This window comes from Sciurus vulgaris, assembly GCF_902686455.1.
Source record: "Sciurus vulgaris genome assembly, contig: HiC_scaffold_177_arrow_ctg1, whole genome shotgun sequence".
Taxonomy (NCBI): Eukaryota; Metazoa; Chordata; class Mammalia; order Rodentia; family Sciuridae; genus Sciurus; species Sciurus vulgaris.
This window is the reverse complement of record NW_027632876.1, coordinates 102,566-174,654: the sequence shown is the minus strand read 5'-3', so window position 1 is coordinate 174,654 and position 72,089 is coordinate 102,566. Positions and strand designations below refer to the sequence as shown.

Here is a 72,089-nt window from a genome sequence, read left to right as displayed (position 1 = left end):
TCAATAGTTACTAACTTGTCGTTGCTCTTGTTTCATCCATTGATCCCCACTTACCTAGGTATGTCATCTGTTCCCTGAAATAATTTAGTGAAAATACCAGATGTGATCATTTTACTCTAAAGTACTTCAGTATTTGTCAGGACCTATATTCTTAATCACCATTCTTAATCCTATCTTAAAGATGAGCAAACAGGCTCTGAGAAGAGAAAGTCAGTTACCCAAAGTCACCGAGTAATTAAGCAGTTCAAGACAATATTTGTTCACTTCCTCTCAGTATTGCCACTCCTACTCCTGTTCTTTGATTGCCCTTAACCTGTCTGCTGTGACCTAGGAGAGTAAGAATTGTACATGCAGTGCTTTAGGTATCTGTCCTTCCATTAAGATCAAGTACATTCCTGTATGCTGCTCAAAATAAAGGAAATACATAAACTCCAACTTTTAATGTTTTGGAACTTCTAATGTTAGGAGCATGGGATTAGTATATTTAAAATACTATTGGCCTGTTTGATCACAGTTTGCCTTTATTAGGATAGAGGAATTAATTTTCCTAATAATGTACATATAATTTAGTGTAAAACAAACTACATTTATGTTATATTTCTGTAAATTTTTTTATTATTTATTTTACTAGGGTTTGAACCCAGGGGCACTTAACCACTGAGCTACATGCCCAGCACTTTTTATATCTTAATTTGGGAAAGGACGGTCCTCCTGCCTCAGCTTCCTGAGTTGCTGGGATTATAAGTGTGTGCCACTATGCCTGTCTATGTATTTTTTAAATCTTGGTTTCATTTTAGTGATATGATGATTGCTAATAATATCAAGAACTTCTCAAGGTAAGTGGAACTTGGGGTCAGGAAAGCAGTAACAATGACCGTTCTCTTTGATGTTTCTTCGAATCTAGGATAGTCCCACATAGTGCTCTGTATATAATAGATATTTGGCCTATAAGTGCACTTTATTCCTGATGAAAACTTTTGGCAATAATTGTGACTTATTTTTATCTAAAATTGGAGCTTAGATTTCCAGAGGAAGTTATAAGGTCATTTCTTGAAGTCTTTCCAGAAGAGTGAGAAATGTCATCCGTGTCAGAGTTCCCTGCTTGCCTCTACCCAGCTCTTATTATCCAAAGAATAATCAAGACTTGCTCCTACCCTGACCACTGCCCAGGAGAGTGGGTTTATTCTGAGCCAATCAAGTTAGCTCCTCGAGTTGGGGTTGAGCTCAATTTCCTCTGAGGTACAAAAGAGCTTCATGGAGAAGGGTGAACACTAGAATTCTATTCAAGAGGAAGAATGAAGAGGAAGTAGATGCTGAGTATGAAACCAAGTAAGTACTACTCAGTTGGAATAGAAGGAAGCAGGAGGGTTTATGAAATATTAAGGAGGTAAATGTGTTGGAAAATGAGGGAAGATGGTTTGCCTTGGAAACTGGTAGTCTATTTGATAAAATAGTGAACCAAACAAAATGAATTTAATGATCCAAAGTGATAAGTTCAGTTTCAGATGAGCTGAATTCAAGAAGTTAATGGGAATCCAAACAGTAGTTTAATATGCTCAAGAATGAAATTTAGCCTAAAGATACATACCTAAGAGTCATCAGAGAATTGGAAGCATTGAATGAATGTCTCAAAGAGTGGATAGAATTAAAACTAAACAACAAAACAAAGAAACAGCAATAAAAAAAGAGAGAGGAGAATTTAAAATTCCTGAGGAAGAATATGAGATATAGTAGAAAATACTACTATAGAGGTAGGAGAAATAATCTGGGATGTTTTTTATGAGAGAAGTTGAGAGATGAGACCATTTAAAGAAAGAAATGACAGTTACACTATCAAATGTTGCAGATGAGTCAAGAGAGATGTGGACTTAAACGTGTTCATGACATTAGTGGCAAGATGGACCTCCGTGACTTAGGAAATAGCACTTGCAATGGACTTTGGTGGACTGGAGTAAAATGTGAGTGAATGATGAGGACTTAGAGGAGGTACATGTAATAAGCCACTTAAAAGGGGAACAGTAAGTATATATTAAATCAGGCAACTCTTGAGAGTGTTTAAATGATGAATAGCAATTCTGATTCAAGTGGCTGACATCTCAGTTCACACTTTAATCTTGGCTCCTTTAAAGATCCCATCAGTCTAAAAGTAAGTTCTATGGCAGCACTGAATGACATTCCTATTGTCATCACTAGCCCCAAAAGAATGAGGAATTTCAGGAAGATGTAAAGGGTGGGACTGGATCTTTGGTAAACAACTCTCAAAAACAATATAGTGGAGGAAGGAACTATTGCAAACTGTGTTCTCGCCAAAGAACTTTGAAAACCCCTCTGAGAAAAGAGTTTTTAGGGAACTTAGGTAGGGAAGGCAGTGGGTGAGAGTGGTCTGTAGGGGACATGATGGGGTGGTTAATTCCAAAAAGCCTAGAGCTGGGTCAAGCTCAAAGAATTCCCAGATGGGCATTCTACCTCCATGCAGTAGTTAGAGATAATCTTGGTTTTAGTACACTGTGGGTGTAGGTCCTCTCTTGAAGGATGGGATGTCAATATGAACACTGGATTCAAAGACCATTCAGATTCTAGCTACCAAAATGGACACAGAACCTCATATTCTGAAAGCAAGTTCCTGGCTACATTCTTCTGTCCTCTTTCCATAGCCAGGGCTCAGCATTCATCCAGTCACTCATTGTAGAGGACTCAGAGACTTTAGTATACTATCCAGAAATAATTCTCATTCACAAATTTGATTGGATAACTAAAAGTCACCAGATATTTGTTAATGGTATGGAGAACTAAGAAGAACAACTACTAAATATCTGCTCAGGAAACAGTTAATTTAGGAAACCAGAAAACTTAAACAAATTCTCTTTAGTATTTCCAGAAATGATTGAAGTGATATTATACTCACAAATATTATAGGTTACTCTGAAAGGAAATACTTGGAAAAAATGTTTCTACAAATTTCAGACACAGAAGGAGGGGAGATATAAAGTGACAGAATGGAGCTAAGTAGTGATCCCAGGTCTCTCCATAACACAAAGAGGATGTAGTGAGGGAACGTGAACTGAGAGGAGGGTGACAGAATAATTGCTCCAAGCTCCAATGTTACACAGTCTGACTTGAAATTTGGTTACTGGAGTAAAATATAAGGGCAGAATTCCCTAAGTCCCAATCCAGTACAGGGTGAGGGAATGAGGGAAGGGAAACAGAGCAGGAGAGGAAAAGCACGTAAGTTCACCCCTTAACAAGAGCTGGAAAGAAAAGTAGATCAAATTAAAATGCAACAGGAGTAGTGGGGTCATTGCAAGGTGATCAGGGACTACTACTTTAGCTGAGGTGCATGTGGTAAAGGTTTTCTCCTACTCTGTAGGCTCTCCAGGTTATTGATTGTTTCCTTTGCTGAAAAGAAGTTTTTTAGTTTGAGTTCATTCCATTTATTGACTCTTGATTTAACTTCTTGCACTTTAGGGGTCTTGTTAAGGAAGTCAGTCCCAAGGCTGACAGGGTGAAGATTTGGGCCTACTTTTTCTTCCAGTAGTCACAGGGTCTCTCTTCTAGTGCCTAAGGATCCACAGTGAGTGGAGTTTTGTGCAGGACTGAACCAGAATTAGTAGACTTGTGTTGGGATCACTTTAAGAATCCATCTAGAAAGAACTTGTAGAATTATAGCTACTATTCAAAAGTTGTGAGCCCTGCCCCCCCAAGGAACAAGGAGATTGGTGTGGAGCCTCCATGTCCTGGGGACTGCTAGCCTAATCCAGTACTTTGCACAGCCCATGTGGGAGCCTGGGCAGAAACTTAGGAGATGCTGGCTGTTAGCACAAAAAGACCAGGCAGGATGCAAACCTCACAGATCATCTCAGCTGCTTATTTAGGAACAAAGTTTCTCACTACAATAAAAATAAATTAAAATTAAAAAAAAAAGAAACAGCCAGCAGATACAACATTATAATTCCCAAGCTTCAGGACTCTGGGCTGACAAATGAGAACTGGCAGGTAGGAGGTCCATAGCAACCAAAGGGTTGTTCCTGTGCCCCAACAACTCAGAGGGATCTAAAGCCAAAGAATGATGGACCTCTTCTAAAGGTCTCGAATCCTGAGAAAATCCAAATCAATACTCAGTAAAAATTCTTTTCACCTTAACATGATTTACTTTAAATAGCTCTAATGCTAACTTGGATTGTATGTACATCTCTCTTCATCTTGATTTGATAGCTGTTACTCTAACAACCAACATTGTATCCTCAACCCAATTGATTTTGTTTCTTGTAATGGTTTAAAGCATTAATTGGAGTCATTGCCTCCACTTTTGTTCTCCTAGCTCTGGCTTATACTTGCTTCTCTGTTTTTTTCTTAACATTAGAATTTTTTTTAGGTTTTTAATGTTTTGTTGCATTTTTTCTGGTTGTATTTATATCACTATCCTTTTTAAAAAATATCCTAATGAGTTATACATGACAGCAGAATGCATTCTGACACATTGTACTCACATGGAGCACAACTTCTCATTACTCTGGCTGTACATGGTGCGGAGTCACACTGGTAGGGTAAGCATACACATATATAGGGTAATAATGTTTGTTTCATTCCACTGTCCTTCCTTCCCTCCCTCCTACCCCTCCCCTTCCCTCACTCACTTCTGCCCAATCCAAAGTTCCTTCACTCTTCCCTAAGCCCCACATTATATATCATCATTTGCTTATCAGAGAAGACATTTGCTCTTTGGTTTTGGGGTTTGGTTTATATCTCTTAGCATGATATTCTCCAACTCCATTCATTTACATGCAAATGCCATAATTTCATTCTTCTCTAAGATTGAGTAATACTGCATTGTGTGTATGTACCACATTTTATTTATCCATTCATCAGCTGAAGGGCATCTAGGTTGGTTCCATAGTTTACCTACTGTGAGTTGAGCTGCTATAAACATTGATGTGGCTGTGTCGCTGTAGTATGTTGATTTTAAGCCCCTTGGGTATAAACTGAGCTGGGTCAAATGGTGGTTACATTCCACATTTTCTAAGGAATCTGCATACTGTTTTCCACAGTGGCTGTAGCAATTTGCAGTCCCACCAGCAATGTATGAATGAACCTTTTCCCCCAGATCCTTGTTAACATTCCTTGTTGCTTGTATTCTTGATATTTGCCATTATGACTGGAGTGAGATGAAATCTTACAGTGGTTTTGATTTGCATTTCTCTGATTGCTAGAAGTGATGAACATTTTTTTCATGTTTGTTCCATTCTCTAGGCTCTCTCTTCATGTTATTGATAGTTTCCTTTGCTGAGAAGAAGCTTTTTAGTTTAAATCCATCTCATTTATTTTTATTGCACTTTAATTGACATGATATCTGTACATACTTATGGAGTATAATGTGAAATTTCTATCCATGTGGACATCATGTAATCAAATCAGAGTAATTGTATACCCATCACTTCAAATATTGCTCATTTTTTTTGTGCTGAGAGTAATCAAAATCCTCCCTTCTAGCTATTTTATTTTTTAAAATTTATTTATCTTTTAATGTTTTTTTTTTACAGACTGCATTTTGATTTGTTGTACACAAATAGGGTACATCATTTCATTTCTGTTTGTACATGATGTAGATTCATACAATTTGTGTAATCATACATGTTCATAGGGTAATGATGTCTGTCTCATTTCACCATTTTTCATAACCCCCTTCCTCTCATTTCCTTGGGCTTGGCTTATTTCATGTAGCACGGTATTCTTCAAATCCATCCATTTATTTGCAAATGCCATAATATTATTCTTTTTCATGGCTGAATAGTATTCCATTCTGTATATATACCAGAGTTTCTTTCTCCATTCATCTGTTGAAGGGCATCTAGGTTGGTTCCACAATCTAGCTATTGTGAACTGAGCTGCTATAAACATCAATGTGGCTGTGTTACTGTAGTTTGCTGATTTTAAGTCCTTTGGGTATAAACCGAGGAGTGGGATAACTGGGTCAAAAGGCGGGTCCATTCCAAGTTTTCTGAGGATTCTCCATACTGCTTTCCAGAATGGCTGCACCAATTTGCAACTCCACCAGCAATGTAAAAGTATGCCTTTTCCCCCACATCCACGCCAACATCTATTATTGTTTGTGTTCTTGATAATAGCCACTTTAATTGGAGTAAGATGAAATCTTAGAGTTGTTTTAATTTGCATTTCTCTAATTACTAGAGATGTTGAACACTTTTTCATATATTTATTAATTGCCTGTGTGTTTTCTGTAAAGTGTCTGTCCAGTTCCTTTCCACATATTGATTGGGATCTTTGTATTTTTGGTGTAAAGTTTTGTAACATTATTGTTATGTACAACAACTCTGCTGTTCAATACAATACAAAATGTTACTTCTCCTAACTGTAATTTTGTAGTTGTCCATCAGACTTTCCCTATTTTTTGCTTCCCCACCCAGGGTTCTGGTAACCATCTATCTGTGCCTTACTTCTGTGAGATCAGCTTTTCAGATTCCACAGTGAAAACCAATTGGTATTTATATTCTGTGAAATAAGCAGGACAAAGAAAGATAAATGCCACCTTGTTACTATTTGGACAGTAGTAGTTGAGGCAGGCCTCTCCCCAGTTTCTTTCCTTCTTTCTTTTTGCATCTTTTAAAAAAATTGGCTCTTTTTGGTTATACATAATATTAGGATACATTTGGACAGAATGCAATATAATTTACTCTAATTATTCAGTCTACAATATTTTCCCTTTCCCTCCTCTCCTCTCTCTCCATTCTTTCTTCTACTCTACTCATATTTCTGTTATTTACTTTTTTTTCTTTTTTATTTAGTGTCTTTTGGATATACACGATGATGAGATTCACCGTGGTATATTCATATAAGTACATGGTAAAATGAGGTCAGGTTCATTCTGCTGTTCTTCCCTTTTCCATCTCTTCTCCCTCCCCAACAGTCTCCTTCATCTGGTCCACCAGTCTTTCTTCTACTTTGGTGGATGCACCCCTTCCCCTTTCTCTTGATCTTTCTTTTCCCTGCTTATTTTGGACTCCCTTATGCATAAGAGAAACAGTTGACCATTGACTTTCTGAGTCTGGCATATTTTACTTAGCATGACAGTATCCAGTTCCATCCATTTATGTACAAATGACACAATTTCATTCTTATTTGTGACTGAGTAATACTCCCTTCTGCATATACCACATTTTCTTTATCCATTCATCTGTTGAAGGGCACCTTGGTTGCTTCTTTAGATGGGATATTGTGCTACTATGCAAATTGATGTGACTGTATCCCTAAAGTTTGCTAAATTTAATATTTTGGATGTGTACTGAGGAGTGGGATAGTTGGATCATATGGTGATTTCATTCTTATTTTTTTTGAGAAATCTCCATACTGCTTTCCATAGTGGATGTACTAATTTTCATTCCCACCAAAAATAAATGAGTATACAATTCCCCCCACATCCTTGCCAATGCTTTTTTATTATTTCTTTCTTGATAATTGCCATTCTGACCAGAGCAAGATGAAATCTTAGTGTAGTTTTGATTTGCATTTTCCTGATTGCCAGAGGTGTTGAACATTTTTTAAATATATTTATCAATTGTATTTCTTCTTTTGAGAACTATTTAGTTCTTTTGCCCATGTATTAATTGGCTTATTCGGATATTTTTGTGTGTCAAGTTTTTTGAGTTCTTTACATATTCTAGATATTAATGCTCTCTCTGAGGAGTAGGTGGCAAAAATTTTCTCCCATTCTGTATTCTCTCTTTTCATGCTTTTAATTATTTCCTTTGCTGTTCAGAAGCTTTTTAATTTGATGACCTTATACTTATTGATTTTTTATTTTAATACTTGAGTTTTTGGAGTCTTGTTAAGAAAATTGTTTCCTGTGCCAACTTGTTGGAATATTTGCCTTAATTTTGTTCTAGTAGTTGCAGATTTTCTGGTATAATTCTTAAGTTTTTGATTCACATTGAGTTGACTTTAAAGCAGGGTGAGCAATAGAGGTTAAGTTTCATTCTTTTACATATGGGTTTTCAGTTTTCTCACTACCATTTGCTTAAAAGTCTCTTTTCTCCAACAAATGTTTTTAGCACATTTGTTTAGTATTAGATAATTGCAGTTATGTGAGTTTATCTCTGTATCTTCTGTTCCATTCCATTGGTCTTCATGTCTGGTTTGGTGCCAGTATCATATATTTTTGTTACTATAACTCTGTAGCATATTTTGAGGTCTGGTATTATGATGCTGCCAGAATCACTCTTTTTGTTCAGGATTGCTTTGGATATTCTCCTAAATAAATTTTATATTTTTTGCTACTTCTGTGAAAAATGTCTTAGATATTTTGGTGGGAATTGCATTAAGTCTGTGTAATGCTTTTGGTTTATGATCATTTTAAAAATGTTAATTCTGCCTAGGTCTTTGCATCTTCTAAGCTCTCCTTCAATGATTTCTTCAGTGTTCTATAGTTTTCATTATAGCAGCCCTTAACATACTATGTTAGATTAATCCCAAAGTATTTCATTTCTTTTGAGGTTACTGTTAGTGAAATAGTTTTTGTAATTTTATTTTCAGTGGGTTTGTTATTGTAGTATGGAAAAGTGATTGATTTAATGTATGCTGATCGTGTATCCTACACTTTACTAAATTTGTTTATCAGTGCTAGAAGTCTTCTGGTGGAGTTTGAGTCTTCTAAATAGAGGATCATGTCATCAGCAAACAGATAATTTGAGCTCTTCTTTTCCTATTTGTATCTCTTTAATTTTCTTCTCTTGCCTGATTGCTCTGCATAGTTCCACGGGCTATGTTGAATAGGAGTGGCGAAAGTGGGCATCCTGTCTTGTTCCCATTTTGAGAGGAAATGTTTTCAGTTTTTCTCCATATGATGATGGTTTTGGGTTACTCATATACAGCCTTTACAATGCTGATGTGAGTTTCTGTTATCCTTAGTCTCTCTAGTGTTTTAAACATGAATGCAAGTTTGTCCAATGCTTTTTCTGTATCTATTGAGATGCACCCCTCCCTCAGTTCCCTCAGCTAACTCTGCTTCCTTAGCTTCTTCCTCAGCCATTGATTTTGCCCCTGCAGATGAACAACTTCCCCCTCAGCCTCAGAATGAACTACCTCTTATTCCCCTTCTCACCCACTTTCACCCCTTTTTTTTCCCTGCACCACACTTACACCCATGGGATTCCCCCAATGAACACTTCTGCTCCCTCCAAGGTCCCTCCCCTCCATGAGATGGCAGGAGCAGAAGGTATTATATGTGTCCATATCCCATTAAATGGACATTAGATAGAAAAACATTAGGTCCTTTTGCTTCAAACCTCACCACATTTTGAAAGGAATTCCTACACATTACCCCGTCCTATGACCTCACTTGGCATGACATTTATGTCATCCTTTCTTCCTGTCTTTCTCCTGAGGATAAGGATCATATCTTGTCATCAGCTGAGGCCCATGCAGACACCCTCCACCACCCAAATCCTGTCAATAACCCCATAGGTACCACAGCAGTTCCCCACAGTGACCCTAACTAGATCAGATCAATTCTGCTGACAGAGCAAGTTAGGCCACCTAATTACCCGTGATACCTCTAGTTATCAGTGACGATAACTGATATCAGTTCTGTTTCCTCAAATGTTGAAGTTCGAACATTAGAGAAGCATACTGAGGCAAGCATATAAAGCAAGTTTTATTTAAAAGTAGTAACACAGACTCCTCCTGGGAGGGAGAAGGGGGTCATAGCTGGTATTCTGGTATCCCAAGAAGTGAGAGGGCCCTGCTGTTTTACAGATTAAAGTTTCCTTTGTTCTCCTGCATTCTTCTCCCTTATCTTGTTCATTTCCCTTCAACCTGCATAGTGACTGGGAGATTTGGGGGGTTAGCAAGTGGACTGGAAGGACCAAGGTAGAGTGCTAGGCAGGAATGGAGCAGCAGCTCAGGAGGCATTGATTAGCAGCTCCCTGTCTGCTCAGGAGTTGCTCCATTAACAATCTTTTTGGAAGTGGTGGTATCAAAGGGCTCTGGAGACATGAACATTCCAATCTCCCATGGTTGGTTTCATCTCAAATTGGCCTCCATTTTCTCCATCCCACCAGATGGTCTATTCTACACTAACTTCCTGTCTTGAATTCTGGCTTCACCTGCATACTGGCAGGCATGGAAAAGGCTGCCCTAAAGGTAGTCAACAATGAAAAAATTAATGAAATCACCCAAGGCAATGATGAAAACCTTGCCCTCTTTCTCTTGCACCTCAGAAAGAAATGATTAAATATACTAATCTTAACCCTAACTCAGAAGATGGCAGACTCTATCTTCATTTACATTTCATCTCCCAATGTGCTCAGATATCAGAAAAAAACCCCACAAAAACTGGAGAAGGGACCACAGACCCTTCAACATGAACTTGTTAAACTAGCCTTTAAGGTATACAAAACAGAGAAAAGGAATGAAAAACACAAAAACTCAAACGAGATCAAACTAAATATCAAATGCTGGCAGATACTCTCAGACAAGGGCCCCAAGGACCTTATAAACATACTTCAAATGTGGTAAACACTGGGTCAATGTATGCCCTAACCCTAATCCTCTGCCTGGGCCATGCCCTGTCTGCTACTAAAGGGACACTGGAAATTGGAATGCACTCAGTAAAAGCTCTTCCCTCTCATTTGATCACTTCCAATTCCCACAGGTCTCTGGACACACCCCAGGTTGGTAAACATCCTCCACCTGACAGTGGACAGCCTATCAGCAGAAGATTGATGGCCCCCTGTACTCATCACCCTGACTACCATCTCTCAGTTCGAGCTCAGGGTAATGCTGTCAGTATCTGGTAAGCCTATCTCTTTCTTACTGGACACAAGGGCAAATCTTTCAGTGCTACGAGAATTTTCCTGTTCCCTCTAATATTCTTCCACCTCTATTGTTGGCATTAGCAGAAAACCCAGCACTCCTAGACAAACAAGTCCTTTATTCTGTAACCTATTTGACAATCTATTCTCTCACACCTTCCTAATTGTACCCCAATTCCCAACTCCTAACCCTGGTGGGGACATCTTAACCAAACTCAATGCTTCCATTCTTTTAATTTCCAACAAAACCACCATAACTCCCCACACTCCTCTGCTTCCTTTATCTTCTTAAGGTGACCAGATGCTCTTCCTTCCCCTCTAACATCTGTCAGTGCTCCTCCCTGAGGTGTCATTCACAGCATGGGATACCTCAAAGTCCCCTGTGACCACCCACCACACTTCTGTTAAGATTTCCCTACAAGAACCTGCCTCCTCCTTGTGATAATCCCAATATCTCCTCAGGCCCACAGTCTTTGAGGTCTCAAATCCATCATTTCTTGCCTTCTCAAGGCTAACAGTCCTTGACCCATCAACTCCCCTCATAGCACCCCAATCCTGGCTGTCAAAAAACTCATGGTACTTCTGACTAGTCCAGGACCTCTGCCTGATTAATCAGGCTGCAGTCACAATTTATCCTGAAATCCCTAACCCTTGCACCCTGCTCTCTCATATTCCCTCAATTACAACTCAGTTCTCAGTGTTTGATCTTAAAGACGCCTTCTTCACTATCCCATTAGATCCTTCTTCTTCTTAAGATCTACTTGCTTTCATGTGGATGGACCCTGATACTCATTTTGATACCCAGCTGACCTGCACATCCTTCTTCAGGGCTTTAGAGACAGCCCCACTTGTTCAGCCAGGCCTTATGTCATGACCTAACTAATCTTAACCTCTTCCTAGTCTCTTTCTGCAGTATATAGATGATCTACTTTTCTGTAGTCCCTCTCATGAACTTTCTATTAAATACATTAACCTCCTTTTAAATTTTCTAAATAAATTAGTCTACTGCACCTTCCCTCACTTTCACTCCTCAGTTTTGAGTCATTCCCACTGGCTGTAAACAACTCATTGAGTACCTTCTTGACCCTACTACCAAATATGAGTTTCTCTCTTTTCTGGGGTAGCAGATTATTTCCAACTCTGTGTTCCTAACTTTGGCTTTATTGTAAACCTTTCTATCTGCTTCTCACAGTGACCTTTCTGAGCCACACAACCTTCTCTTCCCATTAATACTCCTTCCAAAAGTTAAAGCAGGCCCTCTTACAGGCCCCCACTTTGGGTCTTTCAGACCCACAATAACCATTTTTTTCTCTACATGTCTTCACAGTCCAGAACATAGCCTTGGGGCTCCTATGTAAGATGTTTGGAAATTCCCCCAAGGCAGTGGCTTATCTCTCAAAAAAATAAGACACAGAAATTCAAGGCTGGCCCCCTTTGTCTAAATGCACTTGGAGCTGCTGCCCTTTTAGCCTCAGAGGCCAACAAATTAACTCTATATCAACCTATTACTACCCTTTCCTCTCATAACCTAAAGGAACTAAATGGCCATCTCTGTGTCCTACCCCTCTCCCAATTCAGACTCCAACAAATACATGCTTTCTTTGTAGACAATCCGCTGATATCTTTCCATCACTGTAAACCATTAACCCAGCCTCTTCTACCTCTTCTTTCAGATAACTCAGACCCTCTTCCCTGTCACTCATCTTGACCTTCCAGATATCATATTTTCCCACTTTTCCCATATCTTAGATATTCCTTTACTCAATGCCCCTTCATGGTTTATTGATGGAAGTTCCTTCAGAAATCCTCATCCTAAGGCAGGAAATGCCACAATATCTAATAATTAGATTATAAAACCAGGCGCCTTACCTCCCCAAACCACCTCCCAATAGGCTGACTTAATAGCTTTAACCAATGCACTTACTTTATGTCAGGGACAGAGAGTAAACCTATACACCAACTCCAAGTGTGCCTTTCACATGCTTCACTTCCATACCATGATCTGGCAAGAGCAAAGATTTTTAACCACCAGAGGGACACCCATCATTAACAGCCATCTCATTCACAACCCACTTAAGGCTGCAAAATGGATGGCAGTAGCAGCCATTCATTGCAAAGGACACCAAGGATCAACCAGCCTGATAAGCAAAAGTAATGCATTAGCAGGTGTAGCAGCACAGCAGGCTGCTGACAAGACCCTTCCCCGATTGGCCACCACTGTTCTTACACAAAGCCTTAAATAGTCCCCATCACACCTCTCCATATATATATATATATATATATATATATATGTTTTCTCATCTGGGACTCCCTGTAAAAAATGGCTGGTTTCTAATAGATCACCAAAAAATGATTCTCCTCAGTGCCCCCGAACCCCAATCTATTCTTTTGGTTTTCCATTTCTGATTTCACTCAGGATATTTGCCCCTTTTTCACCTATTTGTGATGGCAAAACCAGACTTGCTTGTAAAATGAAATTATAAAAATGTTACAGTAAGAAATCAATGACTGGGTAAAGGCTCAGTTTCCCTCCTCTCTGTCAGTCCTTCTTCAGGAAACCTAATTAGCCAGGGGGTCCCTACCTTTTGGATTGTACATCACTGTCTCCATATCCCATGCTGCCCCCAGGATCAATCCTCAGGAAAGGTAGAATGTGCAAATGCCCTCCTAAAACTGCACCTGACCAAACTAATGCTTGAAACTAAACTTCCCTGAACCAAGTTTCTCCCCTTGGCTCTTTTTCACTTATGGATCCTCCTCCGAAACCTCTCAAGCTAAGCCCTTTCAAGCTTCTCTAAGACTGTCCCTTTGAGCTCTATTTCTCTTTCTCAGCCCCTCCCACTCCTGATACCTGACCAGCCTTACACCTGAGGCAACACCTAAGCAGATAGCATGCAGAAAAATTCTTTCCTAAACCTATTGACAATTATGAGACTCCATTGTGACTGTTAGCACAAAAGGACCAGGTTGGACGCCAACTTTACAGATAAGCTCAATGCAGCTTTTATTCAGGAACAGAGCGACACCACTGATAGACCCATTTTCCTGGTAGAAGTTGAGCCACTGGCCAAAATGGGGGAAGGTTAGGTTTATATAGGTTACACTGAAAGGTGACTCAATTAATGAGCATGTCTGTTTGGGCTATCTTTACTGGGCCACATGGAAGGTGTGGGGTCAGTTTTAGGGTTACATCAATGCTTTGGCCTCTTCTCAGAAGCTGTCATTTCAGAATTGGTAGAAATTTCCTCCACAGGGCCTGTCTTGTTACTGGGAAAGAAAGTGACTCCCTCATTCTTTCTCCCTAGGCCATGTTATTTTGGGGCTTATCTTTTTCTATATCCACCAATAACTACAGCCAGGAGACCTGGTGTGGAGAACAGACTCTCCTACTTCCCTTAACCCAGAACAGGTCAGTCCACATCAGGTAGCCCTGACAACACCCGCAACAGCCAAACTGAAATCATTCCCACATCAGATATACCATCCAAGCTTAAAAAGGCAACATCTCCACTCATCAGCACACAATTTATCTCCCCTACACTCCTTCTTGGTCTATAAAATATTCTTGCTTTTTCATAAGCCCCACTTATATACACTTGACCCAGATGAAGACCTAGAGAACCAAGATTCTGCCTTATAAACTTATGTCTCTTTATTACCCATCTCTTTGCTGTCCCAACTTTTGCCAATTTATTATCCCTACTAGACAGGATTTTGCTTGGTATCTGTTCCCAAACTCCTGAACACTCCAGCTCAATTTTTTAAATTCATGCATGAACCATGGCTTCAAGGAACTTACTGGGAATTCTCATATCTTCAGCTTTCCTTCTTCTTTTTTCTGCCTCCTCTTATCTGGCCCCAATACCTCATTACATGTCTGCACTTATTAAAACCTCTGTTAACCTGCTGGTAAATTAAATTCCACTAACACATCCAGTACCTCCTGCTGGATCTGTTTACCCCTATAGGCACCAGGGTATGAAGCCCAGCCAGCTCCTCTTACCACATGAGCCAACACCAAAGGATTCCTTCACATGCACTGAGAAGACAGAACAGAATTCAGAGAATCAACCATACAATACATCACTTTTTGATATATGAATGCCAATACTTTGTCTCACACATTATTATCCCCATAACAGGTCAGATGGGTGCCCTTACTTAACCCCCTATTTCTCAGACTCCTCTTTGTATCCAGTGCACAGAAAAGGAAACTCCAGTGGGCTTCTTCTTCTTTGTATAACTCTACCTTTTCTCTTCCCAATCCCACTTTTGAACACATTAACTATAAGAGGCCCACAAGCAAACTTATGAGAGCCTTCATTCTCTGTGTTCTTTGGAATTTACCTCTAACCAAAACCCAGTCCTTGTTCTGCCAAGGTAGAGGTCCACTAACCAATGTGCCTAAACTAAACTTAAAACCGACCCCCTACCATCTATACCACTAAAAACTCCTTCCTCTACCTGGGTGGGTATTCTTAAATCTCCCAACACACCAAATTTTATTTGAAAAATTTCATCTTTCAAACACAAATACTGGTCTCCAGGCTCTTGGAGCTACCACCTTTACCTTTACCAGGGGTGGACATGGGACCACAGTAGTCTCCATCTAAAACAAGTAGTCTCCTATCACCTCCCTGGTTGTCTTGGATATAATCAAGGAAACTTCATCCTATGTGAAAATAACACTTATGTCTGCTTACCCACTACCTGGACAGAAACTTGCACCCTGGCCTTTCTTACACCACCCCTCCTATATTCCACTGAGAAGGACCCACTCCTATCCCAGTATATACCTTACTCAGAACACAATGAGCTATCCCTTTTACTCCTTCTTCCCTAGCTATGTTTTCTTGGATAGCCCCTTTCCTCTTCCCAATTCTCTGTATTGACCTTGCTATTGGGCCCTCCCGTTTCAGCTCTTCCTCCTTTTCACAGAGAACCATCAATGCCAATACTGATCACATAATCCAGAACATTCTCCTGCTGAGCTCCATTAGAATTGCTCAATATAAATACCTACAGGAGTCTTCAGTTGATGTCCTCTCTCAGTGGAAAGTAGTGTAAGAGACATCACTGCTTCTTCTCACTTCACCCCTCCCTCACTTCTTTCTTAACAAATAAAAAGGAAAAAGGCAGAAATATTAGGTGGAACTTGACACAGGCAACACCATTTCAAAATATATCCCCCATCTTAGAATAAGAGTCACCATTTGGTCACTCTGACTTAGCCTGACATTAAACCCCAGACAATACTCTACCATCATGCAAAGAAACCCCAAATAATACTTCATCATCATACAGAGAAATAGAATTGCTCTCTGAGATTGGAATTCTGAAAACACCTGGTTCAACAAGAAACAGTGACCACCTCAAATAATACTGGTGATGACCAAAATGACTCTTCCCTTACAACCTCCTAGCAATGACCTAAACACCAAAATTCCTCCACTCCCTTAAACCCCTATATCTACTCCAGGCTATAAGCAGAAGATGGGTCTCAGTCTCCACTGGGCCCCCATCTGCAGGTTTGTCCCAAATACAAGTGAGGTTACTGTTGAGCTGCCTCTCCTATTTCCTTCATTTGCTTCTTTCCTTTTTTCCTGCCATTTTGATTTATTTCTTATGTGTAATTCAGACTTGGTTCTCCATTTATCATTCTACTAGTGTAATGCATCCCTATGCTGGTTTTTACTTTTATTTTTCATTTTTTCTTCACGAAATAGTTCATTGAGTATGCTTTGTAGTACAGGCTTTATTTCTGGTTATGAATTCTCATGGCTTCTGTGTATTATGGAAGATTTTACCAGGTGAATCTCTGAAACAAATTCCATACAAAGGTGAATAAGACATAGAACCAATAAATTTTATAATCCAGTGAGGATACAGGTAACTTTTTTAACATAATAGAAATGTTAATTTGAATCTTACATAAATATGTTTAAAACTGAGTGCTTTTAACTGTATAAATTTAATTCTAAACAATTGCTTAGGAGTAGGTCCAATGGAAGATTCTTTTCTTTTTTTTCCAGAGGGGTGTGTTTTACCACTGACATCATTTAGAAGTGCCAGTGCATGGTGAGTCTGTTAATCAGCTTCCCATCACTGTAAAAAATACCTTATTCAATCAGGTTTATTTTGATTCATGCATTTGAGGTTTTAGTCCATGATTGGGTAGACACGTTATTTTTAGGTCTTTGGTAAGGAGGCAGCATGGTAGGAGTGCATGGCAGAGAGATATTGCTCACCTCATGGCTAAGAAGTAAGAGAAAAAAAAGAAGAGCCTGGGGTCCCACTATCCTCTTTGAGAGCATATTCCCAATGCCCTGGAGATCCTCCACTAAGCCTTTCCTCTTAAAAGGTCCACAACATCCCAATAGGGACACACTGAAATCCAAGCCTTTAACTCATGGAACTTTGTGGGAGAATTCAGGTCCAAACTTTAGCAGTGATTAAAAGAAATCCATAATTTATTTGGCTTAGTGCACCCTCTGATGTGGGTCTTAAAGGAAAGGGTCAAAGTTGGGAATTAGTAACTTTAAATATGCCTACCTTCCTGTAATCTCTGCTTTCATTTGCTCATGCACCAAGTTTTTATTGGCATATGCTAAGCTCATTAGGCACTGGAAGTAAAATGGTGAATAAGACATGGAACTGAACCCCAAGGGGTTTACAATGTAGTGGGACATACAGATAAGAAAATGGATGAGTAAATGCAGAGCAATGGGGGCAAATATGGGAACTGGGTAAAAAGGACACCTAACTCGGTTAGAAAGTGCTCCCCAGAGTGTACAGCAGTGAAGCTCAGGTCCAGGAGTCTCCAAGTTTAGCACTACACCTGGACTGACATTGTTGACACCAGCTGTGTCTCCTACTTTCTGCCTTTATCAGGACCCAACCTTGGCTCACAAATACCACCCTCATGTTTTTTGTTTGCTAAATGACCTAGCACCAGGTGTCTCTTAATTTGGTTTTGAATGTTCAATATTTACTCTGCGACCATTCCCTGCTTACAGTCAGGGTGCTCAGAACACATTTTTTTTAGTACTGGCTGTACCGATGTTATATCCCTTCCCATTATGACCAGGAAGAACCCCAGGACTGAGCCCAGACCAGTGTTCCCTAAGTGGTTAGGTAAGACATCAGAAATTTCCTGTTGTTAGTGTATATTTTATCTAATATTTGTGTACTTGTTCTTCAGGTGTTGTTATATTACAGTTTAGAAAATGAATACACTTCCCAAAAGAATGGGGATTAAAAGATCCTTGTAGTATTTGATTCTTATATTTTACCTAGTTTATTAAGATGTCTTATTCTTACTTTGGAAAGAATAGAGGAGAAAATAGGCATTAGACATGATCCTTTTGGCAAAGTCGTGATATACTGTTCATAATTACAAACATGGTTTGTACCATAATCATGAACACTCAAAATGTGCTTTCAGAGATTGTTTGACTGCAGCAGAGAATTGAAGATAGCATTTGTGTTCTTGTCTTCCACCCTTTCCTTCACTACCTGCTCAGAGTTCCAGGCAAAAGTTTATGGTAATTCCTTCCATCTTCTTCCTATATTTTTCATCAAACTTTTCATTCTGGGCCACTGTGAAGTGGTTTTTCCAATCCCCCACAGTTCCTAGAAGATGGAAATCAGAGAGGCATGTCATTATCTTATTGACAGGTTGAGCAGCCCCAAGTTAATCAGTGGGGCACCCACATTAGGCTTGTCCATAGCCTGACTCATCCAATTGCCATCAATGGATTCCCTTCCATCTGCAGCTATCTGCTATGAGAAGCAGCCCTATGGGACTCTGTGCAGAAAAAATGGGCTTCTAAATCTAATCACAACTGGTACCAGGAGCTGGTGACCTGGCATGACACAGCCCACCTGTGGTAAATTCACACATTGGGCACTTTAGAGACCAAAATAAATAAATTAATAAATGAAATATCCTGAAGGAATCTCAAGATGTTATGTTGACCAAAGGCCCCAGACATAAGAAAGCATACTGTGTGGTTCCATGCATATGACATTCAAGAACAAGTATAATCAATCTGTAGGATGGAGATGAGAATAGCAGTTGTCTTTGCAGGAACAGATTGATCAAAACAGGACATGAGAGGGTCCCTTCTGGGTTAATGAAAATGTCTGATATCTTGATTGGGGTGCTGGATGTATGGCTACATATATTTATCAAAGTTTATTAAACCGTGTTCTTAAGATCCATGTAGATTGTACAGTAACATAAAATAATTTGAAATCAGCTAGAATGAGATACTATTTTCACATAGCAGTAATTAAATAATTTTAGATTAGGAAATATTCTTTGTTCCACCAATGTCTCTTCCAAAAAAATTATGTAACAGAAAAGCACCAGGAAATAAGAACACATGCACAGAATTTTCATTGTAACATTATTCATAATGAAAACTGAAGGCAATGATAACTGAAGGGTCTATTCACAGTTGGGTGAATTATGAGTTGTTATGCCACTTTGGTATAACCTGGGACTTTTAAAAAGCAGTGAGGGAATTGGATCTATATGCCTTGCTCTGAAAGGTTGCCTCACATTCTGGTAGGCAAATTTGTATAGGATAGCCACATATGGTATACATATCTCTGTGTTTGTATGAGACTGAAGGAAGAGTGTGTATAGAAAGTGGGTATATAAGGGCCAAAAGAAGGGCTATTTGCTAAATCACCACCATTATTTGAAAAGATGTAGAATTATTTGATTTGTTTCTGAAGCGTCAAGTACTCTTAGATTGAAAAGTGCAATGAAATAATTTCAGTTGCTTACCAAAAAAAAAAAAAAAAAAGGAGAGGAAGAAAAGACATCACAAAACAGCATGCACAAGTATGTACACCATATTTCAACTATTGTAAAAAAAGAAAAGAGTATGATTATAAAACAGAGCAAAAGGACTTTTGGGCAGTGGAATTTGGTGGAGATTTTCTTTAAAGAGATAGTATTGAATTGATTTAACTTTAAACAATTTTAATGTATTATTTCTTAAAAATGATGAAGTTTTTTTCCTTGAAAAATATAAGCTGGACCAATTAGAATCCCTCTTTTGAGAATTGGAAGCAAGAAATAACTAAGAGGAGGCAGTTCTCAGCAGTAGTTGCAGTTGAAAATCATGATGTGGGGCAGGTTTGGGTCATGGTCGAGACCAAGGTATGAGCAGAAATTGAGGAAGCAGAAGCTATAGTATAGGTAAGATAAAGGCACAATGGGCAAAAAGACAGGACACTGGTCATGGCAGAAGACATGCATAGATGTGGACAGTAGCTGAGCCTTTTAAGTGATGGAATCTTAGAGCAAAGAGCTGTGACCTCCTGCTGCTGAGGTCCCAGATGCTCAGGTTTAGAGCTCCCTGTGAATTCTGGATCAACAGTGGCTCCTGCCCTTAGTCATTTACAAGATTGCATTTCCTTTGCTGTTTGTAAAACTCTGTCTTCTACAATGAGATCAAGTACCCAGCCTTACTATAGTCGACAATGAGTAGTCAATGTGTTGCTTTCAAATTAATGAAACCCAATATCATCTTGGCAATGTTACTAGACAAGCTAATCATTTGATAAAGAGGCCCCACACACCTTTTCTCATGAAGGGGGAAATGGACTGGACCCGGATAGATTTGGAAACTGTAGAATGATTTGTCATGGGATTTTCCTTCATTTTCTCAAATGATGTTTCCTGGACAATTTTATCCAGCACAGTTTCATCCAAGTTCTTTCCCATGAACTGTGCCACCTTCTGAATTTCATGTTTTGGGTCCTGTGGTGAGGGTGACATAGGAATTAAATGGAGGAGAGTGGCAGAAAGTTATCATTCCTTCCTTCCAGACTTCCTTCTCAGAAGTACAGCTCTGAACACTTCAGGTTTCTCCGACCCTGTGTCTGAAGTGGTTCTTTACTTACCTTCTTTATGTCCTCATAGAAGAGGAAGAGAACCTGATACCTGTCTTTCTTCTCCCACCATCCTTTCACATGGTCAAACCAGGAAACCCAACCCACTGGAAGAGACAAAAAGAGCAGTCTACATAGGGATGGTACAAAACCATCTGAGGGTCAGGGGTTCATTGATCTGAAGTGCACTGAAGAGAGTGGACAAACTCTGGATCAGATACCTCATAAGGGTCCTGATCTGTTTGATTTTGAGGGTCATGTGTACTGGATAGGCTTGGGGTTATTTGCTACCAAAAGAGTCGTCATGGTACAAACATGTGTGCCCTCACTGAGACAGGGATACCCTTTGGAATGAGAGTGCCTCTACAGCACATGTGACCCAGATTAAAGGCTTTCAGATCAGGTGGGTGATATTTGCTAATGACTGTGGGTCTATAGTAGAAAAGCAGCCAAGCTGCTCCACCTAGTCCTAGTCCATGGCAGGACTTAACCTAAGAGGTACATAAAGTTCTAAAGAGTCAAATATATGTCTGAATCTCTGGAGTCAGTCTCACTAGAATGGGAATACAGGTTTGTGAAGCATCTTCTTTTACCTTTCCCATCAATGAAGGCTTCAAAATACTCTTCCCAGGTGCCAGGATCAAGTAGCACTTGATTCATCCTTTGGAAATAGAAGTAGGAAACCATACAGTCTTTGGCATTTTGAGCTACATAAAGAAACTTTAGGGTGAGGAAGCAGATGAATGAAAAATGGTATAAAAATGGAGTTTCACAGAACTCACTTGGATTTAGTCTTCAAGTGAGTGTGTGAGAATGTCTACACACACCTTTTTAGCTTTTCTGTGCTGGCAATGTGACTTGGCTTTGTAACCTCCCTGCCCACTCTATGCTTCTGTGACAATTATGCTCTGTTTCCAACCTGGTCCTTTTAATTCTTTAATCAATTTGCCTGATCCCCGATTTCCCGCTTGGTAGCAGGCGCAAAATCCTTCTTTAGAAAGTTTGAACTGTCATGTGACTAAAAAAAAAAAAATGCCACATGCAGGTGGATGAGCCTTCTGACAATCTCATCTTGGTTTCCTGGTAAATCAGGATAGCTTCATGGTTAGAGTTTAGACTGTGGAACAAGAAAATAGTTATATCTTCCTTCTGGCCTCTCCAACTTTATTATTTCTTTCTCTAATCACTTCAGCTCTGCCCCTACAAAGCATTGCTTTAGGTTTCACTTTAACCACAACTTCACATCCTCCTCTTCACAACCTTTCCTTTAACCAAGTTTTGTCTCATTATGATAAAATGAGATAGGTAGGTAAACTTACTTTGTATCAACTCCAAAGTGGTCTCTCAACTAGTCACCCAGGATCCATGCACAGTTATTTCAGTGCTGTGCAGATTTTTACCTTAAAGCAGTGCTTCACAATCAGCAATAATTTTTCCCACTAGAAGACATTTATCAATCAATAGAGACATTTTCGTTGTGACACTGGGGACAGTGATGCTGGCATCTAGTGAGTGAAGACCAGGGATGCTGCACAACACTCCACAATACAAAGGAGAGTACTGCTCCCACCCACAGAAAAGAATTATCTGGCTCAAAATGTCAGTAGTGTATATTTATTTGTATTAAAACATATTTTATATTCTCTATTATGATGTTTTGGCAGCTTGGAACCTTCCTGTTGTTAGGGGACTTTTCTTCTCCAGGAGTAGCTCATTCCTAATGATAGTAAATGTACAACCAACCAATTCAGGACCCACAGCTCCACCACCTCCTTTAGGAAGCTCTCATACTCTGAACCACTTTCCACCTGCCCACTCAACACAGGACCAGGTACCAAACAATTAGACACAGCACTATGCCTCAGAGTCTGCTAAAATTGTTCAAACCACCAGCCCCAAGCCTTTCTACCTTGCATCTGCTGTCCCCATCCTGCAGAAACTACAATAATGTATTTTTCTCTCATCTCTCTGCTTCCTGCCTGACCCTGGCACTTCTCCATATGGCTCTATGTGGCATGCTGTGCTCCTGTTTCTAGGAAACTATGAGCACAAAATTCTCTTCTTGACAGTAATTTCCATGTCTGCATTACTTATCATACCCAATTGGACAAATCCCATGTGTCTTAAGCAAAAAAATTATAAAATAAATGCTGAGATTGAGAAGCCCTGCTTGCAAAATTGGTTCCTTTACCACTGTTGTCTAAGTCCAGTACCCATCTTCTCCAACTTACCAAACGGCCAAGGACCAATGAACAAGTTTTTTAAAATGTTGATTTTTTAAAAAAAGCACCTGAATTCTTAAACCTTTTAACCTCAGTTGTCTTTCACTTCCTTGTTGCTTGCCAGGTTGTGCGTCTCATCTCATATTTCTGACCTTCACTCTTCCCTCTCCTCAAACCTTCATCCATTGAATCGGTGATGTTTTCTGAGCCTTCTTCCTCATTAGTGAATCAGAGGTCTTTTGCTGGGACTAAAGAGCATAGCATAACAGAAGAGGCCTCTATGGTAGCCAAGTCTGTCCCTGCTGCAGCTAAGTCTACCCAGACTGCCTTGCAATCATGAGACACCATGGTGTGGTCTTCCAGCTACAAGTCATCATCAACAGCAACATCCAGAAGAGGTGCATTCTCTAGAATGCAGAGAAGTCTGGTGTTTGCAACCCATTTCTATCAAAGTCTAACAATGTCTCCTTTATGTCTCTTTGCTGTTTTTGTATCATAATCTACTGTCCCCAGGAAAGGATGGGACTAATGGGGGGGACAGAGTGGTTTAGGGACAGGTTGGGTAGGTGAGCACTTCTACTGCAGTCATCTCTGACCTTCCCTGAACACTAAACAACTGGGTGATGGTGTACTTGAAGATATTCTTCATCATTTCTTTGTGGGGCTTGTGAGACCAGCGCATAAAATGAAACCTGTGAGAGTTAATCTTATATATCAACTTGGCTAAGATTTGGTGCTTGGTTGTTCAGTCAATCATTAGTCTCCATGTAGCTTTGAAAGTATGTTGTAGATGTGATTAATATTTACATTAAGTAAAGCAGATTTTCTTCCATGTTATGGGTGAGTCTCATCCAATTTGTCAAAGACCTTAAAAACAAAGGCTGACGCTACCTAGAAATGGAGGAATCCTGCCCCATGTCTGTGACATAGAAATCCTGCCCAGTTGCCAGTCAGCACCTGCCTTATGGATCTGACATGCCAACTCCAACAATTAGGTAAGCCAATTTCTTATACCATTGCTCTCTCTCTCCTCCCTACAAACACAACACATACACACACAGAAACATGTATGTGCTAATTATGGCTCTATATATATATATATATATATATATATATATATATATATATAGAGAGAGAGAGAGAGAGAGAGAGAGAGAGAGAGAGAGAGAGAGAGAGAGACGTAAAGATATCCAGTTGGTTCTGTTTCTCTTGAGAACACTAACTGATCCAGGAACATTAGAGCATTTCCTAGAAGTTGTGATTTTTTTACGTGAAGAGAAACTACATTTTCCATAGCACTGAAAAGCTGTGTTTTATTCTTTCTCAGGAAGACATTCGAGAATATCAGGGTACACAACGAGAGCTATGGTCCTCAAGAGTGATCTGTTGTTAGATGCCTTCTGGCCTCCTCAGAATCACTTACCTAGGCCACCTCTCTGTGATTCAGAGGACATTGAAACCACAGCTCAGAGCCTTGAAAACAGTTCATCAAGTGGAGACATCAAGAGCTCCTCAGTTCTGATGCAAATGGAAAAAAAAATTTTTTCCACCTCCAGTTACCCCTGTGGGTGCTTTCACCACCTGGAAAAAAAAAAGAGGGGTACATGATTGAGCAGAGTAAGTGCCTCTTGCTCCCTCCTGAATTCCATTTTTTTTTCATCTTTTCTAAAAATACAGGGAATTCTATGAATCTTTTTTCTGCTTCCGAAATATTTTCTGCAGAATCTAGAACTTGCAAAGTGGTGATTATGAATGACTAAACAGTCATGCATATATTTCTGGAATACTTGGAAATGCCTATGTTATTTTTGGAAATGGGTGCTTGGTCAGGTTATTCTGGCAATTGGGCAGCTACTGAAAAAAATTCTTCTGTGATGAAAAGCCTGTAGCTCCACCTACTGCTTTCCCAAAGAAGACAACTGGAGTTTCAGTACTGAAAAATAAAAACTAAGATCTACCTAAACAGCTCCATTTTCAAAATACAATGCATCTATGTAGTTGCTTTCAGTAAAAGTAAGCTAATACGTTTCTACCATGGGCAAAACAAATACATAGAGCCCATACATTAGGCTTTACTAGCAAAAGAAAGGAAATGAAAAGCAGGCACAGAATGAATTGTTTGAGTATTTTGAAACATCCTATCTATCAATGTCTTTACCAACATCTGCTGAAAACTGAGATGATCAGAGAAATCCTTGGAGAGTACACAATTTTGGAGGAAAAAAACTGACTTTAAAACACAGGCAAAATAATCACAAACATGAGGACTGATGGTATCAGGGCATCTTGTTTTGCCTGTAATTGAAAAAAATGATGAAATGGGAGCTGCATGCAAGAGAAGTGAGCGAGTTCAAGTCTTTAAACAGTCCTTTTAAAATGATCAAATTCTCAACTTCCTTGTCTTTTTTCATGGCTCACACATTCAGGATCTGGTCCAAGAAGCAATTTCCAGTGGAATTAATTCTTTTGTTTTGATTATTTCCACTGCTACCAAATCTCCAAATCAATGCCCATCGTTGTGGCAAACTTTCCTGTCTAATTTCTGCACCCTCAGCCACAATAGTTTATGCTATTCCTCTCTCAATATGAGATTGAGAAAATGCCAACAAGGAAACTTGCTTTTCTTCTCTACTTCTTTTATTCTTCCTTTTAATCTCAAATGATTTTCAGGCAAAAGCTAGCTTTCTACCACAGATCAAATATAGAGGAACCAAGACATTTCTCCCACTTTTCATTGTAAATAGTGAGTAGCGCAACTGAGCTAGGACATAAAATTAAGAAGACCACTAAGAACTGTCAGTATTGTTGACGTATACTGCCTCTTTGTTGCTAAGTCTAAAAGGTGTTGTTTCTGTTTTCATTAATGAGATTTAAGGATGTAAAATACATATATACAGCTTTGGATTCGTGGCAAGGTAAACTATGAAATGCAACAGGACCACATTAATAATATTTGTGTTTTGTACTTTTCAAATTGGGATAGTTGCTTTTTTGGTTTTGTTTGTTTTGTTTTTATCTTTTGGACAACTTTTTTTATTTGATATAATTTTAACTCTCCAAAAAAGAGATAATAATAGCACTTCCAGAATAATAGCACTTCCCATGGAACTTTTACCTAGATCCAAAACTGCACAAACTGTAAAAATCGTGTTCCCCCTTTTGTTTTATAACTTTCTCTATAAATATCATTTTTCCAACTCATTTGAGATTAAATTATAATCATCATGCTCCTGTATTTCTTAAAAAAAGAAATGTCCTCTTACATAATTAGTGGATTTGAGATTTAACATTGGTTTAATTCTACTATCTAATCCATAGTCCACATTCACATTTTACCAATTGTCCCAACAATGTCCTTTTTAGCTATATTTTTTAAAAATACTTTTAGTTGTCAATGAATTATTATTTTTTATATCTGATATTGATAATTGAACCCAGTTCCTCACACATGCTAGGTAAGAGCTCTACCACTGAACTACAACCCCAGCCCATACATTTTTAATTCTAGTCCTAGATACAGTCCAGATTCACTCCTTTTGGTTCATTATCATGTCTCTTTGATCTCCTTTATTTTAAAGTAGTTCTTCAACCTTTTTCTTTCATGACTTTGACATTTTTAAAGTGTCCAGAAAAGCTTATTTACGGTTATATCCCGTTTGACATGACTGATGTAAAAATGATGTTGTGTTCTCAAAGTATCACATCAAGAGAAACATGATGTAGGCAATACTGACTTTGGTTACTTGAGATGAATGGTGCTCAACAACTTTATCCATTCTAAAACTATCAGTTTTCCCTTTATAATTATTAACTAACTTGGGGGAAGATACTTTAAAACTTGGAAAATATACATTTCCTCATAAAATTTTCCCTCCTAGTTTTGACATGCACTGATATTTTTTCTAAATTAATTACTAATGATTTCAAAACAGTGATTTTTCTAATGCCATCATCCTTTCAACATTACTAGGTAGCCTAACATATTTCAGTATCACCCACTGCTCCCAACTGCAAATGACAAGCATGATTCACAAGGATTTAAGTTGGTTCTTCAATTGAAAGAGAATTCTGAAAATTTTGTGGGTATTGAATCCAAAAAAATATTAAATAACGCCCCCCGAACCCTCCAAACCTTAAGCAATTTTTTAAAAAAACTTGAAATTTTCAAGTCAAAACAAAAATTAAAAACTGAACCAGGTGTAATGGCTCACACTTATAATTTTAGCTACTTGGGAGGCTAAGGCAGGAGGATGACAAGTCCAGGCCAGATTAGGCAACTAAGCAAGCTCCCAGCTCAAAACAAAACTTTAAAAAGGAGTTGCAGAGGGACCAGGGCATTGGTGGCCGCAGGGCCACTCCTGGGACCACATGGCTGAGGGCGACGCAGGGAGCGACCAGAGGCAGGTGAGGTCCCTGCGGAGCGCTGACCCCTAGGCTAGGCTCTGCTCAGCTCAGCTCGGCCTCACCTCCCTATCCTGGTTCCCACCTGCATAGCCCGGGCCACCGGGCCATGCTGTTTGATCCATCGCTTTCCATTTTCCTAGTGCTTCCCCTCCGCCAGCACTCCTGGGCTGCCTGCTTCTCTGCATCTGCAGTTTGGGCCTGCCTCGGACAGTGTCCTTGTTAACCATTAGCACACGACTGAGCAGCTCTGGGTCAGAGGCAGAAAACTGGAATGAGGAAATTGAAGCAATGGCAGCCATTTATGGTGAGGAATGGTGTGTCATTGATGACTGTGCCAAAATATTTTGTATTAGAATTAGTGATGATATAGATGACCCCAAATGGACACTTTGCTTGCAGGTGATGTTACTGAATGAATATCCAGGTACAGCTCCACCTGTTTATCAATTGAATGCTTCTTGGCTTAAAGGGCAAGAACATGTGGATTTATCAAACAGCCTTGAGGAAATAAATACACAGAATATTGGTGAAAGTATTCTTTACCTGTGGGTGGAGAAAATACGAGATGTGCTAATACAAAAATCTCAGATGACAGAACCAGGCCCAGATGTGAAGAAGAAAACTGAAGAGGAAGATTTTGAACATGAAGATGATCTCATTTTAGCATGTCAGACGGAAAACCCAGTGAAAGCACTGGATTTTAATATCAGTGAAAGTCAACCAGAAATAGAATTACCTCTGATTGATCATGGCATACCTTTTACAGACCAAAGAAGTACTTTTCAGGCCCACTTGGCTCCCGTAGTTTGTCCTAAACAGGTGAAAATGGTTCTTGTCAAATTGTATGAGAACAAGAAAATAGCTAGTGTCACCCACAACGTTTATGCCTATAGGATATATTGTGAGGATAAACAGACCTTCTTGCAGGACTGTGAGGATGATGAGGAAACAGCAGCTGGTGGGCGTCTTCTTCATCTCATGGATATTTTGAATGTGAGATGTCATGGTGATGGTATCACATTGGTATGGAGGAATTCTGCTTGGACCAGATCGCTTTAAACATATCAACAACTGTGCCAGGAACATACTGGTGGAGAAGAACTATACAAGTTCACCTGAGGAATCATCTAAGGGTTTGGGAATGTACAAAAAATTAAAAAAAAAAAGACAAGAAGAAGAGTGAACATTAATACCTGAAACTATATGAAAGGTTAATTTGCCTATAACTATACACATATTCCATAGTCATTAAGGAATATACTGTACAGAGAGGATACCCTTGATGGTTCAAGTCCGCCAATTCATTGTGGACACCAGTATTATCTTTTCCTTCTTGGTTATATCATATGCCAAAAATAGAGAACTCACTTTATATTCATGTGTGTTTTAGGTTTATTTGGAAAAACTAATCTGAACTTAATCACCACTTCATCTAATTTTAGGAAGGTAACAGTTGCCCAGGGCAGTATCAGAATTAATTGTCCATCTTAGTACATGACAAGTGCCTTTGTTAGGTGAGGGAGAAATGTCTCCAGAGGAATATAAATACCTGATTTCTTGTCATAGATTTTCTCACACTGTGAAATGAATATTGCCTTTTACTGCTCTTTATGGCTTATTGGAATAGGGGCTCATTGAAGATTGATCTTGGAGAGTTTCTTCTTGTGATTTCAGTCCATAAGTATGTCACTGTTCATTTTATAGTGTTCATCACTGAGTATTAGATTAAGTGAAAATCCAGCTATATCCATCTGCAGTTATGTGCCAAGGTGATAACTCACCTAACATATTTGTTAGCCTAAGTATTATGCCTCAATTTCTGTCACAAATTGGTGATAGTAGAATTTCACAAAGTGATTTTCTAGTTTCAGCCTTTTTTCATTTAATTCTTGTAATGTAAAATAATGAATATGGAGTGTCAGTAGACTCTTTTCATCCCTGAAATGTGTTGATGTAATATTCTGGTTTCTTTTAACAACCCCAAATTACTTTTCTTGTGATCCTCGTTGAAGAATTAGAACCATGCTAGAAGCTATGCTATGGCTAATGGGACATTTATATAATGGGATAGAAGTGTCAGATTGGCATGGGGGTAAGACCATGAGTATGTTATAAATTTGATGTACACTTCCCATCAGTGCTTCAGCCAGCTTTCCCAATTCTATGATTTTTTAAAAAAAATAATGCTTTACGTTTCTTTCATATGCAAGTTACTGCTAGACAGTAGGTTTACCTTTGAGATATAAGAAGTTGTGAACTTTTCCCTTTCAGATACGATTACAAACAATTGTTAACAGTTAAATAATCAATCACAGATTTGTCTGGCATTCTCCTCCCAAGGTAGAGGATAGAAATTAGGACGCAACTTTGGAATGGCACTAGAGCATGGAAAGCATTGGAGGCTGGGCAGATTTTTTCTTTTTTTCTCGAATGTTTCACCTTTAAAAGAGCCAACATTCTTACTAGGTACTTCTAATAATAATCAAGTAAACAACTTTACACTAGGATGAATTCTGAGACATAAAATCTTATTTTTCAACATTATTTAATGTTGCAAGTTATCAAAAATCATAGGATAAACTATATATATTTGGAGTACTTGTCTCAGTTTCCATGAAAAGTTAAGTATGTCCTATGTATTAATTGTTAAAATTATTGAAGAAATTAGAGGTTTTTAATTAACAATAAAATAATTTTATGGACGGGGGTTGTGGCTCAGTGGTAGAGCACTTGCTAGCATGTGTGAGGCACTGGGTTCAATTCTCAGCACCATATATAAATAAATAAAAATAAAGGTCCATCAACAACTAAAACAAATTCAAAAAATTTTTTACAATTTTGGCATGTCACACCTGAAAGGCGAAGAAATAGTAAGCATTTTCTGCAGAATAACAAATCTGAGTTAATTTTAATTTCTTCATATTTTATGTAGCATTTATTTGGGTCTTTAGAGAAAATAAAACACCTCTTATATGTATGATCTCATTTTCCCTTACTTTAAAAAAACTCATTTTTGCACAATTAATAACCATATTTTACTGAATTAAAAAATCCCAAATCTCTTTTCCTAAAGTCAGCTGGTAAGAGGAGAGTTCCATACCCTTCATTAATGGTAGAGTGAAATACCTTAATGAAATTATGTTTTTTTTCCTTTATTTGAAATTTCTATTAAATAGAGGATTTCTGATTTTCCAAGTAATAATTTTCTATAACTAGATCTATGTTGTGGTTAGATCTATATTATTTTATATTCTATTCTGTTAGTTAATAATATTCTCCTTATGCCAGTATATAAAAGCAAGTAACATATACTTTTTAAATGGGGATAGCAACAGCTGTATAAATATGCTCTTGAGGGTATGTATCATGAAACAGGCTGTTTAAAGAGAATTATATCAAACTAATCACAACCAAGAAAGAAAAGCATAAACTGGATACTGTTTGCAGGGCAGGTGAAATTTAATGAGAAAATTGTATAATCCTAATTCCACAATAGAGATAACCATTATAAGCATTTGGTATGCACATTTATTATTTTTTCTTATGAATGATTTTATATATATGGCTATTTTTCTTTCCATAAAATGGTATTAAACTGTATATACTGTTTTGTATCCTACATATTTCATAAAGAAGTATATTGTTAACATTTTCCCATATCAATAAATATTCTTTTTAAAAATAAAAAGAGTTGCAGAATACTTGCTAGCATATGCAAGGCTCTGGGTTCAAATCCCAGTACCAGAAAAATAATTAACTGCACCTAAAAGTAACATTGAATTATCTGATCAGGAAAAAGAGAGCCATCAATTAAAATTAAAATAAGGTATGACTCTTCATATTTGATTCTTTAAAGATGAGAGACCTCTAATATTCTGAGAGTTGGTCTGACAGAGGCCAAAAGATCCTTCCCAGATAGTCTGAAAATTGGGAGAAATATCAATCCTGATGAATGGTTACCAGAGGCCAGTGTTCAATCACTAGAGTCTGTGATTGAAGGAACTTGGAAAGATGCTGTAACTCATCTTGACCCTTGCCCCTTCTTCTCAGCAGGTCAAGACTTATCCTCAGATGACAAAGAAGCTTACTGTGAAGATCATCAGAAAACCTACACTCTGACAAACTGAGAAATCTTTCCTGACAGAGAGGATTATGTAGCTTACCAGAGTCCTTCATTCCCTCTTCATTCAGTATTATCCTCAGATTAACAATCCAGCTATAGGCTTACTAGCTCCTATAAAAGCATGGAAACTTTTAAATCCTGTAAGACTCTGGTTTATTCAAATATTCACCCATGTATCCCTTCCTCTATGGGTGAAGTTTATTTTCTTTCCCTAATGGCATTGACTTTTGGCATAACTTATCATGGTCAATAGAATGTTAAGAGACCTGAAGTATGGCTTGTCTTCTGTCATGGTTTGGATCTGAGATGTTTTCTAAAAGCTCATGTATTGAAGGCGATGCAGCAATATCCAGAAGTGGGGCTTTTAGGAAATGATTAACTCATGAGGAATTTAACTTAATAGGTGGATTAATCCTTTTGGTGAATTAATAATTTGAGTGGATAACTAGGTGGTAATCATAGGCAGATAGGACATACTGGAGGAATCAGGTCACTGTTATGTTCTCAGGGACAATATTATGTCCTTGGTCTCCCCTGACCCTGCTTCCTGTCTTCCATGAGTTAAGCAGCCCTCTTCTGCATGTCCTTCCACCAAGATGGTCTGCCTCACCTCAGGCCCAAAGCAATGGAGTTTATCAACCATGGACTAAAACCTCTGAAAACATGAGCCAAAACAAATTTTTTCTCCTCTAAGTTGTCTTTGTCAAGTATTTTGGTAACAGTAATGAACAGATGACTAAAACAGCATCCCACATTCCTATGATAGCTGTGAGAAAAGCATACCTCACTAGACACTACCTCATTAGCATAAGACCCCCAGAAACATTATGTAAGGTGCAGACTTAAACCCAATTCACAGCCTGGATCTAAGACCAGACAACCCTCAAACTATAGGAGAGTCATCCATCTAAGCCCGTTTTATGCCAGCTAAACCACAGTTCCCCTGAAGACTCATAAGCATGAAAATAAATACCTTTTGTACCTTACTGAGTTTGAGGATAATTTGTTACATAGGATTATTATCACACTAATGAATAATAAAAATACTACGATAAAGTCCTTCTCTATTACCTTCTCCTGGTTAGATAAGCCCAGCTCAACATCACCCTATCATCAGGTTCTATTTTTCAATTATTCCACTTTCTTATTCTATTCTTACCCTTTTCTATAAGAAACTCCATCACTCCTTTGTAAATTAAGGAACACCTTTTCTCCATAAAAGAGAAGAACTGGGAGACTCACTTTGAGGCATTCGTACTTATCTTATGGCATGATAATTTTAAAATCTATATTCAGTCCCTGCCTTTAAAGTATTCTTGTTTTAACAAGGGTCTCATCAATTTTTATTTGCACTGGGTCGAGCAAATTATGTAGCTAATTCTCGTTCCACCTGTAAGGCAATGTCCAACCTGAAGCCTGCTCCTTCCTTTCCTCCGCTAAGGCCTTAACTCAGATAGACCCTCACATCCTCTTCCTTAATATTCGCAAGAGTTCTTAAGTTGTCTATTTGCCTTCTGTCTCTCTGACCTCCAGAATACACAGATCTCATCTCTCCACATACTTAAGATCTTTCAAATGATCCTCAATACAAGCAGGAAAAAAATCAAATTCCTTAGAAAACATAAAAGACAGCAGAGGAGGGGGCAGCCTCTACTGCAGCCTCTCTCCCTCTTCCCCTCCCTCACTTCTTCCAGTGTTATTGCCTCAGAATCATCATCCCCAATCTCCATGTTCTCCCCTGTCTTTGCTCATGCATCTGCCTGGATGCCCTTACCTCATCCTCTTATCTTGACAACCCTGGTTCACTACAGTTTTCCCTGTTCTTTCTCTTACTCCCCACATATTCTAACTTCCTCATCTGAGTAGCATCTGGACATTCTTCTATCATGGCACTTAATGTAAGCACTGTAATACTTTACTTATTTTTCTGCAAATTATGAAGTTCCAAAGTCAAGTATCATGTTCTATTCTTTCTATCCTTAGTTCAAAAGGCACCAATAGCAGATGTTCAGGAGATCACTGAATTTAACTGTCTCTCGAGGAATGAGGAAACTTAGAACCAAATGTTTGCATTATTCATTTAAAGTCACCCAGTAAATTAATGGCAGCCTCACAATAAACCCATTTACAATAAGCCCCCCTAAATAAAATATTTGTGAATCAATCTAACAAAATAGGTAAAAGACCTCTACAATGAAAACTACAGAACACCAAAGAAAGAAATGGAAGAACACCTTAGAAGATGGAAAGATCTCCCATATTCTTGGATAGACAGAATTAATATTATGAAAATGGCCATATTACCAAAAGCAGTATACAGATTTAATGAAATTCCTATTAAAATTCCAATGTCATTCTTCATAAAAATTGGAAAAGCTGTCGTGAAATTGATTTGGAAAACTAAGAGACCTAGAATAGTCAAAGCAATCCTTAGCAAGAAATGTGAAGCAGGGGGCAAAATAATACCAGACCTTAAATTATACTACAGAACTATAACAACAACTACATGGTATTGGCAACAGAACAGACATGAAAACCAATGGTACAGAATAGAAGACACGGAGACAAACTCTCATCAATGCAGTTATCACATACTACAGAAAGGCACCAAATAACATACATTGGAGAAAATGTAGCCTCTTTTCGTACAGGGAAAACTGGAAATCCATATGTAGCAAAATGATATTAATCCTCTGTCTCACCCTACATAAAGCTCAACCCAAAGTGGACCAAGGACTTAGGCATTAGACCATATACCCTGTACATATTAGAAGAAAAAGTAAGCCTAGATCTTCACCATGTCAGCTTAGGATCTGATTTAACAAGACTCCTAAAGCAAAAGAAGTTAAATCAAGAATCAATAAATGGGAAGGATTCAAACTAAAAAGCTTCTTCTCAGCAAAAAAGCAACCAATAATGTGTAGAAAGAGCCTACAGATTGGGAAAAAGTCTTTACCAAATGCACCTCAGATATAGCATTAATCTCTAGGATAGATAAAGAACTCGAAAAACTTACTACCATGAAAACCAAATAACCCAATCAATAAGTGGGCAAAGACAATTCACAGAAGATATATAATTGATTAACAAATATAATGCTCAACATCTCTAGCAATTAGAGAAATGCAAATTAAAACTCCCCTGAGGGCTGGGTTGTGGCTCAGTGGTAGAGCACTTGCCTAGCACGTGTGAGGCACTGGGTTCAATCCTCAGCAGCACATATAAATAAATTAATTAATTAAAAATCTACACTGAGATTTCATCTCACTCCAGTCAAAATGGCAATTATCAAGAATACAAGTAACAATAAATGTTGGTGATGATGTGTGGAACAAAGGTACATTCAAACATTGCTGGTGGGACTGCAGATTGGTGTAACAACTCTGGAAAGCACTATGGAGATTTCCTCAGAAATCTTGGAATGGAACCACCATTTGACCCAATTATTCTGCACCTCAGTTTATACCCCAAGGACTTAAAATTAGCATACCACAGTGACACAGCTACATCAAAGTTCACAGCAGCTCAATTCACAATAGCTAAACTATGGAACCAACCAAAGTATCCTTCAACAGATAAATGGATAAAGAAAATGTGGTATATATACACAATGGAATATTACTCAACCATAAGAATGAAATTATGGCATTTGACAGGAAATGGCTAGAACTGGAGACTACAATGCCATGTGAAATAAGCCAATCCCAAAACTCCAAAAGCTGAATGTTTTCTCTGATATGCAAATGTTAACTCACAATAAGCAAGGGTGGGTAGGGAAGAATAGAAGTTCTTTGGATTAGACAAAAGGAATGAAGGGAAGGAAGGGGAATGGGCCTAGGAAAGATCATAGAATGAATTGGACATTACTAAACTATGTGCACATATGATTACATGACCAGTGTAATTCTACATCATATACAACCAGAATAATAGTAAGTTATACTCCATATATGTATAATATGTCAAAATACATTCTACTACCATATATAACTAATAAGAACAAATTTAAAATATTATTTAATTAAGTCACTCAGTAAACTAATGACAGAACTAGGACTCAATCTCAGGCTATCTGATTCTTGGTTCAATACACAATGTTGTATTCTCTTGGTGGGTTTTCCAGTATCAGACATTTCCTCTGTTAATCCTTGAAGTAACCCATCTCCTATGTGCCTGTATACAGTAAAGCAAAAGAGCATCAGTGTTGTGTTCCTCCTAAAATGCCTTCTAAGGCACAGAATATCAAAACTGAGTGAGTTCTTAGAGTCTGTTTATTCCAATGCTTCATTCCACCCAAGAGAAGGAAGGACCCAGAGAGGTGAAGAAGCTCACCTTAATTACACAATTAGTTACCAGGTGTGCCAAGTCCAAGGTCACTGCTAAATCCACACTGCTTTATCACTAGATGCAAGAATCTAGTTTAACATACTTGACCACTGAAAATAAATTTTATTGGTTCCCTGATGGCTAGGCTAATTTCCTTCTTCACTGAGCTGAGAAGAAGGACACTTGAGACTCACACAGCATGAAACCTTTCCGTGTTAATCATCACCCAAGTGTGTTTGAGCTCCATCTTGCTCAATCATAGAATGGGGGATTCTCCATATCCCCTCCCTGCCTCACATGTCCTGTCCCAATCTGAAGAAGTATGTCTAAAGTTTGTTACACACAATTTCTCCATTCTAAAAACCCAAATCTACTGGCAAACCATATCCAAAAACATATAAAGAAAATTGTGCACCACGATCAAGTGGGGTTCATCCCTGGAATGCAAGGATGATTTAACAACTATAAATCAATAAATGTAATCCATCATGTCAATAGACTTAAGGATAAGAATCATATGGTTATTTCCATTGACGCAGAAAAAGCGTCCAACAAAATACAACACCCCTTCATGGTCAAAACACTAGAAAAAAAAAGGGATAGTAGGAACATACCTGAACATTGTAAAGGCTATTTATGCTAAACCCAAGGCCAACATTGTTCTTAATAGAGAAAAACTGAAAGCATTCACTTTAAAAACTGGAACAAGGGCTGGGGATATAGCTCAGTCAGTAGAGTTCTTGCCTTGCAAGCACAAGGCCCTGGGTTCAATACCCAGCACCACAAAAAAAAAAAAAAAAAAAAAAAAAAAAAAACAAGACAGGGATGTCGTCTTTCACCACCTCTATTCAACATTGTCCTCAAAACTCTAGCCAGAGCAATTAGACAATTAGACAGACTAAAGGGAAACAAATAGGAAAAGAGGAACTTAAGCTGTCACTATTTGCTGATGATATGATTCTATATATAGAGGATCCAAAAAACTCCTCCAGAAAACTTCTAGACCTCATCAATGAATTCAGCAAAATAGCAGGCTATAATTTCAACACACATAAATCTAAAGCATTTTTATATGCAAGCGGTGAAACAGCTGAAAGGGAAATGAGGAAAACAATGCCATTTCCAATAACCTCAAAAAAATAAAATAAAATACTTGGGAATCAATCTACCCAAAGAGGTAAAAGATCTCTACAATGAAAACTACAAAACATTGAAGAAAGAAATTGAGGAAGACCTGAGAAGATGGAAGGATCTCCCATGTTCTTGGATAGGCAGAATTAATATTGTCAAAGTGGCCATACTACCAAAAGTGCTATACACATTCAATGCAATTCCAATTAAAATCCCAATGACGTACCTTACAGAAATAGACCGAGTAATCATGAAATTCATCTGGAAGAATAAGAAACCCAGAATAGCTAAAGCAATCCTTAGCAGGAAGAATGAAACGGGGGGTATCACAATACCAGAACTTCAACTATACTACAAAGCAATAGTAACAAAAACAGCATGGTATTGGCACCAAAATAGACAGGTAGATCAATGGTACAGAATAGAGCACATGGACACAAACCCAAATAAATACAATTTTCTCTTACTAGACAAAGGTGTCAAAAATATGCAATGGAGAAAAGATAGCCTCTTCAACAAATGGTGCTGGGAAAACTGGAAATCCACATGCAACAGAATGAAACTAAACCCCTATCTCTCACCCTGCACAAAACCCAACTCAAAATGGATCAAGAACCTCAGAATCAGACCAGAGACCCTGCATCTTATAGAAGAAAAAGTAGGTCCAAATCTTCAACTTGTTGGCTTAGGATCAGACTTCCTTAACAGGACTCCCATAGCACAAGAAATTAAAGCAAGAATCAACAACTGGGACAGATTCAAACTAGACAGCTTTCTCTCAGCAAAGGAAACTATCAGCAATGTGAAGAGAGAGCCTACAGAGTGGGAGAATATCTTTGCCACTCATTCTTCAGATAGAGCACTAATTTCCAGAATATATAAAGAACTCAGAAAAATCTACACCAAGAATACAAATACCCAATCAACAAATGGGCTAAGGAAATGAACAGACACTTCACAGAAGAAGATCTACAAGGAACCAACAGATAAATGAAAAAATGTTCAACATCTCTAGTAATAAGAGAAATGCAAATCAAAACTACCCCCAGATTCTCTCTCACCCCAATTAGAATGCCGATTATCAAGAATACGAGCAACAACAGGTGTTGGTGAGGATGTGGGGAGAAAGGTACACTCATACATTGCTAGTGGGGTTGCAAATTAGTGCAGCCACTCTGGAAAGCAGTGTGGAGATTCCTCAGAAAGCTTGGAATGGACCCTCCATTTGACCCAGCTATCCCACTCCTTGGCTATACTCAAAGGACTTAAAATCAGCATACTACAGAGATACAGCCACATCAATGTTCAGAGCTGCTCAATTCCCAATAGCCATATTGTGCAACCAACCTAGATGTCCTTCAATTGATAAATGGATAAAGAAACTGTGATATATATATATATATATATATATATATATACACAATGGAATATTACTCAGCCATAAAGAATAATAAAATTATGGCATTTAATTGGAGAATATCATGCTAAGTGAGATAAGTCAATCTCAAAAAAGCAAAGGACAAACCATTTCCCTATTTAAATGTATGATTATTCAAATGGTATGCCGTTACTCCATGTACAAATATAAACAATATGTATCCCATTTGTTTACAATAAAAATAAATTTAAAAAAATTAAAAACCCAAATCTAAGTGAAAGCTTCATATTGATAAAACTGAAAGGGAATTCTGAAATTACCTACAAATACTCAATGGGTATTTTTCAGAGAATAATTATTGTCTCTTTTTTCTGAAGCTCTTACGTAAGAATGAGTAAACTATTCTAATTCAAGCTTGTGCTATTCAAGATAGACACCAGGGAGAGGGAAGCGATAGACACTCTGTAGAGTGGGAGATTGGAAACAGACTTTTGATATTAAAAATTCAAGAAAAGAATGGATTAAAATCACTTCTACTTCTTCAATTCAAATAAATTCTCAAGTTTACCACTTTACTTCATTAGTGTGTCTTTGGATCCATTACAGTAGCAAGTTAGCACAGTTATCAGTCTTAATTAGTATTATAACATGGAATTAAGTTTCCCCAATACACATCAGATTTGGGTAAGGCACATGTGCTGGGTTTCTAGAACTACACTCCGAAAGCAGTGACTCCACTTCCTAAGGTATGGGGAGATTAGAAGAGTTAAGTTACAGTCTTTCAAAGAACAGCCATTGACATGATTCTTCTATAAAAAGCTCACACAATATCTACCCTCCAAAGTGCAACAGGCATCTTGGTAAAATCCTAGAACTGCTTTCTAGAATTCAGCAGCAATCTCTAGAAGTTGGATGCATTTCTGAACTATTACCTCTGCACTATTTTTAGACTGTGCTCATAGCTCCATTCAAGCCATCAGGGATCTCCCTTTGAACCCATATTTGATCACAGGTCAAATTTTCCATATCCTGTTCTAGGTTGAAAAAAAATCTGCTTTGATTAAAGAGTGATCAGGAAAGTACTCTCACATTATAGAGGAACTCGGCTTCATTTAACATGAATGGCTGGCACTATAAATTCTTGTTTAAAACTAAGAAATGATCAACATCTGTTCCAGCTCCAGCAGTACAGCCTACGCCATCCTGACCTGAGATCTGAGTGACTCAAGTTCTGGGAGGAACTGCCCCAAAATGTGGGACTGGTGACTTTACAGAAGAAAAGACTCTTGTCACCTAAGTGTGGTATGCATCTTGCCAGCTAGACACCAGAGAAGAAAAGGAAATTCATGAAGATGCCATACTCCATCTCATGCTGAGTCTCTCTTAATCCCATTAGTCTCCATTAACACAGTTCTGGGATGTATTTCTCCCATTATAATCTCCTTCCACTGCCTTTTCTTTGAGTATTAAATAGTAAACTTGAATCACTTCCAAAAATTTAAAATTTCATCTCCCTTCCTGTTCCATTTTCAAATTTATTATATGTCACCCTAGAATATTCATTATTTGACATCTACACATTTGTGTTAGTCATACAAGAAGTACTTATTGTGCACCTACACATATAGGCAACAGCACCAAGGGACCCAGTGTTTGGTCTTATTATGAAGGAGCCAATCAGCATAGAGAAGAATTATATCATGTACAGGAAGGACCACCAAACAGGGAGGGAAAGTGGGTGTTCTGAGAACAGAAGCAACAAGTGCTGCCTGAACTCAGAAGGGAGAAAGGTCACTTCCATCTGGGTCAATCACTAGTGGCATAGCCCATTAACAGGTCTTCAGAGGATTTTCATGAGAGATGATTGTTACGAGAATTTTTTGCAAGTAATAGAAATGGCATAAGAAAAGAAGAGGAAAGGAAAGGAAATGGAAATGGAAATGAAAATGAAATGAAATGAAATGGAAAGGAAAGGGAAAGGAAAGGGGAAAGGAAAAAGAAGTATCCAGGCCAGACACAGTGGTGCACACCTGTAAGCCCAGCAGCTCAGGAGGCTGAGACAGGAGGATTGCAAGTTCAAAGCCAGCCTTAGCAATAGCAAGGCACTAAGCAACTCAGTGAGATCCTGTCTCTAAATAAGACAAAATAGGGCTGGGGATGTGCTCAGTGGTCCAGTGTCCCTGAGTTAAATCCCTGGTACACCCCACCCCCTCCCAATAAAAGAATGAAGTATCCAAGACATCAAAAACCAGACACAACCTTGACTACCAAAAGGATTCTAACCAAACCCTCTCTGTGATGAGGTAGATTGCAGACATATAACTAAAACCAGTTGGAAAAGCAAGGTTTACAGATTTTATAGACCGATTAGTGTTAAATGGCATTATAAATGATGAATTAAGGAAAGAATGCATAGCAAATATAGGTGAGAAACTGGGCACTAAAAAAAAATGGGCTGGGATTGCTGTGGACAGCAGCAAAAATATTTTAAGTAGGTAAACTAATCAATATATGATATCTTCCTCTCACTTCCTCAAATACATTCACTCATTCATTCATCCATGCTGAGCATTAGAGATATGGATACACTCTTGTAGAACCACTTGAGAGCTTTTGCAGTATTGTGGAGGGGATAATATTTTAAAACTACATCAATCATTATAATTGCTATTGTCATGAATATGGTGAATAGGGTGTTTTAAGAGTCTTTAATTTGAATACAGAACTTGGTTGCCTCTTTACAGGTTACTTTTAAAATTCCAGGTAGGTACACTCATACCCCACTTTCTCCAACAGGTCCATGACTGTCCTTTTCTGAAGACCTTCTGTTCATAAACCACAACACTTTTAATTTCTCTTCCAATGCTCTAACAATAAGCAGTGAAATAAGGAGACTAGAAACAAGTCAACCAGGGAAAAGAACCAAAGGCATGCTATGCAGGAGTCCTCTCTGTTAAAGGCTTCCCATTTGGTATTTTTAAATGTTCATCTTCCCATAATTCTCCCCATTAAAAAGTTGTTTAGTATGCTAATGGTACTTTATTGAAATAGAATATATATACAGAAGCTTGCACAAACCTTTAACTTAAGCTCAATGAAATTAACCATTAAGCCCATATAAACATCAACCACATCTGGCCATAGACTTTTTCTATTCCTAGATACCATCCCCCAATGAAGACAACTTCCCTTCTGATTTCCATCACAGTAACAAGTTTTCACAAAAATGGAATCACATAGTACATATTCTTTTTGTTTGGCTCCTTTTGCTCAATAAAATGTTTTTTAATCTCAGTCAATATTATTGAGTGTGGTCATTTGTTCCTTTATATTGTTGATTAGTATTCCATTGCATGGATATACCATAATTAGTTTATCCATTCTCCTACTGAATATTTGGGGTATCTGCATGATTTGGCAATTAGGAGCAAAGCTGCTAAGAAATTTCTTGTACAACCCATTAGATGGGTTTATAATTTGCTATAGAAATTCTATATATGGAATCTTTCTTTACCACTGCCCAGTTAGAAAGCAATAAGCCCCTGGAGGTGGGCACAAAATCAAGGTAATAAATCTGAAAGTCCAGATTTTAACAGGGAGATTCAGCTCAAGTTCAGTAGACATCTCTATGACACCCAGGGCTCAGGAAGGAAGAGTATGGAAGGCTGATGCAAAATGGGTCTTCTACCCCAATGCTCCCTTGTGTTCAGGCCCCTTTATCCATTGACTATAAATTTCATGTGTTTGAACTCAGCATGGAACTAACAGATAACTGTACTAATTAACCCACAATGAAGAGAGTATCAAAGCTTGAATTAATTTGAACAATTTTTTAAAAAATTTAAATTAAAAAATGCTTGAAACTTCCTCTACAACTACACAGGGACATCAGAATCAGCAGACAAAGGACTCAGGGATTCAAATATGCACTCCTCCAACATGTAAGACTGATGTGACCTCTAGAAGGCAGATCCCTCTGCATGAGTTTGGTTTCCAGTGGAGGAAATCCTCAGAATTTCATATGAGTTTTTACAAAGGCTGCATATATAACTCACACTTTACTAATTCCTTGAAAGCAAGTTTCCACATATTGGGTACCACCTGTTTGTTGTGAATTGTACAAGTGCTGACTTTACAGAAACTCAGTCACTTAACCTTTATAGTGACCCTATGAGATAGGTCCAATTATGACCTGTCCCATTTTATCATTGAAGAAACAGGCACAGGGAAGTTAAATAAGTTGCCCAAGTCATACAGCCACAAAATTCATGCTACTGTGTCCATGGGCTTGTTTTGTGTCATTTTTAGACTAAACCACATGAAAATGGGTGCTCCATAAAAATAGTGACTCTATTTATCTAGAAACCAAGGCCTCAAGTATCTATAACAGGGACTAAGAGAGGCTGCCTTGGGCTAAAACAGTGACTCTTTACTTAGGCCTGCAAATGCCCAATGTGTAACAAAGTAGAGTAAAGCTCTGCATCTCTGCCTTCATTTTGTATGTTTCCTTTATTACCTTAAACTTGAGTCAGGTCCCTGCACAGCTCTGCATGCAGGCATGCTAATTATTTAAGGAGTGTTCATTTAAAAACTAGTAATATGTCTCATCAGCCCTAAATTTACCTAACCTATCTTGTCCATCTTCGAGACTGAGACAAGATCTGCAGGGATACTGGACAGCTAGTTGTTATTGCTTTATGTTTCAGATACCTAACATGGCACTTAGATGTCTTCAGTGGTTGTCCTATACTATCTAGGAACAACAGAAGCCTTGCAGAGAGAGCACCCCATGGTGAGACTGCTCCCTGCCCAAGCAGTAGCAGCCATCTCATGAGAACTTAATTGTTTCCTTACAGAATCTCAGGTCTGAAAGATAAGCTTTCTGAGCAAGGAGTGGAGATTGCCCCCTCAAGTAGTAAAGACTTCTCCAAAGTTACCTCACAGGAACAGAATGAGATAAGATCAACCAGAACACCATTTGACCAAGACTGATTAATTATGCACCCCCCCTACCTACACCCTGCCCCAATTCTTCCTCTTTTTAAATCCAAAGCTTGTATAAATACCCTCAAGACAGAACTAAGGATAAGGGTCCCCTTACCTTCCTAGTTTATTTCCTTCTTCTTAACCTTGCCTTTTCTGTTGGGTTCTTCAAGCATATGGCTGGACCTGGTTTTGTTGGAACTCCCAGAGTCAGTCCTCTGGCCAAGGACTCTAATAGCAAACCCAGTATACAGCTAAGACAAGGAAAGAAAGAAACATAGTACATGGGATTTCCAGGATCCCCTAAAGGTGGAGGTACCCACATTATTCCAAGACTCTGGAGACTCCAGGGATGGGGACATGGCTTGTTGATGCTAACATTGGCCCAAGTATCAAAATGGTCCTAAGTTTCATAAATGGCTCCTATTTGGGGTAGAGTTTGTTGCAGCAAGCTTCTTTCCCTATGTGGCCATTTGGGTCCATGTGTTAAAGATATGGGTACTGAGAACAAGTCATCTGGCCCATAGCAGGTCCCACCTTGGCAGAAAGAGGCAGCAGGGTCAGTTCTGCTGCATAAATTCCTACACTGAGTGGTCCATAGGCCTTTAATGATATTTCCATGTCCTTAGATACCACCCAGTCTTATAGTGTAGAGAGGGTGATCTCTCCCAAAGAACTGAGAGCCCATCAGACACTAGAAATTTCAAAATGAGGGCTAATAGAAGAGCAAACACCGTAGGCTCTCAATCAGAGCCAGTTTACTCTTTATTGACATATAAGCCTAGCAAATTTAAAGGAAAAAAAAGGCCAGATACAAACCCATACACCACTGGAGAAAGGATTTCTCACATCTTCAAGTAGAGGACAAGACAATGATAATGGAAATTCAGCTTAAAGGAAGATTTTTTTTTTCAACTGCCTAGTCCATTTTCCATTACTAGAGCAAAATGCCTTAGCAGGCTAACTTAAAGAAGAAGTTTATTTAGCTCACATTCTGGGCATGGCACTGGCATCAGCTGGGCTCTGCTGAGGACCTCATGGCAGATGACATCTCAATGGCTGGAAGCACACACAGGAGTGAAAGACTGCAAACTTCTCTCTGGACTCCCTGGTAGTCCTTTGCAATACTGATGGACTTCATGCATGGAGGCACATGTCCCGGTTATTACAGACATGAGACACCATGGAGACTAGGACAGGAGGATGTCATGTTTGAGGTCAACCTCAGCAGCTTAGTGAGATGCTTTTTAAAAATAAAAAATAAAAAGAACGGGGATATAGGTCACTGGTAGAGGACCCCAGAGTTCAATCATCACTACTGAAGGAAGGGAGGAAGAAAGGAAAGATTGGTGGAAGCTACCATGACCCCATAACTCTTCCATTCTGTCCTTGTAAACACCAAAGTCTTCTACCAGCACAAGTGGTACCTAGGCCTGTTTGAACCATGGCTATAGCAGCTGCAGAGTCCATTACCAATAAGTCAGAATCCTGAGTTGGCCCTGGACATTGGAGTGTCCTGGGCTCACCCCTTGAAACAAATTTGCACTTCTAGACCTTTGGGACAGTGGTGAGAGGTGCAGCCTGATGCAAAATACTTGGCCTTTTTTTTTTTTTTTTTTTAATCCAAGCTAATCTTATTAGTAAGTGGTTGCTCTAACACAATGCCCTGTCCCAAACATGCTTTTTCTCCAGGATGTGAATTTTCTAAACCTTTCTATTCTGATTACTTTTCCTCCCAAAAGAAGCAGTACAGTAAGATTTGACTAAAACCAGTGATAATATCCATACCACAACTGAATGCTTTATCATTTTTGAATCTACTAGACCAAATAGATTAGTCCTTCACTAAAAGATTAGAATGTAGGGGGCGCGGCGCGGCGAGGCTGGCTGGCGAGGGCGGCGGGCCCGGCCCCGCAGCCCTGCCCGCCCCTTTGTTCGGAGGGGGCCGCCGAGGAGACCCTTGCCCGGGAAACTCGACACTGGAGGGGGCCCCCTGCCCCCGGGAGCGCGCGGGGAGCGCCGGGCGCCGGTTGCGCAGACCCGCACGCCATGGACCTCCGCCCGGGTGGTCCCGTGCATCTCTGCGATGCTCGGCGCGATGGGACAGCAAACCGCCAGTGTTGGTTCTTCAGAATGAAGCACTTTATCCACAGCGACGCTCCTATACTAGCGAGGATGAAGCCTGGAAATCTTTCCTGGAAAACCCTCTCACTGCGGCAACCAAAGCCATGATGAGCACCAATGGAGACGAGGACAGTGCAGCTGCGCTGGGCTTGCTCTATGACTACTACAAGGTTCCAAGAGAGAGACGATCATCAACAGCGAAGCCAGAAGTTGAGCATACGGAGCCAGATCACAGCAAAAGAAACAGCATACCAAACGTGACAGATCAGCCTCTCATTTCTGCTGGAGAAAACAGAGTGCAAGTACTGAAAAATGTGCCCTTTAACATTGTCCTTCCCCATGGCAACCAACTGGGCATTGATAAGAGAGGCCATCTGACAGCTCCTGATACAACAGTCACTGTCTCCATAGCAACAATGCCTACCCACTCTATCAAGACCGAAATCCAGCCCCACAGCTTTGCTGTGGGAGTCCCCCCAGCAGTGTATCATCCTGAGCCCACTGAGCGCGTGGTGATTTTCGACCAGAATCTCAATACTGACCAGTTCAGCTCTGGTGCTCAGCCCCCCAATGCTCAGCAGCGAACCCCAGACTCCACCTTCTCTGAGACCTTCAAGGAGGGTGTTCAGGAGGTTTTCTTCCCCTCGGATCTCAGTCTGCGGATGCCTGGCATGAATTCAGAGGACTATGTGTTTGACAGTGTTTCTGGGAACAACTTTGAGTATACCCTCGAAGCTTCAAAATCACTTCGGCAAAAGCCAGGAGACAGCACTATGACATACCTGAACAAGGGTCAGTTCTATCCTGTCACCTTGAAGGAGGTGAGCAGCAGTGAAGGGATCCACCACCCCATCAGCAAAGTTCGAAGTGTGATCATGGTGGTTTTTGCTGAAGACAAGAGCAGAGAGGATCAGCTGAGGCACTGGAAGTATTGGCACTCCCGGCAGCACACTGCTAAACAAAGGTGCATTGACATAGCTGACTATAAAGAAAGCTTCAGTACCATCAGTAACATTGAAGAGACTGCTTATAATGCCATTTCCTTCACCTGGGACATTAATGATGAAGCAAAGGTGTTCATCTCCGTGAATTGCTTAAGCACCGATTTCTCATCCCAGAAGGGCGTGAAGGGGTTGCCTCTTAACATCCAGATCGACACCTACAGTTATAACAACCGCAGCAACAAACCAGTGCACCGGGCCTACTGCCAGATCAAAGTCTTCTGTGACAAGGGAGCTGAGCGGAAAATCAGGGATGAAGAACGAAAGCAGAGCAAAAGAAAAGTTTCTGATGTCAAAGTGCCACTGCTTCCCTCCCACAAGCGGATGGACATCACGGTGTTCAAGCCCTTTCTTGACCTGGATACGCAGCCCGTCCTCTTTATTCCTGACGTGCATTTTGCCAACCTGCAGCGGGGCACTCATGTTCTTCCCATTGCCTCAGAGGAATTGGAGGGTGAAGGATCTGCCTTAAAAAGGGGACTGTATGGAACGGAAGATGACTTTGCTGTCCCACCTCCTGCTAAGCTGCCCCGGATGGAAGAGCCAAAGAGAGTGCTTCTCTACGTTCGAAAGGAGTCTGAAGAAGTCTTTGATGCACTGATGCTCAAGACCCCATCTTTGAAAGGCTTGATGGAGGCCATCTCAGACAAATATGATGTTCCCCATGACAAGATTGGGAAAATATTCAAGAAGTGCAAGAAAGGGATCCTGGTGAACATGGATGACAACATTGTGAAGCACTACTCCAATGAAGACACCTTCCAGCTGCAGATTGAGGAAGCTGGGGGATCCTACAAGCTCACCCTGACGGAGATCTAAGGCCTGGGCCCTCAGGCCCCTGGGAGGTCAATGGAGGTGTTCCGTGAATGTTTGGCCAGCTGCAGGGACCCAGACGCCCACCTTGCAAACAGAGGTGGATGTCAGGGGAAGGAATTGCTTTTGAGTTGGCAATGGACCTGCATTTAATATGTTGCATTGGCATTTTTCAGTTGACAGAAAAATTCATGTATCATGTTTGATTTTCCAAAATACTTAGGACTAAAAGTGAAAATTTTGTTCCAGGATTTAACAGACTCTGGAAACCTTTAGGGTGCCTGCTACCTTCTTATTTATCAAAATATTGTGGTATCTGCCTTGTCGACTTTACAGCAGCAGAGGGTCTGTGCACTAGAGGGGTCAGGAAAAGCAGTAGTTATGGCTCGAGGATTTAGTGCTCTTGCCTGACCTCAGTCGAACTCTGGCTGCCCCAAGCAGTAAAGGGGTGCGCCCTCTCCCTCCACTTCGTCTCCATTAAATGTTTACTACCTAGGGTACATTACTGGAATCTTCTCTGCAACTTCCTTGGACATATCAGCTGCCTTTCTTGTGAAGAACCTAAATAGGTCACAGTGTGAAGTGAGTCATGATAAAGCTGCATTGTATATAAGTGCAATATCTTTTTGTAAGTCTGTGTCTGTAAATGTGTACATACGTGTCTGATATAATATATAAATAATGGTGTCTGTGTACAGATGGTGAAGATGCACAGTAAGATCTACCTTGAAGAGTTTCATAGACAAAAGGTTAAGTTATTTTTGATAATGTGGACTAAGCAGAGGGAGCGCCGTGCTTTCCCAGACACAGGCACCCTCCCTAGCAGAGCAAAACCTTCTCAAAGGACAAAGACCCTGTCTGCCCTTGGGAATGTTGCTCTGTGGGTTTCTGCACTGTTCAGAAGTGAAGTAAAAGGAGGCCATGACCGCCCACAAGCGGGTGCCCAGCAGGTGTCCCTGGCAGAGCGCATGGCTGCAGCCCAGGTGCTGTGATCACCGTGAAGCCCGCCAGGTAGCTCAACATGGATTTCCTCCTCCTCCTGTTACGAGAAGTGGTTCTTAACCATGTTTCAGAGCCTCTATGCTGTGCCTGTCTTATATGTTAACACTTCTAGAAGCATTCTTGAACCTATGAGAATATACCACTGTGGCAGGGGAGCATTTTGTACATGTTTAAATATATAAAAGTACTTAAAATGTAATTTTATAACAAAATCACGGGTATCTTTAGGTTCAGGGAACTAGAATAGGTCATTTGTATAAGTAGGATTGATAGTTACCTTCTTAGGTTCAAATATTCTAATGAAGTATGTGAATTAAATTGCTGGTTTTCTAAGATACCATGGGACACGGGTCACATAACAATATTTTATATTTTGTTTTATGAAATTGATTTTGTCCTGTTTGCTTTTAATTTTGTCATTGCAGATATGTTTTAAACCAAAGGGATTAAATTTTATATGTCTATTTTGTAATATGTCCTTTCCATTACTTTCAGTTTGACTTTGTCCTTTCATCTGTCAGTAAAACAAAACTGGAGATCTTCAAGTGTGACAGGGAGACGCACCTCCTGTGTTGTACTTTCTCCTTGTTTCTTAATGTAAAAAAAAAAAAAGATTAGAATGTAGGGAAAATGAAGTTGAGTTCTTTGAATTGGTATAAAAAGGATGGCCTTCAGTCCAGATCCAAAGGTATATCCTCATTTGCACAGGCATTCTGGTTATGAGCATTTATCCAAACTCTACGATGTTCTAGTTCTTCCCTAGTTTTCTTGTCTTCTGACTCCTCATGAGAATCACTCATAACACTGTATACAACATTCTTGGAATTTTCTAGCTCCCTGCTCCAAATGCTTCAAATCTTTCCCCATGACCTAATTCCAAAGCCTCCACACTTTCAGTGAGAGTTACACTAACAACTTCAGTCCTCAATAACAATTTTCTATATTAGTCTATTTTCTATTAATATAACAAAATACCTGAGGCATGCTAATTTTGTGAAAAGAGAAGTTCATCTATTTCTGTAACAAAATATCTGATGCAGGCTGAGTATTATTTAGTTCACAGTTCTTGAGGTTCAAGAGTTTCATGCCAGTATCAGCTCCACTTGGAAAGCACCTGTTGGTGCCATCTGGCATGACAAGGACAGAAGGTTATGCTAAAATAAGATACCACTTCCTCTAATAAAGAAAGCTAAAGAAATCAAAGCCCCACAATAACTTCCAAAGGTGTGCCCCTATGACTTTAGGACCTCCCACTAGGCTCCACCTCTTGAAGGCTTTACCATTTTCTACACCATCAAAGCTAGGACCAAGCTCCCAACAAATGAACCTATAAGGGACAAATCACATCCAAACCATGGCACCCACTTTACTGAAGACTTCATCATAGGTATTCATCAAGTCTCCTTATTTTCTATATTTCTGATGATTAGAAATCTGGAGGCTTGCTGACCCTGGAAAGACTGTTCCTCCCAAGGCTAGCCAAATACTAGAGTCAGCAAGCAACTTGCTTAGAGCATGCCTTTCATATGCAAGCCAAATGATCCAGAGCCCCAAACCCAAACCACCTCCTTTATCAGGCCCCCTGGGCTCTTACTTGGTTCACTATTTCTATGACCTAATCACCCCAGGGCCAGATGCCAGGCAACTAGGGACAGCCCCTTTGCCCAAGAACCTTCTGAAATCATTCAAACTCAACAATCCTGAGCCTGTTTACCCTACTTTGCCTCTTGTTTCCCACAGAAACCACAATAAAGGCTCCTCAACATGTTCTCCTCTCTTTCCTTCAGCCTCCTGACTGAACTGCATGGCCCTGTATGGTATGCAGTGCTTCCTATTTCTAGGGATCTGTGAGTATAAAAATATATTTCTTCATAATAGTCATTTCCGTGTCTGTGTGTCTTAGAATATCTGATCAAAACAAATCCTGGGCACCCTTAAAACATGTTAAATCATAACACATAATCTGAAATTCACAGTGACAAACCTAAATCATCAAGAAAATGATTAAATTCTACTCAGTAGAATAAGTAACAAAGCTCAAAGGTGTACATATCTATTCTAGATGACTGTAATAACATTTCTTTGAGTTATTTTTTTCTTTGCTGCTTTCATCAACAACTAATTAGAACAAATTAGAAAATTAATTAATAAAAGCAATACATGTGGACTTCTGGAGTTTCTGTTTCAGCCTGTAGGAAGCTTGGAAGCTATCACTCCAATTAAAAACTAATACCCTGAACAAACTAAAAAATCAACAGCTCTTCTTAGGTCACAGGGAAATGAGGTCACAGAGCCACTGGCTTTCCCAAAATTAGAGAGACTTAGCGGCAAATACAATTACAACTTCCCAGTAAAAACCAGTATCGGGTAGAAAAGCTTAAACTGCAATTGAAGAATAACCAGAAGCTCAATGTGAACAAGTCTGTGAGTTAAAAAAAAAAAACAAACAAAAAAAAAAAAACAAAAAAACTCCAGGGGGACCAGTCATGGAGAGGTATCCCCAGTTTTTGTGAGTTTTACTTTCTGTAGCTCTACCAGGTTCTCACAGTGAAATGAGAGGAAAATCCCTCATGCTTCTAGCAGAGGGAAAGGAAAAAGAACCACCTGGAATACACCAGAGCCTTCTGTTCCTAACAAGGCTTGCCCTCAATAGAATCTTTTACCAGAGTATAACCTAGGTAGATTTTTTCAGAATTTAACTGGGCCAAGGGACGAGAAATATTCAACTGCAGTCCCCTCTACTCTCTTGTCCCACGTAAGCAGGGAGGGAGTTTGAGAACTCTGAAGTTCATAGTCCAAAGACACAGTCTCCATACAGGACTGAGATCTATTCTAAGGACTATAAAATGTTTCCCTTCCCTCCACATCTTCCCACTATATTACTAAAGGTCAACTTATGGCAGTTCCTTTTACCCAGTACATCATGTCTGTCTACCAAGCAAAAATTAATACATACAATTAGGTGACAACTTGAAGAGACAAAGCAAGCATGAGAATCAGACTCGAATGAGACAAATGTTGGAATTAGTAGACTAGGGATTTACAACAACTTTTGATTTATACACTGAAGGCTCCAATGGATCTCTGATCCAATGAGTAACCTAGATCACATGTAAAAACAGACGGGCAATGTAAGCAAAGAGATGGAAATCCAAGACAGAACCAAAGAGAAATACTAGAGATCAAAAGTACTAATAGAAATGAAGAATGTCTTTTGTGGATTTTCTAGTTGATTGGACACTGTCAGGAAAGAATCTCTGAACTTGAGGATGCCTCAATAGATACCCCCAAAATTGAAAAATAAACAGAAAAAAAGACAACAAAAACAGAATATTCAAGATCTGTAGAACTACAAGATATATTATATAATGTAATGGAATTATCATAAGAAGATAAAGAATAAAAGAAATAATAATGTCTGGGACATTTTTGAACAAAAGAAACATTTGGAATAATTATGTCTGGGAAATCCCCTCCAGGATACTCAGAGAATACCAATCAGGAGAATAATTATCCAAAATAAAAGAAAATACATATTATATTTAAACTGCAGAAAATCTAAATTAAAGAAAACTTCCTGAAAGAAGAAGGTAGAGATGGAAAACAATACTTTAGCTGTAGAGGAGTAAAGGATATGAATTACATCCATCTTTTCCTCAGAAGCCATGTAAGATTAAGGGAGTGCATGAAATATTAAAAGAATTGAGAGAGCTTAGGAGCTTAGAATTCTGTACCCTGTGAAATGACCCTTCAAAAAGGGAAAGGAAATAAAAAGTATTCTCCAGTTAACAAAAATTAAGGGAATTTGTTGCTGGTTGCTGGAATTTGTTTCCTGCCTTGCAGGAAATGTTAAAAAGAAGTTCTTTAGAAATAAGGAAAATACTACAAGTCAGAAACTCAGATCAAAATAAGGAAAAGAAAAGGGAAAAGTGGAAGTTAAAGAAAAGTTTTTATGTTCTTTTTCTTAATTGATCTAGTAGACAATAGTTTGTTAAAAATTAAAATAGAAAAATGTATTCAATTACATGTATTGTTTATGCATGTTTTTGTGGATGTTTATGGGTAAGTGAAGTGAATGATAGCAATGATACAAGGGACCAGAGGGAGGAATTAGGAGTATTTTGTTATAAAAAACTTCACTACCCATGAAGTTCTTCAGTCTTATTTGAAAGTCTGCTTGGATTAGTTGTAAATGCATACTGCAAATTCCAGGGCAACCATTATAAAAGTTAAAAAAAAAGAAGAAAGAAAGAAAGATAACTGATATGCTAAGAAGGGAAAGAAAATTGAATCATCTAAAATGCTCAACTGAATTACTAAAAGAATAACATGAGTGGAAGACGAAAATAAGAATAAAGGACAAGAGAAACAAACAAAGCAGTAACAAATGTGGCAGATATTGATCTATCTATATCAATAATCATTTTGAACATAAATGGTCTAAATGTACCCATTAAAAGACAGAGACTGTTGGAGTGGATCCACAAACAAGACCCAATAACATGATGTCTACAAAAACACACTTTAAATATAAAGACACAGATTAAAAGTGAAAGGATGAAGAATGATATACCACACTAGATTTCATAAATGTTCATGGAAAAAATAAATGATATGCATACAATAGAAAAATATAAAACATAATAAGTAAAAAATAATAGTTCTCCTTCTCTCCCTTATTCCCACCATTAACAGCATTTTGTTTATCCTTTCATTCATTTTCATATGAGGATTCACATTTCTACCATATTCATATTTACCCAATCAGTTGGTATATACATGTGGTTCAGTAACTTACTTTTCTTAATGATGATTCTTGTTCATCTTTCTTATTTTTGGTAATCTCAGTCCTTGTAGCTCTACATTTTAAAAACTAGCTTGAAAGTTGAAAAACTAATGAAACCTATATGCAGGTAACAGGATGGTGCTAAAAGGGCACAGAGCATGAAACACCCCTTTATTCTTTCAATGCTGATTTTACAATCTATTTCTAAATTTCCATGCCTATGTATCATGTGAGGGTCTAAGCCTGCACTGTCCTATACAGTAACTTCTAACCACATGTGACTATTTAGATTTAATTTCATTTAAATTTAATTGAATGAAAAATTCGGTCCTTGCCACACCAGTCACATTTCAAGTGTTCAATGGCACATGCAGCTAGTGGCTACCATATTGGACAATAGAGATATGAACTGTTTCCATCAAGACAGAAAGTTCTACAGGACATCAGTGGCCCCACTTTTATGTATTTATCATAGACAGAATTTTGTGCAGGATATTGATTATAGAAGATCTAGGAGGTCAGATGAACCAGAGAAGCATCCAGGTCCTGGAAACAGTGGAAAGCCAGTCATGAACCTAGAAAAGCAAAGAACCTTGAAAGAAGGTGATATTTGCACCCTATAGCTGAAGTGATCTGGCACAAGCTGAAAACACAGGAAGTTTGTGTGACAGTAGCTAAAGCCAGAGAGAACACCCAGGCACTGCTGAAGAAGACACTCAAAGAATAAAAAGGGAAGAGAACTCCAACTTGCTTTCTCCCCTCCACTGCTTTCCCATCTCCTACCAGTACCTTCTACTGCCCAACCCAGCAGGAAGTCAACTTCATAGGGGCCTGGGAAAGGCAGCCTGCAAGGAAAGAAGCTTGTGGCAGCAGACACCTAGAGGTGAGACTAAGTCTGGTTCACCAGCAGAGTCACAGGCACTGTGGGCAAAGCTAAGGCCTCAGTGGCAGAACTGAGGCTGTATACAGAGAAGATGATATAGACCATTAGGCAGGGTCCTAAGGAGTCTGCACTTTATCCAGAAGAGTCTGGACTGCTATTGGTAGTTAGGAGGAGAGTGTCATGATCAGATTTATGTTTTATGAAGAATATCAGCCTACATTAGTGTTATTAGTTTTCCATTAATGTGAAAAAAATACCTAAGATGATCAACCTATTAGGAGGAAAGGTTAATTTTGACTCCTAATTTCACATATTTCAGTCCATGGTCACTTGGCCCCTTTGCCTTTGGGCCTGTGGTAAGGCAGAGCATCATGGTGGGACACATGGTAGGGAAAGCTATTCACCTCATGAAGGCTCAGAAGCAAAGACAGAGAGAAGGGAAAGGGCAGGATCCCAATATTTCCTTCAGGGGCAACTCCAGTGACCTAACTTCCTTTCACTAAGCCCTACCTCTTAAAGATTCCACCACTTCCCAATAGATCCACTGGCTGGAGACCAAGGTTTTAACACATGAGCCTTTGAGGGACATGTCATACCTAAACTATAGCAACTGGCAATCCTCAGTGTGGTCCCTGGACCAATAGCATCAGCATCACCTGGATACTTGCTGGAAATGCAAATCCTCAGGCCCTGACTCAGGCCTCATGAGTCAGAAACACCAGGTTAGAGCCCATAAATCTGCATATTAACAAGTCTTCCAGGCAACTCTGATTCATGTGAGAGTTTGGGAATCCCTGAGTTAGCTTGGAGATGGATGGACCAGATGAGATTCACATGAGAGATGACAAGGTTTGGTCCTGTGTAATTAAAGAAGCACGACTGGCAGACTGGTGGCTGGGAAGGTATGGCAACAGGAAGGTAAGAATCCATTTGAAACAAGCAAAGGAGGCAACTGCCCACATGATAATATTCAAGGAACACCAGACAAAACCATTCTGAAGCAAATATGTTTCATCACTGAACTGCTACCAATTACTCAGAATTCTGTTCTGGACACAGTGCTGGGAAACTACTAAGAAGGTGTGACCTACAGGAACATACAACCAACACTGATCTCTCCAGCAGGTCGCTAACCTACACTCACACCACTAGAGGATGCCATTTGCCTTCTGTTAAAATGCACAGACTTTCTACAGGAAACGGACACAGGGGACCCAGATCTTTTATGAACACCAGAGTCTACAAAGATGAGCTTGGGGAGGGTTCCCTCAGTGCAGCAGCTGGGCCTCTCCATTATTCAACCCAAGCATCAACCACAACTTTAAAATAGTAGTGCCCAAGGTGGACCACATATGCAATTTAAATTTCCTAGTAATCATGTTAGAAAAAATAATAAAAAATAAAATTAATTTCAATAGTATATTTTATATAAGTCATCATTTCAACTTATGGTCAGTGTTTAACAAATTATTAATAAGATATCTTACATTCTTCTCCCACCCTCCTCAGACCAAGTCTTCAAAGTCTGATGTGTAGATTATACTCAGAGAACCTCTCAGTTCTGACTTGCCCAATTCAATGGCTCAGGAACCACTTGGGACTCGTGATTTCTGTTTGGGGTAGTGCTTGTTTAGAAGATAGCCAGTTCTTATTTGGGCTTCCCTGAAGAAATCCATGCATTCTTTCCCAAGGAATAAGCAACCCAGGATTGGTTCTGGAAATTGGTATCATTGTTAGAGCTATCATTCTGAGGGAAAGGAAATGGCAGATGAGTGGAGGTGAGGGAGAGAAAGTCCACAAGTTGGATAGAGACAGGAGCCAGAGAACAGTTTTCCTGGAAATTTGATGGCCACCAGAACACTCCTTGGGACAGATACGAATCTGAAAATGAAGGTAAGAGGTCAACAAAAATAGAAACACCTCTGCCCTTTGTCCCTTGCAATATAAAATGTGCCCTCACAGCAGTGCTGCAGTATCTCCATATTGTCCCAATGCTAGGAAACACCTGGGTCTCTAGTCCTTATGTTTGTTGAGGCAAGGAGTGAATAATAAGAAACAACACTTCAGTGGGAACACATACTGTGCAACCTTGGCCAAGGTGCAAAACTTCTCTGCTCCTCTGCTTCCTTGTCTATAAAATGGCGTTAATAATACCTTTTTTAGAGAAGTGTTATAAAGATGAAAACTATGGAAACAAAAGTACCTTACATAGGACTGAGCCATATATAAAACACTCTTTAAATATAAGCTGTTACAATTCTTTATTAGACTAGAAATACATGATTCTTCAGCACTTCTCATAGCAGAACAAAATCATCAGGAGTTTTGATATCATTGATGGAAATTACTTTTCATCTCTGCTTTTTGTTCTTGAAAGACAGACTTATTTGATAGAAGAGGTAGAAGGCAGGGGTCAAGGTGGAGGACAAGGTTCTTGCCTGGAACTCAGGACTCACAACCTTCCAAACTTGCATGGGCTTGGGCAGGATGGGGAAACACAGGGGAGAACACATCACACTGGGCTCCCCATGGAAAAAGTGAGGAAACCAATACAAGAAAGTGAAACCCCAGGTTGGGTCAGAGAGGACTGCTCTGCTGGGAACCCAGGTAGAAAGACTGGTCTCTTGCTGTGTGTGGGAATTGAACCCCTGTGTCCTGCTTACAGGCAGGTGCTTCCAGCCTCCTCTCTGCCTGATCTTGGCCAGTATCTTCTGTCTCCCTTCCCCAGGGTAGACCAAATCTGTGGCTTTATTTGTATTGCAGGATACGCCTATGTCCCATTACACAGGCCTCAGGCCTCTACCCAACTAAAATGAAGTTCCCAGCCCCTTCCTGGGCTGGGAACACCTAGCTTCTTAAGACATGTCCCAGTTACCACAATGTAGCTATGTATTTCAATGCAGAAAGGATGTCCACAGTTGACCGTAACCTGGTTTGGACTCCTACCAATGGAGTCTCCATAGAGACACCCCTGAAGCATGATGTTTTCTCCATGATACCAGCTTGCCTTAAACTAGGAAGTTCCAGGGATGACACTGAAGTAGTGGAGAGTAGCATCAAAGAACTAGAATCAACTCCCTATTCTCGACCATGTATAAACCATGGTGAGTGCCTGCCCCGCCCCTTCCCTGGGACAATAGATTGAAATCTGGTTTCCAGAATGGAAAAGTTTCCATAGGGAATAGAGCCAAAGTCCATACCCAGGCCACAGAATAGGAAAATCCTCCCTTGGAAGGAACAGTGCTGTACTGGACCATATAATGTTCCCCAAAGAGGTAAAACTAACCAACCAAAATCCAGGTATCCTCAAAGCCAAGATAGGACTGAACTGAACACTGCTCTATTTTATAATTTTTGTTCCAATTGACTTCACTGACTCTGAGTCTTAATAAAATAAACCTGGGCAAGGGAGTACACTAGATCTTGGAAAACTGAAGTTTCCTGCTAATACGCCTCCTTTCCCTCCTACCTGTTCAGCAAGGACTTAGCATGCCCACTCAAAGGAAATTAAACATGGCAGAGTAAGTAGGTTCAACAAGCAAGCAGTAGAGTAAGTTTTTAGCATAAAATATTTGACAATCATCTTAATCACATTCTCCTATCAAATCTCTGGTTCATGAAACTATCATCATCAATTTGTCTCTCCTCATTAACAGTTGCTCTTATTGCTTCTCCCAACCTGCAACTCCACCATATTTTCCATAGCAAACTCCTGAAACACAAATTAAATGTTCAGTCAACTGTCCTTGGAGAATCAAGTATTGATTTCATGGCTGGTACTGAGCTGGGAACTGTATCTGATTTCTACTCTCAAGAAACTCAGGGCTAGGTGGTAAACACCAATATGCTCACACACCAAGAAACAGGGACAAAGACACTTATGGCAAGAGGTACAAGGAACAGGGATGGGACTGAGGAAGTCACTTCCCTGAAATGACCAGCAAGGGACAGTTCCAAAGAAAAGGTGAATTTCACATTGTCTTTAAAACTGTGTTGCTCAAACAACTCAGTAACAAGAAAGCAATTCAATTAAACATAGTCAGAGGACCTGAAAAGACATTTCTCAGAAGAAGATAATAGCCAGTAGGTCTATGAAAAAAATTTCAAGGTCACTAATTGTCAGGGAAATGGAAATTAAAACCACAATGTGATATCACCCCTCTCCCATAAGAATGGCTATGATCAAAAAGACAAAATACATATTAGGGTTTGTGAGGATGTGGAGAAAAGGGAATGCTTGCACACTTTTGAAGAGAAAGTAAATGAGTAGAGCCATTATGGATTAAAAAGTATGGTAGTTTCTGAAAAAATTAAAAATGGAACCACCACATGATCCAGCAATCCCACCTCTGATTACATCCAAAGGAAATAAAATCAGTCATCGAAGACATCTGCACTCCCATGTTCATTACAGAATTTTCTGTGAGAGGCAAGATATAGAATCAATGAGTGTCCATCAATGGATACATGATAAAAAAAGAAAATGTGGGATATACAATGGAATACTATTTAGCCTTAAAAAGGAGAAGATCCTGTTGTACTCAACAACATTGATGAATCTGGAAGAGATTATGTTAAATAAAGTAATCCAGGAAATATAAGACAAATACCTCATCACCTCATTAACATATTGGATCTAAAATGTTAAACTCATAGAAGCAGAGAGTAGAATAGGGGTTCAGGGGTTAGGAAGTGGGTGGATGCTAGACAAAGGATACAAAATTTCAATTAGACTCAAAAAATCTATTACACAATGGGGTAACTATAGTTAATAACAATGTATTGTATACTTTAAAAAGTTGTGAAGTTCACAGGTGGGAAAAAAATAGAGTCTACACCCCACACTATGGCCACAGTACCTAAGAAATACAGGGGATCGGGCTGGGGTGGTGGCTCAGTGATAAAGCACTTGCCCAGCATGTGTGAGGCACTAGGTGCAATTCTCAGCACCACATATAAATAAATGAATAAAATAAAGGTCTATCAACATCTAAAAAAGAAAAAAGCTGAAGAAATACATGAGATGGGTAAGCAAAGGCCAGATAATAAAAGACTTGAGCCATGAAAGTTTTGAAACTGGTGACAGCATCAGGTTTGCCTTTGGAAAGATATTGCTAGCTGTTCTGTGGAAGAGTAGTCATGGAGAGTAGTACAGACCAAAATGAAGACACCCATTACAACACCATCATAACAAACTAAGTAAGCCATGAAGGATTGGAGCTGTGCTCTAGCAGTAGAGAGCGAGGCAAGCCCAGGGTTACTTAGGAAGCAGAGACCAAGTTCTTAATAATTCACTAAGAGAAGAGGGGACTCCCTGGTGGGCTGCTATAGTAAATGTTGCCTTGGTTTTTCTTACTGCAACCAGAGATCCTGAGACAACAACTGGGAAGTGACAAGAAGCACAAGGAAGGGAGACAGGTAAGAACTAGAGAAACTAGGTAGGACTAGGTAGGAACAAGAGAAAACTGTGTTAATGAGAAGCTCCCAGATGTGGTCACTAGGTTTCAGTCTGCTGGGGAGATTCTCAGATGCTGTGTAAAACACAGCTCAGAATGGAGCCGGGGTGAGGGAAGCTGGTACACACCCACCAGCTCTCATTCCTCAATAGCTGAGGGTCAGTCCTGAAGGTTCCCCAGTACTTGTGGCCTGTCCTAAATCAGGCTGAGCAAGACCAATGGCAGACCTCAGGCAGAGTCCCCAGTATCTGAGCTAGGAAGCCATTGGCGTGGCTCAAAGTACCCATTGAAGTAGAGGGTGACCTTCAAGGTGGGTGGAGAAGGCAAGGGCAGGGCACAGCATAGTCTGATGGTATCTAGGCAACTGCAAGCTCAGATTGGCTGGAAGATAATAAATAACTTCTGAGCTATCATGTCCATTTCACCCAATGCATTTTTAAGTAAGCTTTAATATGCTCTAATTAGACCACATTAAGGAAACCCCACATCTTCCTACGTGAGTTCCTTGGGTCATCTTCCATGACACAAAGGCTCCATGAAATAGAGTCAGAATGATCGACTGATAATAAAAGCAGCAAAACCATAACCATCTTTGTATACATAACTACTTATGATTAGCAAAGTGGATGAAAAATTTGGTGCACAATCTGAGGAAGTCAGTAACACAAGAAGCTCCCAAATTATGAAAGAATTTTGGGTGAATGTGGGTCTCATGCCTGGAGGGAGGAAAGCCCAGTATTGTTTGATACTCATCATTTGAGGCTTGGAACTGTCAGACTGGGTCTCTGGATCACCATACTCTGATAATCTTCTGAGGACTATTTTTTCTTTTTCTTTTCTTTCTTTCCTTTTTTTTTTTTTTACATTCCTATAGATCCCAATCTCTTCCCATAAAGAAGGTGGCTGCCAAGAGGCCCCAAGGGACCATCACAAGAGCAACACATATGAATGTGAACAGGATTTGTAGTCCTGGAGAAAACTCTGCACATTTCTATATTTACCTTAGGACAGATCAGATATTTCCTACCCACAGATTTGAATCAGCATGAACCTAAAGTATTTAATTTCCACATTTAGAGCAGTAGTTGCCATTGGTTTATAATACAAACCATTCCGTTCAGCTGTGATTCAGTTATATACTGATTACTGGTAAACTACCCAGAATTTGAGCTCAATTTCACAAGACAGAAGTATGACTTTTTTTTCCCCTCTTGGTCATAAAAGATCACCCAAGGAAATAGCAGGACAAAATTTTTCCTGATACTGTACAGACATATGGCTGAAACCCAACCTCACACAAATTGGTACAAAAACACACTGAGCAACCCACAAATATCTGAGCTTTCTGGAAACATTAACACCTCAGCATCAACAAGCCTTTTGTCGTTGATTATTTGAGACATCTCTTGTTTTGCTTTTATAACATCCTGAGCTGTTTATCAAAGAGGTCATAACATGAGAAAGTATTCATGCCATCTTTAATAAAGAAAAAAATCTGCCTGGATGAGGAGAGAAGGAAAAACATTGTTGCAATAGAGCAACAATCAAATTATGTCTATAATGGGCTTTAAATCTTTAGAAGAAAATATCTACAGTTTAACAGCACAAAGCAGTATTATTCCTGTTGTTATTAAAAACTGCCCTCTAATCCTTCACACATATGTAATACATCTCGTCCAAGGATCTCAAAGTCCATTATAAATAAACAAGAAGCTACGCTTTATAAAATCTAGCCAAAACAACAAAAGAGATGGAACTCTCTGGTCATGAACAAGCCAACACTTTGAGAACAGTTCATCAGCTTATGTACAAAGTCTCTTGGTCTCACTAAGGTTTGGGGAAATAATTGACTCTTGGTATATAAAAGGCATTCAATAAATGCTTATAGATACAGAGATTGTTAGAAGATCCCTTATAGGAACAAAGTTGAGCTTAGTTTATTATGTGAGTTTTTAAAATAAAGCTACTTTGTACATAACTGTCACCACTCAACACATAATCCCTTATAAATTCATGTTAACCAGTAGGCCCTGTAATCTCAGTATTCACAAACAGAAATGTTTATTACCTCCCTGCTGCCTGGAATCCCATTATTATTTTTCACATCTCTGTAGAATTTATCTCCTTGCTAATTAGGAGATTAAGTACCAGTACAGAAAGAGCAAAGCTGTCAAAAACTAAAGCAAGAAAACTTGCATAAACCCTGCAATTAGCTGGTAAATTTAACCCCTTCACTCATTCAGCAGATGTAAGGGTAGAGGGACAACAAGTAGATTCAAACCAATTACAGTCTCCAACTTCATGCTTCAATTTAATGAAGTTTTGACTTTATAATGTTGCAAAAGTGTACCACACAACAGTTCTGTTTCTTTACATCAATTCCTATTTAATAAACCATATGAGATACTCAACTCTTGATTAAAAAATAGGTTTTTAATTAGATGATTTTGCACAAGTGTAGGCTAACATAAAGTTACCGAGAATAATTAAGTTGGGGTAGGCTAAGAGCCATGATGTTCATTAGGTCAGATCCTTTTATTTTTCTTCTTTCTACACTTTTTACTCATGCATTATAGTTATACGAAATGATGGGCTTTGTTGTTATATATTCATGCATGCACACAATATAACAATGTAATTTGGCCAGTATCACTCCCCAGCACTACCCCCACACACACCACAATCCCTGGACTTTCCTCTAATGATCTCCCTTTGATTTTCAGAAGATCTCTGCCAGTCACACACACACACACCTTTCTTTCCCTTTTTCCTCTCTGGCTTCGTATATGAGAGAAAATGTATGACTTTTGACCTTCGACCTTCTGAGTTGGACTTATTTCACTTCACATAATGGTCTCCATCCATCTATTTTCCTGCAAGTGACATAATTTTATTTTTCTTTATGGCTGAATAAAACTCCATTGTGTATTTTTTTAAATCCATTCATCCCTTGATGGATGTCTAGGCTTGTTCCACAGTTTGGCTATTGTGTACTGTGCTGCTATAAACATGGGTATGCATGTATCACTATAGTATGAGAATTTAATTCTTTAGGATAAATACCTAAAAGTGGTACAGCTGGATCATATGGTGTTTTCATGTCAAGTTTTTTGAGGAATTTCCATACTGATTTCCATAGTGGTTGTAACTAATTTACAATCCTTCCAACAGTGTAAAAGTATTCTTTTTTCTTTTTCTCCAAATCCTCTCCAGCATTTATTACTGTTTACATTCTTTTTTTTTTTTTGGTGCTGGGGATTGAACCCAGGGCCTTGTGCATGGGAGGCAAGCTTTCTACCAACTCAGCTAATTCCCCACTGTTTACATTCTTGATAACTGTCTTTCTATCAGATACCTTTATATTTTTTGTGGCACTAAGGATTGAACCCAGGGTCTCACATGCTAGGCAAGTGCTCTACCACTAAGCTACATTCCCAGCATTCCCCACCCCTTTCTTTCAAGACAGGGCCTAAGTTGCCCAGGCTGGCCTTCAATTTGCAATCCTTGTGCCTCAGTCTCCTGAGAATCTGGGACTACAGTACAGGCCGTTGTGTCCAGCTACTTAGGGGCATATTTGACTTCCAATATGTTCAACATATGATGGGTTTATCAAGACATAGCTCCCTTATAAATCTGTAATGTTATTTGGGGTGACTATCAACAGGATGTAGCCCTAGAGCAGCATTTCTCAACCTTGACACTTCTTGGGACAGATAATTATTTATTGTAAGAAGCCATGCACTGCCAGATGTTTATCTGCATCCCTGGCCTTTACTCACTAGGTGACAGTAGCACTCCACTACCCCCAACCCCATTTATGACAACCAAAAACATCTCCATAAATTGACAAATGTCCCTGAGACAGTAGAACTGTCCCTAGTTTAGAATCTCAGAGATTTTACATATCCTAAAAATCTCAAAAAAAAAAAAAAAAAGAAAAAACAAAACTAACTTTCTTTCACTTGTGTCTAGTAATCTGAGGAATCCAGAATAATCAGTCTCCAGAAGCCACTGGGGTAATGAACTCTCTGATTTCAACTTCAGTTTTGTATCAAAAATATGAACTCCAAAAGCAGCATTTATACTAAGAATTTGCACATTTATAGTAAGAAGCTTTTTAAAAGAACATTCATTAATGCTGTAAAGGACTGCAGGGAAGGTAAGAGTAAATCTCTATGACATCATGTGTCAAAAGATGATTCAGAGACACATAGTTAATTATCTGCATGTCAAACAATTTGCTTTTATGACCAGGAGATGGTCATTAGACTATTGTCAATGATAAAAAGGTAAAAGTAGGATTTGATTATTTTTAGTGGATTAACAAACTAACAAACCAATAAAGTACCTCCTACTATATAGCTGTTTTAGACACACACCTCCATGTGTAAAAGGAAATATGAAAAGAATGATGAACAAAGACAAAACAGAATCAATGGCAAAAAACACCTTGAGGATGATATAAGCAATACTACATGTACTAATAAAATTATCTAGAGGATTCAACAGTTATGAATGTTTAATTAAGGACATAGTTTTGGAACATATGAAATAGAAATGTTGGAAGTCAAAGAATGATTGGTAAACTGTAACTGTAGTAGAAGTCTTTCACACTTCAATAATAGAAATGGAAAGATTGAGCACATAATAAATAACTGAATTGGCATACCTGTCTTAATAGACACAAGTACCCATACTCATAAAGAATACATGTTCTCTTCATGAAATTATGAAATGTTGCAAAATTGTTCTCACGTCTTCAAGGAAATTTTCAGTTAAATACAAAAACTAAAATCATCTCTGTCATTTTTCTAAATGTAATACCAAAAAAAAAAAAAATCAACCCCCAAAAGTCACACAACTTAGAATAATCAAATATCTGGATTAACCTTAAATTTAGAAGTAGACCAAACTGGGTACAGTGGCACATCCCTATTATCCCAGAGACTGAAAAGACTGAGGCAAGAGGATTCCAAGTTCAAGATCAACCTCAGGATCTTACCAAGACCCTGTCTCAAAGTTTAAAAAATAAAATTAAAAGGGCTAGGAATGTAACTAAGTGATAGAAAGTCCCTGTGTTTAATTGCCAGTAGCTCAAATTGAAACTACATATTATTTTAAGTTAGTGAAAACACATATCATAACAAAAGGTACCACATCTCTAAAAGTAGAGAAATGCAAATTAAACTACACTGATATTCCACCTCACTCCAGTCAGAATGGTAATTATCAAGAATACAAGTAAAAATAAATGTTGGCAAGGATTTGGGGGTAAAGCTACACTCATACAATGCTAGTGGGACTGCTAATTGGTGCAACCACTATGGAAAGCAGTATAGAGATTCCTCAGAAAACTTGGAATGGAACCACCATTTGACCCAGTTACCCCACTCCTTGGATTTTACCCAAAGGATTTAAAATCAGCATTCACCATTCTACAGTGAAGCAGCCACATAAATGTTCATTGAAACTCAATTCACAGTAGCTAAGCTATGGAACCAACCTAGGTACCCTTTGATAGACGAATGGATAAAGAATATGGGAGATATATATACACAATGGAATGTTATTCAGCCACAAAGAAGAATGAAATTATGGCATTTGCCAGTAAATGACTAGAACTGGAGATTATCGTGCTAAGTGAAATAAGCCAATCCCAAAAAACAAAGGCCTAATGATCTCTCTGACACACTAATACTAAATCACAATGGGGGAATGGAATAGAAGTTCATTGGATTAGACAAAGGGGAATGAAGGGAAGAGAAAGGGAATGGAAATGTAAAAGATAGTATAATGAATTGGATATAACTTCCCTATGTTCATATATGAACACAAGACCAGTGTAACCCCACATCATGTTCAACCACAAGAATGGGATCCTAATTAGAATAAGTTACATTCCATGTGTGTATAATATGCCAAAATATACTCTACTGTCATGTATATCTAAAAAGAACAATTAGAAAAAGAAAGCATATCAATTTTTAGAGAATCAACACATAAATTAATTAGGAATATCAATCAATATTGGGAGAAATAGTACAGACTCAAATCTGTGCATCAGTTTTAAGCTTATTAAAACATTGATTGTCAGACTCTATCTTCAGAGTTTTGGGCCTGAGAATTTGCATTCTGGCCAGTTTCCAGATAACTTTGAGGCTGCTGGTCCTAAGAATAACTTGGAGAACCACTGATTTAATTAAATGTCCTCTATAAAAGAAGCCTTCTCTGGCCACTAACACAATACCCAGTATATTTCATCCATTTTACATTTTGACATTGTTTTTTCATTTTTGTTTTGTTGTATTGGTTGTTATTTTGTACTGGGAATCAAAACCAGGGCCTCAGGTTGGGGATATAGCTCAGTTGGTAGAGTGCTTGTCTTGTAAGCACAAGGCCCTAGGTTCAATCCCCAGCACCACAAAAACAAACAAACAAACAAACAAACAAACAGGGCCTCATGCATGCTAGGCAGGAACTCCACCACAGAGCTATATCCCCAGCCATTTTGACATTGTTCTGGTTTGGATCTGGAATGTCCCCCAAAGTCTCATGTGTCACAGGTGGGACTCTTGGGAGTGATTGGGTCATGAGGATTCTGACCTCACCAGTGGATTAATGCACTTGATGGACTAATCCAATGAGCTGGATGAACTACTGGGAGGTGGGACTTGCATGGAGGAAGTGGGTCACTGGGGGTGTGCCTTGGAAGGGTTCATCTTCTCTTCATTCCCTTGTCCCTCAGGCCCAGAGCAGTGGAATTGGATGATTACGGATGGAAACCTCTGAAACTGTGAGACAAAATAAAGCCTTCCTCCTTTAAGTTGTTCATGTCTGGTGTTTTGGTCAGAGCAATGAAAAGCTGACCAACACAGACATCTTGTTAAAAGTTATTTGTTTGGTTTGGTTGCTTTTCATCATTTTTCCTCCGAGAGTATAAGAGATGATGATCATAATGATATGATGGTGATCATGATGAACTAGTAAAATTTTGTAAATAAAGTAATTGACAAATATTACACAGTAAATTGGTTTAGAAATCAAATACCAAGTACAACTATAATGCACCATTAAATATGTAGAGAAAAAATCAAATACCATGGAAGACTACAGGTCACTAGATGTTCTGTCTATAACAAGAATCTCCTTTGATGGTCCACAAGTTCTCAAATTTGGCTCCACAATGGCTCCACCTGGGGAGTTCTGATAACAGTGAAGGGATGCTGGGTCCCAAACCTAGAAATTGTAATTTAATAGGTCTGGTGTGTGGGCTGAGTGTTGGGAGTTTAAAAGCTCACAGGTGGTTACCATGTGCAGCCAAGTTGGAGAGCCACTGATTTAAAACAAGGAAATCAAGTCATAGATAGTTACACATTTCCTCTACTCTTATAGGACAGTCAAATTAAACATAAGTTAGGATACAAAATCCTGCCTACTTGGGGATTCTGTGGAAGCTGGGCCCGCTGAAGAAAAGCAGATAGAGCCTTCAGCCCATTCCAGACACAGTTTCCATGGAATAGACAGTATATTGAGGTACACTGCCTTTCCTCCCCCAACATACTTCATAGCAATTATAACAACCCTATGAATTACAAGTGATATGCTTTGAATGTTATTATCCATTTCCCCATATCTTGACATTTGAGATGGAACCACAGACTTGGATCCCCTTGGATTGGTTGAAGCAGGCAGATTCTGATTAATGTCCTTTCAACTTCCATGTGAAACACATGGCTTGTATTAGAGACAAGATGAATGAATTGAGGCATTGGAAACAGCTTTCACATTAGATAAACATGACTCACTAAAGTCAGGAATTTCCTAATGATTAAATCTATCCATGTATGTGAATCAACATACCTCCTTTGGGAGAAGTCTTTTAAATGACTTGTGTTTGCTTGCAAAACTAGTCCAACACTGAAGCAAAAAATCTTCCCCATCACTTGAGAAATCATCTTTCCTTGACATAACTGTGAACATAAGAAAAGTAAACAGGATGATGTTGCAAAAATAGTTACCTTATTTGCTGCTTTGATCACTTTAATTTATTCTTCAAATATTTAGCTTAAAAATACAAACTACATTGCCAAATTTTATAGTTTCACTTGTGTTAAGGTTGTCAGACAAAATACAAGACACCCAGTTAAATTTGGATTTCAGATAAATGATGAGTGCATTTTCAGTATAAGTATGTCCCATAAAATATCTGGGGCATACTTATACTAAAAATGTATTTCTTGTTGATCTGAAATCCAAATTTAACTGGGTATTTTGTGTTTTTATTTGCTCAATCTGGCAACACTAACTATTGGGGACTTCTACATGCTGGGGTCATGTTGCTCAATTTTTGGGGATTTTGATGGATATTTGGTCAGAAGATATGGTATTATCACTAAATCAATGTATAAAATTTCCCTGCTGGCAAAAAAAAAATCTTTCTATAGACAAACAGTACTAACAAGTTAACCTCAATCTGACATGAATGAAAACCTTTTCTAAGTTGTCATAGTCTCTAAAACAGAGCCCCAACTAAAATAAATGTAATTATTGAAATGAAATTGTTTGCATGTGTTTCTTTTCTGCACCAGTCCATGTTCCTGTACCATCTTAGTTACCTTCATGTGTTACTTTGTATACCTTTCTTTGCCCATATCTTTGATTTAAATTTGTCATGACACATTTTTAAACAATAGCAGGAAACCTCACTTTTGACTTTACTTATAAAACGGTGTTATAAAATTATATCCACATTTTGCTTTTGGCAGGCAGTGGTCCTCATTTAACATGAATATCTCAAGTTGGCCTCACAGTTATCTTTGGTTGATTTTAGTGCTTACTGTGTGTAATTGATATAAAAACACCAGGTTTAGGAAGCAATTACTGGAACCTGTTAAAAGTAGCCACATTCATAAATACTTTCATTTTGCTGTGTAACATATCAAGAGAATTAATAACACCCTTTGGGGAATGTGGGAGAAATTTTGACATTGTCAACAAAAACTCATATTTTCTTTTCTCATGTAAACTGTTTGACTATAAAGTCTGTATACTAGTTTCTCTTCAAATCCTTTGTCTAATAAAAAAAATAGAGTTAACTACACAAATATTCATGCATCACTGTAAATAACCGTTAGCACTTAAGTAATTCTGTTGTCCTTTCTTACTGGAAAGAAATAGAAATGTGCCAGTCCTCTATCAGGTATAACAGGAAAAAAACATGATAAAATCAGAAAAAGTCATCATTGAAACCATCACATTTAATGCTGCCTAAGAAAGGTCAATAAATTTTAATTAGAAACTTTAAAGACTAGTGATTCCTTTGCATTAATGCAGGCAAATTACCCCATTTCTCTGAAGTGAGGGCAAAAGCAGTTTATAAAGTTGCTTCATTTATATTTATCATTGACATCTATCAAATAAATACTTCATGTAGCAGAGTACAAAAAAGTACAGAGGGGACAAAAAGAGAGAGCAAATACAATACCTTATATTTCTAGTTCTAATGGGGGAGAAATATTCATAGCCCTTCATTGTTTCCTTTTCAAATGCCTGTTTTATACTTTGACAATGAATACTAACTGATAACATACACACCTAAGAACCTGAGATATGAGCTATAAAGTTTCTCCTAGATAAAACCCTAACTTTCAAATTGCTAACTTCAGCAACACACTAGGAACTATTAAAGAGCTAAATGCTACGTTACTAGCTCTAAGAACAATGAGAACTGTCAAGGGAAGATAGCAGTAAAACTGGGGAGGGTCTTGGCTTAAATAATATTTAGGTAAATGTGGATGAGATAAAAGGTGGCACACATGTGGACTGGTGACTTGGAGATAATAACTCACACTGAAGGTTGGCAAAACAGCAAAGAAAAAAAAAACTGACACTGAAAACAGAATTGCTCCTATGTGGTACAAGCAGGGCATCTTCAGAGAACGAACTCTTTCAAGGGGAGGAATAATGAACCAGAAAATTCAAAGGATTGGTAGTAACTATTCACTTCCAAATGGAATGACTTTTTGTGCACAACCAGAGAAATAAAAAGTTGTACCCAACTTGTATACAATGAATCAAAAAAAAATTAAATTTAATTAAAAAAAACCGAATGACTTAAAAAGCAATTTAGTCTTGGAATGACCAAAAATATGTGAAGGGAACTATTATTTCCAGAAGACCCTTAAGATGCACTTGTTTTGCTTGTCTCCAGATCCACAAGTATACACAAGACTCAGGGATAAGACTACCAGCAAGACCAATTAGTAGTAGACTCCAGCACTGCAGTTAGAATTAAGTAGCTTCCCTAATAATATTTTGAATTTATATGGATAACACTAGCTGCTACTTTAAAAATGTAATCTCCCTGTGTTGGGCATTGAACTTGGCCAAGACTGTCACAGATTGTCAGCACAAACCTGTTTTAAAAATATTCCCCATTTCAAAAATGAGAAAACAGCTGCAGGGAGAAAACTTTACCTATCTAATTTATGCCACTATTAAAAGGCAAACCAGAGCCCAGTACATACCTATAATGCTGGCAGCTCAGAAGGCTGAGGCAGGAGGATCGTGAGTTCATAAAGCCAGCCTCAGCAACTTAAAGAGGCCCTAAGCAACTCAGCAAGACCCTGTCTCAAAATAAAATATATTTTTTAAAAAGGGGCTGGGGATGTAGCTCAGTGACTGAGCACCCCTGAGTTCCATCCCCAGTATCAAAAAAAAAAAAAAAAAAAAAAAAAAAAAAAAGTGAACCAGAGCTGATATCCATGTCTGTTCAGTTCTCAAGTTGGAAAGATATTCTTTTCACTACCTTTATGTCATAGAACTTGCCTAGAGAGTTTCTATTCCCCCAACATTTTACTATGAAACTTTTCAAGCATTCAGAAAAGTTGAAAGAATGTAATAAACATCCATATACTTAGCCACCTACATTCTGCAATTAAAATTCAGCTATACTTTCTTATTTACACATATCAATCTACAAATCTATTCTTAATTTTGATGTATATCAAAATAAATTTCAGGCCTCAGTACATTTCCCCCATAAGCATTTCAGCATGGATACCATTACTGTTTAACATTTGTTTTCAGATATTCTCTTTAGAGATACACTTAAATAATGGAATGCACAAATCATAAGTGTACCAGTCAATGGATTTTGTGTATACTTGTGTAATCCAAACCTTTATCAAAAAGCAGAACATTACCCTCTCCCAAAAGTTTCCCTCATCTCTCTCTCTTAGTCAATTTCCCTCCCCATTCCACAGGCAACCATTGTTCTTAATTTTGTTTCCACCATAGATTATTTTGCCAGCCCTTGAAGTGCATTTTTTTAATGCATAGCTCTGGTCTCTGTGCCAATCTACTGAAAGAGAGCCATTATGTGTAAAGTTTAGGAATCTATGTACTTAACAAGCTCATCTGAAAATTCTTATGTACAATAAAATTTGAGAGTCACTGTACTACATCAGTCTACTTCTCTGTTTGCCAAGGGACATAATTTGTTTTATTCATGATCTTCCTGTTATACGACCTAAGTGAAACTAATTCCAAGTGATTTTCCTCTCGTTAGTCTTTCTTCTCAATAATCATGTTCACAATAAATTACACCTATTTAAGGAATGAAACAATCTGATTCATTTACGTAAATACTGCCAAGTGCAAAGTGGAGGCTATATGGTAAAAAATGAGTCAAGAAAACAGTACTACTGTTGTCAGGAGGGAGAGATATTCTAGATCTATGGATTCAGACTAGGAAAACATAAAGCAATTCTCTTGTTAACATGGATCAGTCTCAAACTTCCACTTAGGAAAAATCAGGTTAGTCAGACTTTTAGGAGTTTTTAGGATTGTTTTAGTAGCAAGTGCTAAAAATGTAATTGAAACTATCTTAAGCAAAAGAAAAGAAAACGTAACAGTTTATATAACTAAAAAATATAGGGGTAGAGATGGCTTCATTGGATGAGTCGGGTCCTATCATCAGTACATAGTCTATATCTGTGTGTGTGTGTGGTGTGTGTGTGTGTGTGTGTGTGTGTGTGTGTGTGTGTGTGTGGTATTAATTTATAAGTGGTGGTGTGACTTCACCTTCTTTCATGTTGATAACAGTGATGTCTGTGTCAGCCACCAGCTATGACTGGCTCACTCACCATGAACTCAGCACTCATAATCATGAAAGAAAAGAGAATGTCCCCTTCCAAGGAACTCTTGAAAATCACTATGACCACAGATTAGTAGAAGAGAGGGTGTGATGACTTTGACTTGAAAAATGAGGTGACCAAGAACCAGGAGGTGGCTCAGCAAAAAGAAGTGCTGCTGTACCCAAGAAAGGGAAATGGATGGTGACCAGGTAAAGCAGTTTGTATTGACTCTAAGAAAATCACAAAAACTTCCACCAACACGAGGGGTTAAACAAAGTTAGATTATTTCCCCTAGCAAAGGAAACACTGAGTGGTAACATTTTTTTTTTCAAAAGAATGGCTTATTAAATAGTTTGGCAACAAATCATTGTACATTTCAAAATAGCTGGTAGAGGGGGTTTTGCATGTTCCCGAAACAAAATAAGTATTTCTATTTGAGGTGATGCATGTGCCAATTACCCTAATGCAATCATTATACACTGAATACACATGTCAAAATATCACACTCTACCCCATAAATATGTATGATTGGTATGTATCAATTAAAATGAAAAATAAATAGTGATTTAAAAAGAACAAACAAACAAC

At 38.7% G+C, this 72,089-nt stretch overlaps 3 protein-coding genes across 3 annotated transcripts; 2 read left to right on the top strand and 1 right to left on the bottom strand.

Moving 5' to 3' along the window:
* Positions 1–18,027: 18,027 nt before the first annotated feature.
* On the bottom strand, positions 18,028–21,493 carry LOC306652326 (sulfotransferase 1C2-like). Its single transcript, XM_079125282.1, has 4 exons — positions 21,326–21,493; positions 20,745–20,839; positions 20,421–20,601; positions 18,028–18,455 (listed from the first exon to the last, which is right to left on the bottom strand). Exons 1-4 carry the CDS (start codon positions 21,417–21,419, stop codon positions 18,343–18,345), a joined length of 483 nt encoding a protein of 160 aa, XP_078981408.1. The 5' UTR covers positions 21,420–21,493; the 3' UTR covers positions 18,028–18,342.
* A 6,140-nt stretch (positions 21,494–27,633) lies between these two features.
* Positions 27,634–29,533, top strand: LOC306652317 (protein IMPACT-like). The gene is given in 2 exon segments (XM_079125279.1): positions 27,634–28,356; positions 28,358–29,533. Coding segments are annotated over 2 exon segments (894 nt in total). The 5' UTR covers positions 27,634–27,646; the 3' UTR covers positions 28,542–29,533.
* A 15,860-nt stretch (positions 29,534–45,393) lies between these two features.
* Positions 45,394–47,593, top strand: LOC306652324 (grainyhead-like protein 1 homolog). The gene has a single exon (XM_079125281.1). The coding sequence runs from the start codon at positions 45,528–45,530 to the stop codon at positions 47,241–47,243; it is 1,716 nt and encodes a 571-aa protein (XP_078981407.1). The 5' UTR covers positions 45,394–45,527; the 3' UTR covers positions 47,244–47,593.
* Positions 47,594–72,089: the final 24,496 nt, after the last annotated feature.

Bases quoted from the DNA above. Each gene is read 5' to 3' on its own strand.
- LOC306652326 (XM_079125282.1), bottom strand. From the start codon at position 21,419: ATGGTTTCCTACTTCTATTTCCAAAGGATGAATCAAGTGCTACTTGAT. The intron at 20,602-20,744 runs GTAAGTAAAGAA...CCCTCACCACAG, and splicing joins TCTATGAGGACATAAAGAAG to GACCCAAAACATGAAATTCA. The intron at 18,456-20,420 runs GTGTGTGGGGCC...TCCATCTTCTAG, and splicing joins TTCCCCCTTCATGAGAAAAG to GAACTGTGGGGGATTGGAAA.
- LOC306652324 (XM_079125281.1), top strand. From the start codon at position 45,528: ATGATGAGCACCAATGGAGACGAGGACAGTGCAGCTGCGCTGGGCTTG.